This window comes from Furipterus horrens, unplaced genomic scaffold (assembly GCF_987537825.1).
Source record: "Furipterus horrens unplaced genomic scaffold, mFurHor1.1.pri manual_scaffold_1, whole genome shotgun sequence".
NCBI classification, from domain to species: domain Eukaryota; kingdom Metazoa; phylum Chordata; class Mammalia; order Chiroptera; family Furipteridae; genus Furipterus; species Furipterus horrens.
Window position 1 is genome coordinate 110,557,936 of NW_028327171.1, and position 63,182 is coordinate 110,621,117.

Consider the following 63,182-nt stretch of genomic DNA (forward strand, 5'->3'; position numbering starts at 1 on the left):
AGCCACGCTACCAGGCCCCTTTATTATCCTTTAATGTCTGTAGGATCTGTGGTGATAACCTTTTTCATACCTAATATTGGTGACTGTTTTGTCTTTTTTTTTCTTTCTATTTTTCATCCCAAAGAATCAGATGTCAGTTTTGTTAATTTTATTTGATGTCTGACTTCCATTTTATTGATTTTTGCTCTTTATTTCATTTCTATTTCATTTGGGCTTACTTTGCTTTTCTCTAACTTAAGGTGGAAACATAGGTCACTGATTTTAGATGTTTCTTCTTTTCTAATATAAATATTTAAAACTATAAGTCCCTCTAAGCTATGTCCAACAGAACTTTGCAGTGATGGAAATATTCTATTTTTTGCTGTCCAATACAGTAATTACTAACCACATGGCTACTAAGCACTTTGTGGCTTCTATGTCTAAGAAATTGAGCCTTTTATTTTAAATTTAGCCATGTGGCTAATGGCTACTGTGTTGAGCAGTGCATTAAAATACTTTCTAATTTACCTTATGATTTCATTTTTGACCCATAAATTATTTACAAACGTGTTTTAATTTGATATTCTGGGGTTGCCTGGATATCTTGTTAGTGACTTCTAATTTAATTCCACTGTGGTCAGAGAATACACTGTGTATAATCTCAATACTTTTAAACTTATTGAGACTTATTTCACAGCCCAACATATGGTCTGTCTTGATGAATACACATACCATGCCTACCTGAAAAAAGCTTATATTCAATACAAACTCTTCTGCATGTGAATATTTGTTAAAAGGCATTAACAACTAGCCAAAGCAGTCCATTTGGGATGGATTAAATATTAGACAATTAAAAGGATGTAGCAAACTGCAAGGTTTTAACTTAGTCACCTAAGAAGGCTAACCCATTGATAGCCACAGTAAGAAATAAATATTAGTATCTGATGTGTTAAATTCCAAGTGAAGGTGTATTTTGCAGATAACCAGACGTCCTCAAATATTTGTTTAGAGCTGTCTCCTGGCCCATTGCCTTTCACAGATATACTTCCTCTTGTACAAACAGCAGGTTTAATTATTGTCCTGTTTCTCCTCAATGGTGTGCATGTGGCTACTAATTCTGACACAGTAAAGCTTAGACATAGGTGAGGCAATTAAAAGGATTCCCAATACTAGTTGCTGCAACTCCTGCAATCATACTGAAGAATACTGGCTGGCACTTGTACTGATGAGATTAAATTGTGTAATGGCTTTTTGGCAGTTGAATAGTAGAAAGTCTGTAAAAGAACATCCATTATGCCTTTTGCTATTAGAGCGGCAGTGACCATTAACCATAAGTAGCTATTGAGTACGTGAAAAGTGGGTAGTCCAAATTGATGTGTGCTATAAGTGTGATAGATTTTGAAAACTTAGTATTAAAAAAGAAATATAAAACATCTCAGCAATAATCTGTAATGCATACATGTTGAAATGATAGGGTTTTTGATATACTGAATTATTATATTAAAATTTCACCTGTTTGTTTTTAGTGTCAGTGTGGCTACAAGAACATTTAAAATTACGTAGGTAGCTCATGTATTTTTGGTGGAACAGCCCTGCTGTGTTTTTTTTTTTTTTTTTTTTACATGCTTAAAAAAAATTATTTGTTTGTTTATTTTTAGAGAGGGGAAAGGAGAAAGAGAGGGAGAGAAACATCACTGTGTGGTTGCCTCTCACTTGTGCCCCCAACTGGGGACCTGACGTGCAACCTAGTCATGTGCCCTGACTGAGCCCTGCTGTTTTTAACACAAAAACTAATGACCAATTGGATACCCACATGCAAAAAAGAAACCTATACACAGACCATATACTATTCAAAAAAATTAACTCAAAATGGTTCATAGACCTATAACTGTAAAATGCATACCAATGAAACTCCTACAAGATAACTTAGGAGAAAAGCTAGGTCATGTTGAGTCTGGCAATGACTTTTTAAGATACAACACCAAAGGCACAATCCATGGAAGAAATAACCCACTTTAAAAGGGGGCAAAAGGAAACCCAAGATCATGGAGGAGGCAGAAGCCTATGACCTCATTACCTGAGTGATTGTACGTATAGGCCTCACTTAATCCTGTCTGCATCGCTGTCTCCTGAGACTCAACAGTTTGGCTGAACTAAGCAGTTGGATTGGTGAAGTATGGCGTGGTCTGTGGGCTTCTCTTTAAAACTGGTTTCTCTCTTCTATCCTAATGGCTTGGACAGAAAGGGCCCAGAGGACTGAGAGGGGGGGGAAACCTAAAATATTCCCCTCAGCCCAAACTAAGTATAGTGGGCAAAAGGGCTTTGGACAGGTGTGATGTGCCTTGCACACCTTCCTCCAAAGCCTTTTATTCCCTAATGTGGGACATTGAAAAATTAATCCCTCCCTTTTGTCATCTAGTGGTTATGGACTGAATGATGCCTTTTAACCCTGTTGCCAAATCTGTTGCCCCCAGAGTACAACAAGGAATCCAGCTTGTTAAACCAAGCATGCTGTTGCCCAGGGACAGCCAACTGACCTGGAGTCTGCAAGATCCTTCCCCGCGTGGGAAGACCACGCTCCCCTCCACACCCCCACTCTTATTAGGGATTTCTGGACCCAGGGGTAGGTAGGACAACAACCATGTCCAGCTTGAAGCAGCTAGAGGAGCATGAGACCCTCACCCATTGTCCTTTATAAGATTATAAAGGGTCTTAAGTCTGAGAGGGGAGAATTGTTACAGAGCGGGGGTCCCCCCCCCAAAATAAATAAATTTTAAAAAAGGGGGCAAGAGATCTGGACACCTCACCTAAGATATATGCATATACTTAGTAAACAAGGATATGAAATGATGCTCAACATTATATTAGGGAAATGTAAATTAAAACAAGATACTACTATGGCCAAAATCCCAAACACTGACACCACCAAGTGCTGGTGAGGACATGGGGCAAAAGGAACTTTCATTGCTGGTGGGAATGCAAAATGGCACAACCACATTGGAAGAGCTGGGCAGTTTCTTACAAAACTAAGCATACTGTTAAGCATATGAGAGAGAACCCAAAAGAAAAAACAATTTATTTATAAAAAATTGTGTAGTTATTCTACATGTTTAAACTTTAGTCACCTTCAAAGAACTCTCCATTTGATGCAATACACCTATCAAGAATTTTTTCCCACTGCTCAGAAGTTCTTCAACTTTTTGATTTTGATGCCTTTTAGTGCTTCTGCCATTTCTTGTTTCACCTCTTCCACATCAGCAAAACATTTCCCTTTGAGGGCATTTTTCATGGGGGAAACAAAAAAGTAGGTCACTTGGGGCAAGATTGGGTAAGTAGGGAGGGTGGGGCACAGGGATCATGCCATTTTGGGTCAAAAACTGCTGAACACTCAATGCCATTTTGGCAGGTGCACTCATAACTCACCCATCATGAAATGGGCAAAGGCGCCGTGGCTGGTGTGGCTCAGTGGGTTGAGTGCTGGCCTGCAAACAAAACGATCACCAGTTCGATTCCCAGTCAGGGCACATGCCTGGGTTGTGGGCCAGGTCCCAGTTGCGGTGTGTGAGAGGCAACCACAATGATGTTTTGCTCCCTTTCTCCCTCCCTTCCCCTCTCTCTAAAAATAAATTAAAAAATATTTATTTTAAAAAATGGGCAAAGGCTTTGAAAGAATCTTTAAAAAAATTTCACTGAAGCCAAATGCAGCTTCTCACAACAATGCCAGCGGATACAGATACAGATGGGTTCCTAGAACACTTACCTAGTGGGAGAAGCCTGTACTACTAGGGACCCACCCTCCAGAAGATAATTCTGGTTTTTTTTTTGGGTCCCCCCTTGTTACCCAGCCTTCCTTGGTATTTACTCCCATGAACTGAAAATTTATGCCTACATAGACACCTGTACGATATTTAAAAAATAAAAAAACCTGTACAGGTTTTTTTATATCATTTTATTCATAATTGCCAAAATTTGTAAGAAAATATGTCCTTCAATAGGTGGATGGATAAGTAAACTGTTACATCCAGACAATGGAGTATTATACAACACTGAAAAGATGAGCTAGCAAACCATAAAAAGACATGGAGGAACCTTGAATACTCATACGTATTACTCTGAAAAGCCTACATACTGTATAATTCCAACTACACGACATTCTGGAAAAAGTAAAAACTATGGAGACAGTGAAAAGATCAGTGTTGCCCTGGCTGGTGTGGCTCAGTAGATTGAGTGCCGACCTGTGAACTGAAAGGTCACCAGTTCAACTCCCAGTCAGGTGCAGGCCAGGTCCCCCGTTAGGGGCATGCAAGAGGCAAATGATGGATGTCTCTCTCCCTCCCTTCCCCTTTCTCTAAGAATAAATAAATAAAATCTTAAAAGAAGAAAAAAAAAAAAGTTCAGTGTCTAGTCAGGAGTTAAGAGGGAGGGAAGATGAAGAGGCAGAGCACAGAGGATTTTCAGGACAGTAAAACTATTCTGTAATGCACTATAATGGTGGATGCATGTCATTATACATTTGTCCAAACCCACTGAATGTACAATACCAAGAGTGAATTTAATGTAAACTATGTTTTTTGGGAGATAAGGATGTGTCATTGTAGGTTCACCGATTGTAACAAGTGTACTACTCTGGTGGGAGATGTTGAAATTGGGGGAAGCTGAGGGGAGGGATGCGCAGTCAGGGAGCATTTGGGAATTCTCTATACTTTTTGCTCCATTTTGCTATAAACCTAAAACTACTCTAAAAAATAAAATCTACTTTAAGAAATAATAGCTCAGTGTTCAAGCATTTTATTAAATCAGATAACAATCTCCACATTGTTGCATATACCAGCTTGTATACAATTATAAAGGCATATCATTTGTTCACAAAGATATAGCTGAGCAGTAGGTTGAGAAGTTTAATAAGCCATCTTTAGCTAAGTAAAATTTCAAGAACATTCAAAGAGGAAACACACTAACAGTCATGCAAGTTCTAGAATAGGGAATCATGACAGACCTCGCTCATTTTATTCTTTACCTTCAAAACGCACATGATATCTATAACCAGAAAAAAATATGAAAACCAACAAGATATACATAGTCAGAAATACATTTCATTCAAGAATATTAATCCTCTTACTACTTACTAGCTTGTTTGATTGGAAATAACTCAACCTTAACCACAGAAGAGAGTTTTCTGAAGAGATTTACTGCTGTAAAATGTATGCCCATTATTCATATAATGCCTTGAAGTCACTGAGCTTTTATTAAAGTATGATAAAGCATGATATTCAAACGAGGAATCCCAGCTGACCTTTTTATTTAGTTACACTAAATATCATTCAAGATAAAACACTGTGAAGACTAAATAGACTGAGTAGTGAAACAATTCAGTGAGGCTGTAATAATCTAGATCTATTTTAACTTAGGTAAAGTGACACTATAAAGAACCTTAAGAGACCCTATGGACTTTTTCTTAGGTGACAGTATTGAACTGCCCTATAACAAACAGCTGATTATCAGGTTGAGTAGAAAGCAAAGTCTTTTCTCATGTAGCCTCAAATTTATTTGTTCACATCGCCATTTAACTTATGGTCACCATAAGTAGGTAGGTAGGTAGACCTGATCAAGGATCCTTTCGCAAGCTTCAGCTCCCCACACTGCTCACTCTCCCTCCCCTCAAACCTCCTATACTAGTTTCCCCTGCTTTACGCTAAAAGGTCAGTTCTAGATTCAAACTTGTATGAACTAAGGCTATAAGAGATAACATGCATATAGGGAATAAAGTTAAATTCACTTGTCAATAGCAAACATTATAAATGTATGCTACTATCCCACTAAATAGAAGACCCAGAGAAACCACAAATATAACAAAACACATTAGGTTTAAAAACAACCTTTGAATCAATAAAAAGAATCTTGAAGGAAGTAATTTTACTTTACTGTGTTTGAATCTACCCATCAAATGTTTAATGACCACAAAATGTTTCTGCAACTAAAAAGATAAAGAGAATTATAGGGAGCTAGAAATATATGTTAGATACTAACGATCTTCAAGCTTTGAAGATGTCATTGCATGAAGAAAATTATGGGAAACACTGTTCCCGATAATTATGTACACCCTTAGTGTAACATGGAGATCACTGTCTCCGATATAAACACTGTGGTAGGCAAAAACTACCTTGTTCTTTATACATTATGGAAGACACTGCTCCCGATAATGTCAGTTAGGTTTGTGACAAAGGTACTGGAAATTTTGCAAAATTAAAGTTACACCTTGGATAAACTGAACTGTAAAATTTTGCATATGGGTACTACCACAGCCTTTGAGTGATATTAATTCATAACTTGGTCAGAATTCACTGCATTTAGGAAAACTGCCATTTTTATCCACTTGGCTAAATAGAAGTCTAACTTGATTAGCAATCCCTAATTAAATTTAATTTTCTAATAGTTAGCTTTAAAATTTTTTATTTGAGGCTGTTTTCTAAAACCCTCAAGTATTGACCATTATAAATGCAAAACTTCCAGTATCTGTTGGGTTTTATTAGCAGATGCTGCTTTTATTTAAAAAAAAAAAAGACGACAGTATAACTGTCATAATTATGGAAGGCACTGCTTCCGATAATTATCTTCTATAAAAAAAACACCATTTATAGTGAACTTTGTCACTGATAAATAAACAATAAATATCTCAGAGCCAAAATGATAGAAAGCTTTTCCAAAAGATTAACACTTTGACCAAAATTTGGCAGTGAGTTCTTTAAAGACTGACAAACTGAGTTTGATATTGAACACCGAAAACTGGTTCTCTTTCAAAATATCTTGGGAAAAAAAACCCAAAAAACTAAACAAAGGTTTATGGGTGAGGGGACAGGGGAAAAGAAAATACACTATGTCTTTGGCTCCTGGTCTCCTTTTTTCATAAATGATCTTGAGGTTACATGTTAAGGCATTATTTCTGCGATCAACAGCTGAACTTTCTTTTTTCTAGCTAAAGGACCTCTATTTCAGACTTTATTGGCAAGAAAACAAGTCCCATCTCTTCTGAAAGTTTAACTGTTTCATTCAGGGACATGGAAACCAGCTAAATCCTTAGAGAAGGCATTTATCTCATTTGGAGGATAAGGTCTTACAAACTGGTATCTCCTATCTAGCATCAAATGAAGATGGAGGATCACACACTCAGCTACCACTTTTAACCTTCAGCAAATATCACCTTCTTCCTCCCACACAAATGATACCAGTTCATGTCATTAGGATTTATAGCAATAGTTCATGTAACTGGATCTGACTTTATATATATATATAACTGTAACAGGAAAGAAGCAGTTGCCATTACAAAGCACTTAAAATTCTAGAGAAAATGTTCTATCATGAACATTTTTAAATGGTTACTCACTTTAACTTGAAGTGCAGGTACCTACCCTGTATTAAAAGTTGCTGCCTAAAGACATCTAGTAGTACCAAGATAATTGGGTAGAATTTTAACAATATTAAGTTTTGTAGCCCTACTGAAATTTAGCACAACCAGTACAAGTCACAAGTACCGTAAGTTCTGGGTATCACATTTAAAACTCATTGTCAATGTCCCAAATGTCACCAGAGAGGGCATTTGCAGCTCCCTGAATTGTCCAAGTTGCTAAAGCCAACTGGTTTCTCAACAGTGTTTCATTAAAAGCACTGTTATTTTTTCGACGCAGCTTTAAGTGCTCTAATAAAGCCGACAGAGTGTGAGAGCCAGAGCCCCAGAAGATGTGTCGGAAAGGAGAATCTCTTGGAGAGACATAGGGTGAGAGGAAGTGATATTCCACCTATAAAACAAAACATACAAGACAGCTTACAGTGTTATGACTTTTGTTGTAAGGAAAAGACCTGATATAGTAAAACCACTGTCATTCTCCCACTGAAATGTTACAATTTCCCTGAATTTAAGAATGTTGAGAACCAGGCTACTAATCTTCTAATGTTAAAACTGCAAAGCCAAATGTCAATTCCTTAGTAAAAGTGAATTTTTTTTTTGGTTAGAGAATATATATGAAAGATTTACAACTTTTTGTTATAATAGAATCTTCTTCCTCCAAGCAGACTAGACTAAAAGAGGTTAAGGGCTGGATTAGACCAACAGAAATAGAGAAAATAACAGCTAAAAATTATTAATGATCAGGTCTTTAAAATATTTTTAAAGCCTAAAAAATTAATACTAGGTCAAACACCTCTTGTATTTCCAATTTTGATGTTGGTTTTAGATCTCTTAAGAAGAGTTAAAATCTGTGAATTCTAAAGCAACAAAGGATTCTAGGCTCCTGGAGTTATTACTGTACTTCTCAGAAATTTAAGATTTACAAACTAAAAATGAACATATTTTAGTTCCTCCTTTTTTAAGAGTTTACTTACTTTCATGATACGGTCATTGATTTCCCTCATAACAAATCTGTTTGCTCTCTCTGCATTCTTATAATCTGTTGTTAGTCTAGAAGTAGCACGAAAAAAGTCTCCACGAGCAGAATACAGCCACTGTAGATTCAGACCCATCTCCTGAAGCAAAAAAGACATTCCATTCACTATTAGATGTTGTATCTAAGGATGTTATTTTATATACCTTTCTAATTTAGGTGTAGCAGCTGAGACTCTGATAAAAGGGGTAACTCCCAGACAAGTGCAAGATCCAGAGAAAGCGAGACTAACACACCTGTACTGGAGGTTCCAAGCTCTATAACTATTAGCAATACACTCATTTAAGCCCAGCATATAGTACGACAATCACTCTTACTCTCATGAGAAAACTATCCTCATCAAAAAATGTAACATAATCACCCTGGCTGGCGTGGCACAATGGATCGAGCACGGGACTGTGAATAGGAAGGTTGTTGGTTTGGTTCCTGGTTGGAGTACATGCCTGGGTTGCAGGCCAGGTCACTAGAGGCAACCGACTGATATTTCTCTCCTCCTCTTTCTTCCTCCCTTCCCCTCTCTCCCCAAAAATAAATAAATAAAATCTTTAAAAAATTAATTAAAATTAAACATAATCTACTAGCCAAAGTATGTAATCCTCTGTAGTATATCATTTCCAATTTAATGTCCTCATGGAGAACACTTGAAGCATTTTGGTTCAACAAACTTCAGATCTATTTGCTTCCATCTGGTTAAGTCCCATTTTCTGATCAGTAATAATTTGTTTCAAGAAAGCCATGATAATTAAGATTTGGTTATCAGTTGGAAACCACCTTTAATTTTATCAAACGTTTCAATACGTCATAGGATGAACAATAAATAAGATGGTAACTAACTACTGGCTATGTTCTCTCTCCATCCATTTTCATCTCCAAAAGGCACATAAGTCCAAACTCATCAGTTCAAAGAAATGGTTGAGATCTTTATAGTCTCTGGGTCCTAGCTCTTTATGGGTTGCTTGGAATAGATGAACAACAGAAAACTTAACATAGTTCTAGATTCTGAAATACTTGCTGTGGTCTATCCTAGATCTATAACCTATAGCCTCCAAACTTCCCTTTCAAATGGATTCTAAGCAAAATTATACCTCAATTCACTTTAAAATGTATTTTGGTTACCAATCATATCCCTCCCCAGGAACAGCTAAACATCATTTTTCAAACTGCTTAATATTGCAGCAATAAAAACCTGATTTTAATTAGTGCTCACCTTTATGTCTATTCTGAATTGATTCACATTCCTCACAAATGCAAGTATTTCCTCATTATACATGTCATAGTTCAAGTTCAATTCAGTATCATGAGTAAGTTTAATCATGAGCTGACCAGCCACTTCTGCTGCCGCACGTGCCATTTTGTTCAGCTCAGGGACTCTCTGATACAGCACCTCATAGGTATCCTGGGTAGTGCCTAAATAAGGATACTCTACGTCCTGGAAAACAAAATGAGGTTAATGCACCAGGTGGGTTAGAAGAGTAAGTGCCTCACATGCCAGTTACACCATCAAGATAACAACTGGAGTTCTTCCCTTGCTTCTAATATATTCCTAACTCCAATTTTATTCCTTATCTACTACTTTAAGAAGAACATACTTTTGCTACTTTCTTTGAATCTAACCTATTCCAAGAATGATACTTCTAGGTTCTATAGAATCCCTGTTCTACTACATGAGATACCCAGAACAGATTTCTAGCCCAATTCCTTCAAGTTATACCCTTGTTATTGTCTCTCTGGGAAGTCTGGCCCATTTTAATGAGGAAAGAGGAGAGTATGGATGAAGTGAATTTTCAGTATCAAGTGTTACTACTACTCTTAAACTAAAATTTGCCTTTTTCTTAATTATACAGTACTTGATCCATTCATACAATTTTACCTTTCTAACAAGAATGTTTGACACTCATAAGAACTTGCACCTTCATTAGACAACTTTAGTAACTATTTCTTCAGCTCCAGTCCCCACCACTGTCTATGGTGACAGTAAGTACTTTAGTCTGACCACAATTCTTTACTTTCAGACTATACGTTCCCATATTATCTCTACCTCCAAACCAACACTACTAGGTTTTGACATTTAAGAAGTCATTGAGAAATTTATTTTTTTAAAAATATGACTTCTAAAGGTCAACATGAATTATCCACAAATTTCCTCAACCATAGGTGATGACACATAGCTCTTCCTAATATACTAAACAGACATCATGACCAGCTGTTTCAATACCATTCATACTGCTGCTCTGGGGGGTCAGGGAAGTCTACCCATGTTAATCTCCAAATCCAGATCTTTCATAACTCCCTCACTTCAGACCTTTCCCTGGCAGGTCCCAGGCTAAAAAGTCCCAGGCTAAGAAGTCTAGGACCTTGCCTCTACTGGATCAACAATTTTGTAACAGTGATTGACACAAACATAATACACTAAACAGGTGGTAATCATAGAGTAGGCTGTACTGACAAACTCATAGAAGACTCATGTACTAAAAGTTTCCTTATAAGTATTTTATAGACATCAGTAGCTGCAGCTCCTGCTTAACCAAGAAAAGACCCTAACCACAAGAAACTGGGAAAGTGTCAGCGGTTCACGTCAGAACCAGCAGAAACGCTGCCTGCCAAGTCCTAGTCCCAGGTATCAGCAGTGAAACTGCGGATCAAGTGATGAAACTACACAATGACACTCACAGGATGTAACACTGTAACCACCCAAGAGCAGAGCTGAGAAATGCACATCGCCAGAAATTCCTTAGTTCCCCTCTGCCCACGGTTCCCCTATATAAACTAGCCAGGACGCCTGAGATGCTAAGATTGTATTGAAGGCATGAGCCTGCCATCTTCTCAGGTTTGTCAACTCCTGAATAAACCTCTTTGCTCTCCTTACAAGCACCTGTCTCACAAGTTTGCCTTTCATTATGGCAGGCAGCTGAACCTTGGCTTCGATTATAATTTGATGACAAAGTCAACAGCTTCCATCCTGAACCCCTCTACTACCTCAAGGATCTCTTCACCCTTGGAAGAACCTGCTACAAAGCTGGTCTTCATCATTCTGTTTATTCTGCCTGTCTTTCAGTACCTTCTAATTGGCTCTTGTACAAAGCCAATCTTGTATTCCTGCAACTATGTCAGTTCAGTTCTGTCTTATAACAATATTACATCTGGTAGGTTTTTATTCTTTTACCCATGATTCCTGCTTAAGAACAAATATTGAGGACCACATTTCAAGAGGCAGCAAGAACAAGATTGTCCAGTAGAACTTTGATGAAAATATTCTATATCTCCACCATCTAAAGGTAGCCTTATTATTTACTGATCTTACCTAATTGAAGTTTTAGCAAATAAAATCAAATGCTAATTAAGTTCATTGAGAAAACAATTCTATGTTAAGACCAATCATAAGGTAGCAGGCAACAATTACATGTGTATAAATTCTTTTTTTTTTTTTTCCTATGTGTATAAATTCTTAAAACATTTTAAGCAATCTAGGAAACTTAAGTCTCAAGATGGATGGAAGATTCAAGATAATGCTTTAGAATTCTTCAGACTTACCTCACAAAAACAGAAAGAAACTGCTGGGATTCCAGAATACGCAAGAAAGGGGAAAGCAGCATTATCAAAAGAAAGTTTTTCGCTGCAAAAAAACCAAAAACATGTTTAGAAAGTTTTATAAAGACCAGATGGTGCTACAAGCAAACTTATTCCTAGCCCCAAATATGGTCTTAAATGAATCTCCCTAGGTAAAGGTAATCTCACTCAAAAGTTATGCTTAGATCTCTACACTGTACATGCTACTGCATGATTCTGTTTTTCTATTAGCTGTTCATTCACTTTTCTCAACTTACACTTTTTTCATCCAGTTGCTATCCCGATAGAGAGAGAGACCATTAATTGGATGTTTCACCTGTAAAATAAGAAATTAATTTATTGGAAACTTCCAGCCAAGAGGGAAACATAGGTAGGCATGCTGCATCTCCCTCCACAACTAAGAAGAAATACAACTACCTCAAAACTGGAGACAACCAAAAGTTCCAGAAAATCGAGCTGCATGGAAGTCCAACAAACAAAGATGTAAAGTAAGAAATACTCATCCAGATAGGTAAGAGGGGTGGAGAGGATGTGGTATGGAGGTGACAGCAGCTATGGCTGGCAGGAAGAAAGTGCAGTCACACATTTAAAAATGTAGGGAGGGACTCCTGGGGAGCACTCCCAGCACCAGACCAGATCACGCAGCTCACGGTTTCAGCACCAGGGAAAATAAAGCCTCATTGCTTCTGACTGTGGAAACAAGTGGAGGTTGGGGTGGAGGAAGCAACTGCCAGTCTCCCAGCAGAGTCCCTTTGTTTAGAGGGACCCCGTGGTCCTAGAACATCCGCAGACCCACCTACTCTGGTAACAATGGCCAGGCAACACTAGAGAGGTGACAGTCTCATAGGGGAAGCAGAAGAAGTGCCTGAAAAAGGGGCGAGTACTGAGCAAGCAGCGTTGTTCCTTCTCAGACCCCTCCCCCACTTAGAGTGCTACAACTTGATGAAACAGGTCGCCCCATACTGATGAATACCTAAGGCTCCGCCCCTTACAACATAACAGTTGTGACAGCTCTACCTAAGACACAGAGGCAAACACAGGAGGTAGTCAAGGTGAGGTGACAGAGAAGTATGGCCCAAAAGGGGGAATGGATCAAGGTTCCAGTGGGAGAACTAAGTGACGAGGAGATAGCCAACCTAACAGACGTAGAGTTCAAAACACTGGTGATAAAGATGCTCATAGACTTGACAGATATGCTTGAATATGGCAAACATATAAGGGAAGAAGTGAAGGCTATGCTAAGTGAAACAAAGGAAAGTCCACACAAAACCAATGGTGAATGGAAGGCAACTGGGATTCAAATCAATGATTTTAAATATAAGGGAGAAATAAACAGTCAACCAGTATAGAATGAGGAAATAAGAATTGAAAAAAACGAGGAGAGGCTTAGTAACCTCTGGGACAACTTTAAACCTGCCAACATCTGAATTACAGGGGTGCCAGAAGGAGAAGAGAGAGAGCAAGAAATTGAAAACTTGTTTGAAAAAATAATGAAGGAAAACTTCCCAAATTTGACGAAGGAAATAGACATAGAAATCCAGGAAGCACAGGGAGTCCCACATAAGTTAGATCCAAAGAGGACCACACCAAGATACATCATAATTAAAATGCCAAAGACTAAAGATAAAGAGAGAATCTTAAAAGCAACAAGAGAAAGGCAGAGTGTTACCACAAAGGAGTTCCCAGAAGACTATCAGCTGAAACTTTGCAGGCAAGAAGGGACTGGCAATAAGTATTCAAAGTGATGAAAAGCAAGGACCTACAACCAAGATTACTCTATCCAGTAAAGCTATCATTTAGAATGGAAGGGCAGATAAAGTGCCACCCAGACAAGGCGTAAAGCTAAAGGAGTTCATTATCACCAAGCCCTTATTATATGAAAGGTTAAAGGAACACGTTTAAGAGAAAGAGGATCAAAATTATGAACACTAAAATGACAACAAACTCACAACTATCAACAACTGAATCTAAAAAATAAAAACAAAAACAAACTAAGCAAACAACCAGAAAAGGAACAAAATTATAGGTATGGGGATCATTTGGAAGGTTATCAGCTGGGAGGCTAAGGGGGAAATGGTGCAGGGACTAAGATGCATAATTGGTTGGTACAAAATAGACAGGGGAAGTTAAGAATAGTACCATATAGGAAAGGGAGAAGCCAAAGAATTGACATGCATGACCCATGGACATGAACTAAAGGGGTGGGACTGCTGGAGAGAAGTGGGGTACTGGTCAGAGGGGAGCAAAGGGAGCAGAAATTGGGACAACTGTAACAGCATAATCAATAAAATATGCTTAAAAAAAATGAAGATAGACAAAAAATATATTTTAAAAAGACACTAATTTATTATTAAAACAAACTTTCTAAAACATGATTCTTTATAAACATTTATAAAATATTAAAATTTTCTCCTTGAAAAAAATGTTTTAAGACAAAGTCTCAAATTTCTGAAGTTATTCCTACACCAGCTTGTGCCATTAGTTCCTTTAGTTAAAATCAGATAAAAATGTTTTCCTACATAATATTTAAAGGTGATTTAACCACAATTTTAAAAGCCCTCTCATAGCCTTCATGAGGTGCCTATCTCATTTCTGACTTCTTCCTTCTAGCACATTTTATATTACTGCAGCACATTTTATATTACTGTCAGCCCAACCTGCAAACACATTACTGCCTTATTGGAGACCCTATAGTAACCACTAGTTTCCCATGGAATCAAGGTCAAGTTCCCTGACCCTTATTTCCTCCCAACTTTAACCACAGTATATAGCCTCTAAATACTATTAGGCAAATCTGGTTCCTCTCTCTATCAAAACTATGGTCAATAACATGTCTGCCTTTATTCAAGAAATATTTCATCTGGCCTTATTTAAGTCTTAGGGATAATTTAGGCCTACTTAAAACCTGATTCTATTGACAATGCCCTGTGGGAACCTACAGTACAGCTTATGTCTCATGGAATTTTGCTACATATTCCTAAATAGACTACATATTGAGATCTGCCCTTCATGTATCACCTCCCTCACCTCACGTGGTTCAATAGGCTGGAGACAAATACACCAAAAGCATGACTGAAATAATGCTGCTATAAAATTCACTCTAAATTCAAGTTATACATTTCATAATTAGGTATACACTTACATTTTGCATCGTTTTCTCAATAAGTGAATATAACAATGGGCTGGCAGAAACCTTGAAGTTGCCGGTACCTGCAAAGAGATTGTTTTAACATCGCCCCTTCTCTAGTCAAGCAACTTTCACACTGTTGCTACAACTGAAAGTACTTGGCGAACAGGAAGACAAGAGGACAATAATCTAAATCAGAGGCATATACAACTATACCCTTAATGAGGTAGGTAAAAACGTGATTTAGGAGTCAATGTTCTTTAGTGCCTGATAACCTTAATCAGACTCAACTGAAGCTCTTACTTCTTGAGTTTGTATACTTTAATGTTAATGATTGTTTTTGTGTGTGCCCTTTGGTTCATCCACGTTACGGCAGTCATCTGCTAGTTATACTAAGCTTGCTATATTCAATACATTCTGCTGCATAGGTAAAATGGCAATAACAAATGTAGTAAGATTTCACGTAATTTTTCTTCCCAATGGAGACATTTCACTATACTCAGTTCATCCATTGGCTACATTTGCATTTTTTATAACATTCAAACTCTAGCCCTGACTAGTGTGGCTCAGTTGGTTGGGCATGTCCTACAAAGCAAAAGGTCGCCTGTTTGATTCCCAGTCAGGGCACATGCCTGGGTTGCAGGTTCAGTCCCCAGTCTGGGCACTATCGATGTTTCTCCCTCCCTTTCCTTCTCTCTAAAAATAAATCAGATCTTCAACTGGTATTTCTATCTATGATACCACAATCTTGCAATATGTGAACTAGTCTCTTGAAGTATCGTTTAGTTACTTCTGGTCTAAAATATACTCCAGACTAGTGGTTTTCAAACTTGAATGCATCAGAACCACCTGGCATACTTGTTAAACCAGTTTGCTGAACCTATGTTCCAGTTTCTGACTCAAAATGTCTGGGATAGGGCCTGAAATTTTTTCATTTCTAACAGTTCCCAGGTGATCCTGATGCTGCTAATCAGGGATCACAAGAACCACTGCTCTAGACAAGGCAATCTGAGCCCCTTTTATAACTTAATGGACCATTAAGGGAAAACTAAGTCTATCTTTTGATCTGGATACAGGCAATGTAAACTGTAAAAAGTAATGAGTACTACTTTAGAAAGAGTTTATCGAAGTTCATAAACAGTTAATGAAAAGAATACTTACTAAGAACAGCTTTATCCAGATTAATGTAAGTGAAAGCCTTTAAATGCAAGGAGGAAAGGTATCCCTAGAAAAGAAGGGAAAATACTAATGCACTAACATGCATTATCACACAAAGTTACTACTATTAGGGTTTTTTTTTCTAATTTGGATCCTATTGAGACTAACCATACAGAGGCAAAAATGATATATAATCAAATCTATAACAGCATGGTTTCTGGAGGACAAACTAAAGTAATACAAGTTTGGGTGTCATTCTGGGTATAGTTAATACCTCTAGCCATTCAGTGGCACCGACAGCTCCAAAGTCTCCAGCACTCCAGCTGGCAAAAACAATGCTTCTGCTGGGTTTAAACCCACCTAAAAGATAACAAAAAGTTAGTTTTATCTTGGAAAAAGTTATAGGCAGGCAACTGATTTCAGATGAAATCCAAAACTTCTAATTTAAGACAGCAGATTCAAAAACTTCTTTTCCTTTTGAGGCCCCAGGTGAAAAAAAAAAAATTCAAAAGTGACCTACATGATCACATAATAAGAAAAAAATGTTGAATCTCTAGGTGGCACAACTGAAACTAATAATATTGTATGTCAACTATAAGCAATAAAAATAAATTTTTGAAAATTAAAAAGGGCAGGCAATCATTTGCAAATAACATTTCAAGTACATAGCAGGGACCACCTTACTGAAAGGCACTTTTTTCAACTCTACTCTTTGGGTCCCTTAACTTCTGGACCACGAGATACTTGAAATCAGTATATCTTTTTGAGAACAATTTGCTTAAAAGTCACTTAAAACATTGTGTTACTTTAAAAACTGTTATGAAATAGAATAAACATTCACAGATTTAACTTATAACAAAATTTTTAGAGAAATTACATCAGTGACAGTTCCTTTGGAAGCTATATGTACCACTGCCCTACCTCCTTCCCCTTTCCCTGGGTATATATTTTCTGCATAAATGTACTTTTGTATAAACATTAAGCACGGCAACTTACCCTATGATCCAGATTCGAGAATGTGCTGAGGATTTGCATATGTGTGTGCAGGTGTAGAGGAGTGGCAAATACCATGGGAGAAAGGCTTATAAGTAAACCCTTATGTATTACGTTTATAATAAGTATATTCTATCTTATATTTATAAATATATCAAATTATACATTATAATTTTATAACATAACTACAGACCTTTAGTACAGAGATATGGCACTGCTTTCTTTCAAATAGATTCCTTAGGGGCCATGTTAGATTTGCCATATCATTCTGGGTATGTCAAACTAAAAATTAGGGCCAAATAAGCACTTTCCAGTGTCTCAAAAGAAATTGATAATTCCCAATATAATTAAGATACTGCATGGAAAGCTGTTTCAAAGTCAAAGGCAGGGATACAATGCACAGCGTAGAGAATATTGTCAGTAATATCACAATAACTTGTATGGTAACAAATGGTTACTAGACTTATCATGGTAATCAGTTCATAAGGCATATAAAATGTAAAATCACTATGTTGTACACCTGAAACTAATGTAATATTGTATGTCAAGTATGCTTTATTAAAAAAGTCAAAGGCACCTGTGTATCTGAAACATAAGATACTAATTTTTACAATAAATTTCTTTTTTTATGGCAAAAAGAACAAAAAAAGTCAAAGGCAAATATTACAAGACAATCTGCTTTGTACTTAAGAACTCAGTCTAGAAAGAGCGACAAAGGCAAAAGTGAGCAAAGCATATTATAATATTTAAAACTTTATGTAGCACAGTTCAGTTCTCAGCATTTGCAGTGTACCTTTTAAGACCATATCAGAGAATATCTGGGCAAGTTCCAACAAGAGAGCTGTTCCCACACTGGATTTGACAGCTCCAGGACCCCAGGCATCCCTCTGGGCCCCCACCACGACATACCGATCTTAAAAAAAAACAAAAACCACGAAAACACAATGAGCTCTTAAACTGTTTTCTAAGTTTAAAAAACACATCTGTAAAAGGGTAAAAATGGAGTATATGTATTAAGGATAAGAGAGCCTTAGAACTTTGAGGATTAAAAATTCATGTGACAATACTAATCTTTTTCCTTATTAGTACTGCTAACTTTTTCCACATTACCAATGAAGCTTACTCATGAAGTACGTATTTGTGCTCACTTACTGTTTAATGAGCAGCTGAAGTTCAAAGGCTTTCCATACTAAAAAAATATGACTATCGGTTGCATTTATACAGATAGATGACCTATTTGCGGTACCAGCAAACTAGAGCCCGCACACCCATTCATTATGTACTGTTTATGGCTGTCTTCATGTGACCATGCCCAAGTTAAATAGTTGCAACAGAGACTGTAATGCCCACGAAATGTTTACTATCTGCCCCCTAAAGTAGAAATATTTTACTGCTGCTGGTCTACTCAATAATTAAAAGCAATTTTCTAGTCGTAACGGTCAGTTTTTGACAAGTTACTTTCTTAAGGCCTTATGAGCTACCGATGATACTGACACCTGCACGATTCACTTTAGGACAGACAAGACTTAGCGTTTCACAAGCCACACCAGCATGCCTGCACTCCCTCCTCTGGCCACATACTTAAGAAGAGGGAGAAAAACAAATACATAAGTAGAACAACAGACAGATAGAGACAGAGATAGAGATAGCTAAAGTGAGAGAGAGAAATAAAAAATAAAAATAAACAAGGGTCTTTACCTGGTTCTTCGAAGCCTTTAATAACGCCGAAGACATTTAAAATTCTTATCTCTTTCAGTACATTGTTCACAGTGAGTTTCACATTCCTCTTCGGTGCGGTTACCAGCTTACATGAAGCATCTGTTTTCCATGCCAAAGGACAGTCTTCTTCCATATTTCTAAAAGTAAAAAACAGAAATCAGTGTTCTGAGTTATTGTTACTTTCCCTAGGGTTTACAATATCGGTCCTCCTTACTGTCCAGTAGAGCTCTAGGTTAAGAGGACATATAAGAGAACATACAAAACTTACTCCTAAGTGGCTATTTGTGTCTTCTGATCTGTAGGGTCATCTGAAAACCATGAGTTAGTTCCTTGTTTAACCAATGTTTTTAAAATGTGTCCTTACCTTTCTCTTCTGATGTGTACCTTTCTGACAGAGACATAGTTGTAGTTTACATTTAAAATAGATACCAAACTGCCCTGGCTGGTGTGGCTCAGTGGATTGAGCGACAGCCTCCAAACCAAATGGTCACCGGTTTGATTCCCAGTCAGGGCACATGCCTGGGCTGCAGGCCAGGCCCCCAGTTGGGGGCATGTGAGAGGCAGCCGGTCCATGTATCTATCTCTCATGAATGTTTCTCTCCCTCTCTTTCTCCCTCCCTTTCCATCTCTCTAAAAATAAATACATAAAACCTAAAAAAAACAAACAAACAAAAAAAAAACTCACTTTCAAAAAAAATTAGATACCAAGATGGACTCAGAATGAAATTCTTAATAAAAGTCTATTAACATATTCCCATGTTTACTAGCTCTCTCCACTAACAAGGGTGGTATGTATATAGGCTTACCTCAGTTATAAAAGAATATTGCTCACATTTCAAATATTTTCCCCTACTTAATTCCTCTAAAGGGCTTACCTACACAAATACAGTTGACCCTTGCACAACTCAGGTTTTAATTGCTTTCTTATGATTTTATTCTATTTATTTTAAAAACATTTCATTTATTTTTAGAGAGAAGGGACTAGAATGAGAAAGAGAGGGAGAGAAACATCAACAGGTTGCCTCTTGCACCTGGGGACTTGGCCCACAACCCGGGCACATGCCCTGACCGGCAATCAAACCAGCAACCTTTCAGTTCACAGGCCAATGTTCAATCTACTAAACCACACAAGCCAGGGCCCTTATGATTTTATTAACACTTTTTTCTAGCTTTATTGTAAGAATGTAGTATATTACACAATACATATACATATAACAAAATGTGTTAATCAGTTGTTCGTTATTGGTAAGGCTTCCAATCAACAGTAGGCCATTAGTAGTAAAGTTTTGGGGGAGTCAAAAGTAGTACACGGACTTCTGAACTGTGCAGGGGGAAGGCCTGCTCCCCAACCCCTGTATTATTCAAAGATCAACTGTATGTCAAACATTACTACCCTTCACTATGCAAGGATAAGATAGGGGGCTGGCTTCACAGTTAGGTGGTGAGAAATACCTGATTCTAAGTTTGGTATAGGTCGATAACAATCACCTATTACAAATGCCTCTTAGACTTAGACAGCATTATTAATAGTCACGTAGTATTTTACAAAGTCCTTACATACAGATGCTCTTCATTTGAGACTAACCACCCATTAGGTAGAATATACTTTGCTATCCAATTAAGTCAAAGAAATGTGATCAGTGGGGCTGGAGTAGCTTGCTCTATGTCACACAACAAATAAATCTTCCCATGACTGTCTGAAACTATTATCTACATTCTATGCCAATACCTGGAGGAGGTATGTCCAGATCAAGACAAAAATTAATGACATATACTCTAATTAGACTGGGTTCTGTTTTTAAAGAGGGGTAAAAATACACTAGATATATCTAGGACTAATCATGACTATAAAATAATCTGGAAACCATAGTGAGAATTGAGGATATTAAATCTATAGACAAGAAGACTTAAATTGTTCTATTGCTAAAAAGAAAATCCAGAACTAATGGGTGTCATAGGGAATAAAATTTCAGCTCAACATGAATTCTAACAAATGTTCTTCAATAACTAAATGGGTTGCCATAGGCAACAAAGTGCTCCACCACAGAAGTAATGAAGCAGAAATATTTCACAAGGGATTCACTGCATGAATTGAACAAGGATTCCTTGAGTTTATAAATCCAATGTCGATTATTAATACCACTTTATGGAGGAAAAATTTCATTTTTACCTACACCAAGTTCATAGCTATCCATCCCCCAAATGTTCCAAATGTGGAAAACGATAGCCAATTGTTCTAAGATTTTATCAAATCAACTTAGATTATTCTGCCCTAATCATAAAACCTCACCCTGCAAGACAGTTTTCAAATTAAGAACTTACTCAAACAGTTTCTCTGCACCGGCTCTGGAAATTGTTTGGACAGGTATGTTAGGCAATCCTGATGACTGAGATGGTGGGAACTGAGTGTGATTGAAAGAAGGGAATCCTGGTGTATAAGGGTCACCTGTTCCCAGATGAGCCTAGTAAAACAAAAGGGAAATCAGCTCTGTCAGGTACTTATTCAAAGTTTCCCTGTAAGTTCAGACTCAGTATAAGGCCATAACCCAAGCACAGTTTAGCACTTTTAAAGTCTGAAAGTCTGAGTGGCTTCATGATACGTGATTCTTGATTTTATATGACATATACCAAATTCTCAATTCAAGACACTATAGCAGTCTTCCCATATCCATGAAGAATATGCTCCAAGACACCCACTGCATGCCTGAAACTGCAGATAGTACTGAATCCCATATTTACTATGTTTTTTCCCATACATACACTTTATGGCTTCCTCTTCAGCATATCCGAACTGCCAGCATCACTACTCTTGCATTTTAAGTAAAATGAGGTTTTCTTGAACACAAGCACTGCAATACCATGACAGTCAATCTGGTAACTAAGACAGCTACTTAGTGACTAATGAGCGGGTAGTGTATACAATGCTGATACACTGGGCAAAGGGATGATCCAGTCTCAGGCTTCATGGAGTGCGATGACTTAAGATTTCACCATGCTACTCAAAAAAGTGTACATTTTAAAACATGAATTATTTCTAGAATTGTCCATTTAATATTTTCAGACTGGAATTGACAGTGAATAAGTGAAAGCAAAACCACATATATGGGGAGACTACTATACTGATAAGGTATTTTTATCAATAAGTAATAACTAGGTTTCAAAGTCATGTAATCCATCTTCTTGCTTACTGCTAAAATTCTCCCAGATAAAAAGGTAGTTAAGAAAGGCAGAGTTCTATCAATATTTCTACTAATGTAAGTAAGAACTAGCAATAATTTGGAGAACCCAAAAACTCGTTTACTCAAAAAGTAAGAACTCACATGTCCGAAGAGTGGAAGTTCTGCATCAACAATGGGAAATTTAGTATAATCCATGTAGATCAAAACACCAATTGCATTAAAACTTTCAGCATTCGCAACCTAAAGAAAAACACATAAAGCTCAGACTATGAAGATCTAATTATATAAAATTATAATATATGTGAGACTTTTCTAAAGAACAAAGGGTTACAGAGGATTATGCCTATACTCCCAAGTGTTTCAAATAGCTTATGTTTAAAAAACTATATGCTCTAAAACTCACTAAAAAGAGTTTAAGAGAAATAAAAACCCATCCAAAATAACTACTGTCTTTGATATGTTCCATTCTAGTCCTGTGTGTAGTGTGACTTTTTAAATTTTCATTTTTACAAAATTTACTTATAACTGAATTCCATATATACATAAAACTTGGTTACATAGACACAATTTAAACTGCTTTTACTTAAGCATTTTTGATGCATTCACTTTCACTGAAAGACAATTGCTACAAAATAATCCAAGTGGACATGTCATAGTTTTGAAGTATCCCATAACTTTAGATAATTGGGATTGTTAAGTACTTCAATAAATTAAATTATATTATCAAGTATGAGGGTTTAAAATTGTTGGTTTTCAAAATGTGATAAAATTAATAACATTTAAAGGAAGAGTGATATGACACCAATGTATTTAATAACTCATACTACTCATACTTACCTTTTCAGCAAAGGTGATCTTCCCTGCTCTAACAATCACTAAAGATCCATTCACAGGAGAGCTTAAACTCTCAAAGTCTTGTTTAGTGCCAAAATTAGCATGGACCAATTTACCCTAAAATAAAGACATTAGATATCATTAGCATTATGTTATTAGAATAGCCATAGAGTCTAAGACAAAATGGTTTTCAGATCAAGATTTCTGGCCTCCTATATTCATGTCCTTTATTATCCCATACTATCTTTGATCTGCATTGATATATTTACCTTAATTAATTTACATTTAATCTATTTTACATTGCTTCAGACATCTTGGGAGAAGAGAAAGGATAACAGAGACATATACCAATATAAATATTGTAGGCTAGCCATGGCAGCACCAATTACATAATGTACCGCACTTGAACCCCAGACAACTGAGAACATATATAGGAACAGGTCTTAACTGAAAGTTCTGACAATATATTTGTCCAAAAGTGGTCTATTAAATAAAGTGACTTGCATAGATCAACTTTTAGATGTTTATATAAGCTGTCATCAAAATGTTCCTAAACTCTTATTAGAGTTCAGATGTATAGCTTTAAACTGACATATAAACTGACATTAATTACTAAATATCTAAATCTAGAAAGCTTGCAGGGGAAATAAAACCCTCAATGTTTTTTAACAGAACAATCCAAGCACCTCCAAACCCCTAACTCATAGGTAGCCAAAGAAAGTGATACAGGTAAGCAGGAAGGCAGAGAATAGCCATAAAACTCACCTGGCTTGGAAGGCATCCATTAGATAGACCCCTGATATACATATATGTGATTTTTAACCTGAAAATCTAGATACAGCTATTCTATGTAGCTGTGGTTTTTTTTTAAATTTTTGTTGTAGTTTGGCCACACTTGTTTACAATTCTATAATATCAATCATTAAAGAATCAAGGTAAGACTAGACTGCAGTCAAGATGGTATTGATATTTGTCCCCATATTGGGGGGAATGTGATATATGCATTCACTCAGCAAATACTATCTTGTGTCACGTATTGTCCAAGGCTCTAGGACATAGCAGTAAATAAAACCAACCCCTAGCTCTCTTTCAAAAGATTTTATTTATTTATTTAGAGAAATGGGAAGGGAGGGAGAAAGAGAGACAGAAACATCAATCAGCTGTCTTTGTGCATCCCCTACTGGGGACCTGGCCTGCAACCCAGACATGTGCCCTGACCAGGAATCGAACCAGTGACCTTCTGCTTTGCGGGAGGATACCCAACCCATGAAGTCACAACAGTCAGGACCCCTAGCTCTTTATGTAGCTTACATTCTGGTGTGGAATCAAATGAATAAGGCATGTCAGGTGCCGTAAGTACTATGAAGAAAAATAAAGCAAGGTAAGGGGAAGTTATTAGAGAAAGGACATTTTAAATAAGATAATCAAGGAAGACTTCCCTAAGAAAGGTAATGTTAGAGAAGAGACTTGTACAAAGTGAGGAAAGAAGCCATGCAGATATTTACAGAAGACTGGCCTGGGCAAAGGGAAAGGCAAGTGTATAACAGCCTGGAGGTGCTTGAACTTGAGTGTCTGAGGAACAGCAGGGAGGTTAGAGTGGTCAGAACAGACTGAGAGAAGAGAGCAGCAGGATTACTTAGGGCCTTGCCAACCAAGATGGGGACTTGGGATTTTATTTTAACCATGGCACAGGAGGGTTAAGAATAAGAATATGTAATATCAGTTATGTTTTACAAGTAAATTTATACTATAACTCCTAAGAATGACAATGAGTTTTTGAGCTATTCAACAGAGAAAAAAAGTCATGCACTGTTTTGCCTTACTTACAGTGACTGTCACAGCCTTACTATAGGCCACATAACCCCTAGGATTCTCCACCAGGAATACTGAGCCACTTTTCACATCCAGTATGGTCACTGCATTTTGAGCACTGTTAAAAAGATTTAAGTTAAAATGAAGCTAATACTACCATTGGAAAAAATAATTAAATGGCTTTAATACAGTTATTCTGCTATTTTCATCACAACTAAAAGTAGCTACTTCAATTAAGATAAGTTTACCATCTTTCAACATACCTGCCTTTGACCTGAATCTTAACAAAATGTTCATCATGCCAGACTTTGCTGAGTTGAAATTTACGGAATTGACCTTCAAGGTAAAAAGCAAGGTTTTCATCATTTTCAGATCCAGCCTCACGAGGGACATAGGAATTTTCGTTTAGCCGCCTGGAGGAAAAAAATGTCACTGTTAAATGAACTAACGTTCAATTTAAAACAAACACTAAACTCAAATACCAAGCAAATTGTTTTCTTTTTTAATTGAGATAACACTGTTTAATAACATTACATAGGTTTCAGGTATACATCATTATAATTGATATCCATATGCACAACAGCACACTCATAACCAAAAGTCTAGTTTCCAACAAGTAAACTGTTTTAAAAGCATAACTCAATACTATCCATTAGAATTAAGATAAAGTAACAGTGACCCAAAACTTCTGGACTGACCAGATAAATATAGAAGAAAAAAAATTGTTCCCAATATCTGAAGAAATTTTATTGCTTCAAATGTGTTAAAACTATTTAATCAACTGGAAAGCACTCCTTCAAGAGCCCCATCCAATACAATATATCTGGTGAGGGTAGTTTTAGGGGAAATGAGCAGCTTCCAGAAGATCTTTTGTGAGAAAAATAAGACAGTATCACTCTTTGTGAACTCGAGATTACAGCTTCAATTTTCACCTACTTTGAAACACTGTGAATCCCCTAGAAACAAAACTGCTTATCCTGATCTCCCATGGCTACTTGAAAATATACACAGCAGATTAGTTATTTTATCTTTTTGGGGGGATGGGGTAGACTATACTCTCACTTCATCCATAATACCCGGTGTACAATATACGCAAAGTATTCATTTGATGGAATAAAAATGCCAATATTGCTAATTTAAGACTAAAAGAATTATTGTACCACAGAAACTATAGGAAGCTAGTAAAAGGTAGAAGCTGAATTTGTTCTTTACAGAGTTAGGTTATGTGTCTAAGGTAGATCTTAAAAATCTAAAGATAGAAATCTTAAGGATACTTCTTAGGGCATGGTTTAATGAGTGAGAACCAGAAGAAATCAAGGAACAATAGAGACATTAAGTCGGGCAGTCAAGTTAGTCTCGATCTAGAGGGTAAAGAAGGCTACTGATGCCCCCGTGGAGAGTAGCAGAGCTCAGCATGACTTAAAAAAGGTTAAGAATGAAAATCAGAGCAGAAGAAAGTCTGACAGCAAGCAACAAGCTACAAAGAACCAGATGACAGAAAGATTAAGGACCTGTGAATATTTTTTTTTTTTAAAAAGTCCTCACAAAAGCTCTAACTTTTCCCTATTGACATAGTTTGAATTCTTTACTGACTCCTTACCCTCCAACTAAACATGGTAAGTCTCCCCTACTCTGAAAAGCCTTTCCTCCAGTCTGTCACCTTTGTTTAGGTATTGAAGTTGAACTTATGAAGTAGCTCAAGCTTACTTGATTGTGTTGGCAAACTCTGCAGTATTCAGTTTCTCTGACAACATTTCTTTGAGGTCTGACCAAAATAAACGGGAAGGTGTTTCAGGGAGGTACTGTTCTGTTTCCTCTGTCTCTGGAGACTCGGTTCCTTCACATTCAGCTTTAGGTTCTACACGTTTACAATAGCCCAAGTAGCCAATCATAAATCCTAGGGATGAAAAGTTTCAGAACTGAATTCACAGAATTTTGTTTATAATCTATTCCCAAAAGAATTGTTAATATTTTCAGCTGAGTCTTGAAAATACTGGTTTTAAACAAATTTAAAGCAGTTTTAAAGTAAATAATGCATCTGTATATTTTAAACCATTTAGTCTAATAAAGTACATAATTATTTTAGTTTATTTTAATTTTTAGAGAGAGAGAAAAAGAGGGAGAGAAACATAGATGTGTGAAAGATACATCAACCAGCTGCCTCTCATACGTCCCCAAGTGGGGACCTGGCCTGCAACCCAGGCATGTGCCTTGACTGGGAACCAAAACAGAGATTCTTTGGTTCACACAGGCCAGCACTCAATCCACTGAGTCACACCAGCCAGGGCAGCAATAACTATTTTAAAGTTACATCTTCAAAGCCTATATACCTTTTCTTCCCAGAAGCCTTCCTTGACTCTAGGCCAAGCTTCTATGCTAAGAATATCCTATGCATATTTCTAGTATAACATTTGCAAATAACACTGAAATGATTCATGTATTTCTTTCTTTCACCAGGCTAAACTCAAAGACAAGTATAGAATTCTAATGATTGTATTCCTAGTACCTAACCCAATGGCACATAAAAAAGGTACAATATAAATATTTGCTGAACTGAATTAACAAACTTCCGAGAGATGGTGACAAAAAACATTTAAGTTTTGAATGGCCACTCTTACCAATGAAGAAAAAGATGATTACAGCAATAGTCCCATAGCAGATACTTCCATTAAACCTTTTTGATTTTGCGACATGATCACGATTACCCCTCATGTTATTGTCATCATTTTCTTCCTCGTCTGCAGCTAGTTTCATCTCCACACGACTGTTATCGCCATCTACCTGCCGTGCAAGACTAAACCGGGTATATGACAATGGTTCTCCACTAAACTGAGATTTTTAAAAAAGAGAGAGAGAAAGCATTATGAATAAGAAGAAAGGGAGTAGGAACATTTAACAGAAAGTTTGGTCAGGTACTGTACTTATTACTGGGCCATTTCTGTAACTTGTTATATATTCTCAAGGAAAAAGTTCTCCGCAAAACATTCTTCGGTGTGCCCAGTTCTGTCTATGGCAGGTGAGAGCTAGATCATACACTGGCCTTCATCTCATTCAGGATTTCTATTACGTAAGTCTTTTTACCGGTATACATTTTGATCTGTGCTTTCTTTAGTTAATCTGATCGACTTGGCAGTCCCCCTCCACCATGTGAATCTTCTGACAAGATTTTCCATAATTAATTCTACTCCAGACTAAATATACACATTCTTCTTTTGTGGAACGAGTTAAGCCTCAAGATCACAATTTCAAATGTAAATGAATACCTGATAATAGCTCTGGGTATTATTTCATGCTTACTTGGTGAAAGTCATTGTATACTTCATATTCTTACAACTGGTGACAAAGAAATATGAACTTAAAATATCTTACCAACTTGGAGAATGTTGATCTGGCTTGATCCATCATTCCGAGCTGCCACACAGAAGAGCCTAGTAATAATATAGAAAATTATGATAATGAGATAGATGCCATTGTATCAGATTAATGAAGGCTTTTCATTACCACAGTAGATTATTATGTGTCAAATTTACTTTTAAATATATTATTTATCACCTTTCTGTAAAGGGTCTTTAACCAAGATATTTAGTTTACGTGACAACTAAATTTAGTGTGAGGCGAACCTGATAACTACTACACCAGAGAAACTAGTGCAATCTTTGATTAGATCTCAAATTAAGGTGGTGTGGGTGTGGGGGCAGCTTCAAGGATATTGTTAGAAATAAGAAATTTGAATACAAATTATATCCTGGAAAACAGTATGGTATTAATGTTAGATTTGGGGAGTGTAATAATGGCATTGTGTTTTTGGAGAACACCTTGTTCTTAGGAGGGAGATTAATGATTAAAAAGTTAAGGACGAAGTATTGTAATGTCCGTAACTTATTTTCAAAAAGTTCAGTTTTTAAAAAGTATAAGAAATAAAGCATATGTGGCAAACTGTTAAAATTGATGACTCCAGATAAAGGGTAAATGGACATGCAAATTGCTATTCCAATTTTTCCTGTAGGCTTGAAATTTTCAAAATTAAAAGTGTGGGGAAAACTAGTTAGATTGTCATCCATGGTAAGTAGAGTTAAGTAACTGAATTTAGTTACAGGGACAAATACAAAAAAAAAACAGACTGGCACGTGGAAAAAAAAAGCCACTAGTAGGATTAAGTCAAGATTGCTCATGCTCTGAAGTGTCTCCAATAGAAAAAGACAGAAAACCTGATTCTTCTGATTAAATGAACAGTTCTTACAAATGGTTGGATAGATCTTTGAGGCAAAAAGAATATACAAAAGACAAAACAAAGAGTATGCTATTTTCTAGATGAAGGGTCCAATTAGCTGAGAGGTTAAGTGGCTTGTTCAAAGCTGAAAAATGGTAATCTAAAAATGAAATTCAATGTGTTACTGGGTTATAGAAATTGTGTTCTCATGTCCAGAAATATTAAGAAATTAATCTTAACCTTTTTCAATGCAAAGTATACCTCTGTAACCAACTTAGCCCTAAATTAAGTTAAAGCATAAGTACTAACTGAAATCTGGAATTTTAAATTAATTTGGTTTGAGTGCATCTAGATCCTTGAAAGTGATTATATTGAGATGCACAAAAATGAACATTTATGTCATGCTATATCTATTTTACAGCTTTTCAGATACAAGTATACTAACAGTACATTTTACACCCTCATGCCACATAGCAAGTTGTGAGATATATGCAGATTGTAAGACATTATATAAACTGAAATGAGAAAAGTCTCATATCAAAACCTATTAGCAAATTCTTTTAAATTCATTAGTTTCAAAGACCGGAACCAATAACCAATAAATACGTCATATTCTAAGAAGTACAATCTCTTGCCCCATCTGGTGCAAAACAGTTATCACTATCACTGCACCAGAACCTTACAAACCCAATCACTTGAGCCAGAACTAGAAGGCTCCACCCTGAACCAATTTTAATCACCCTTTTCTAGGAAAAAGCCACTTACAAGTTTAATTCTCATCCGAATCAGCCATTCCTTAAGGTTTCTAGTTTGACATTAACTTTAACACAAGAGTGACAACATATTTAAACAAATGATCTAAATAAAGGATTTAAATAAATGATAGAGAATGAGTGATTGCAAGTTTACAAAAACAGGTAGATATTAATAGAACATGTAATTATGATTTTATATAATTAAACTCTAAGTACATTTTTAGTGAGAAAACAGATGTTAGCTATTTATATTTCAATCCCCAACACAAAATTATAACTACAACATAAAAGAAATCAAGTCAGAGGAAAAAAACTGTGACCGAGGCAATTCTTAATTTAACCTCATCATTTAACCTCACATCTGTGAAGAATACAATAATTCTATGATATCCACAAAAGTTATTCCTAAAGTTTTATATACAGCAAATCTGAGTCATTCTTTCAAAATTACCTCACATATAGTAAAGCTTTCAATTTAAAATAACCCCTTAATGAATTTTTTTCCAACTGAAATCATTCTAATTTAAGTGCTCTGAAAGCATGGGAGAAAAACTATCCATACTAGTTGCAATAACACTATCCTGTCTATAAACAAGAAGTTCTGTTAAAAAGGCCACATCTAAAAGTCAAATAAGAATTATTTGGCTTATTTCACGATGTCACTTAACAATAACTAGAAAACCTATTCAATTTCTCACATTAATGATGAAAATTAAGGTAAGCAAAACAGAGTCCCATGTGCCTGGAACACGAAATAAAAGGAGGATCTGAAATGTCTTCCACTGAGTCATGGAATGGAAGACAGGAGGCAGGCAAAGTCTGAGCTAGACTACGGTCTCAAACTTCTTTAAAATTCAAATAACCTTATTTCTACTTTCTTTAAATGTGGCACTAACTTGTATTTAAGTTTTTCAAATGCAGTCATTATCTTGAGGTCTTAAGCTCCTTTGGGGTGTCTCAAAACCAGGGGTGGGGAATGCAAGAGATCAGGAACCAAAATATACTTTCACCTACTTATAACACACTCAAAGCTGCTACTCAATTTTACCTGAAATAAAAACCAGACACTTGTTTGTTATTACTGAAAAGCTCACTTCAGTTTAGAAAAGAGACCACAGTTTCAAGTCCCTGGAGCTCTTGCAAAGTGAAGTACCTCTGCTTGCTTGAGGCTCTGTTCTAGAGACATTCACTACCTAATCACCACCATCTAGCTCTCCAGAATGAGAGAGAATCCAGCCACTGCTTTTAACCACTAACATTCTTCCTCTGTTCCAGAAGTCCTACTCATTTTTTCCAGGCTCAGCTCAAAGGCCATCTCTGTGAAGCCTCCTCTGACTGCCTGTCTATCCTTATAGTACTAGACATGGAATTAGATGGTAATGAAGAGATTTTCTTTCTTAACAATACAGGGGCATGCTTAATGTAAGGAGGTTCTTTTTTCATATCATTTGGAAATGATAAGAAAATAATGAAAACCTTATACCGGGAATCTTTTCCTATCCCTGTCACTATTCTGATTTATCCTGAAATCACTGAGCAAAGCTTGGGTAGTAAGGAGATTTTTAAAAGCAGAAAAATATTAAAGTTTATGTGGTAGGGCTCCAAGACCTCAAGCAATTGGTTATAGATACTGATTTTGCAAACTATTTCCCTAGACAACAATGTATTTGCAAGTGATAATGAAAAGATTACACAAACTTCTGCAGGGCCCTCAGAACTCATAGTTGTATATACACAGAATGACTTGTAAAGAGAAGGTCAAGGTTTTTACTAGTTTTAAGACTCTAAACTGAAAAGGCAGTGGAGGGAATCAAAGAAAACAAGCAGCATCTTTATTCTCATTCAGCTTTCTTAAAAAAAGATTGCCCAGTGGATGGTCAGGACCACTTGAAGTCATTGCAGTTATCTGTGTAGTGCTCCCCAGGGAAAGCACACAGAAGGCACACACATGAAGAATTCCAAAAGGTCTCAGAGGATCATTTTTAACTCACTTTCACTGCCTGATTCAAACTTAGCTGTGAGCCTTGCTCCATTATAGATAAGTAAATTAACAGAGGCAAATAACTGCCTCGCCTTAGGGCAGAATTAGGCAAGGTGTTCTTCCTACCAAATAACCTTCAGCACAGGCCAGAGGCACACCATTACTTGACAAGAACATTACATTAAACACAAATTAAAGGGTGTCATGCTATAGATTTTTGGAAAATATTTTATACCAACGACAATTTTTTTTTTAATTTTAGATTTTCTTGTGGATCATATTGAGTTTATTATAATCCAAAACTGAGGGGGGCGGGGAGAGCAGGGCCAACGAGTACTTTAGAGTACCTAAATCTTCACAGTAAAAACTTCTGTAAATCACCTGAAATGTTTGTCAATAAAGTCAAACTCCCCAGCTCAGATAAAACTAAGTCAGCATCTAGTATTCTGAACGCTTACTTAAGCAGAAAATAAAGATATCGGTAACAGGACAATTATTTCCCACCTCAACCCTGTTAACAGAGCCCCCCCACCCCACCCCCCAAAAAGACAGGAAGAAGTAGCAATCAAGTTCTCTGATATACCCAAGGTCACTACAGGGTGCAGAGGTAAAATGTTAACTGAAGAGCCAAGTCAACAAAATACTACTTTTTTAGCCACTGTCCCCATTACCACCAGAAACAATGACAACGGGCCTCTAAGATGTGCATCAATACAGCACAGCCCTTTGACCATATCGCTAATTTCCTAAAGGAGCAAGACGATTCCACTCCAAAAAGCTTTTTACTAAGCCTCTAGACCACACAAAGCAGTTTTACTCCCATAGTTTCCCATCTCACAGTGAGGAGAGCCAAGCAATCCGAATATTCTCAACGCGTTCACTGAACCTGCGGTGTTCAGTCGGCTTCTGTCTTGGGAAAACTGAGAATCCCCACACAAGGCCAAGAGTCAGCGTGCAGCAAGGAAGATCAGATTATAGCAGAGTTCAAACGTACAGCTTACAGAAAACCCCATCTAAATGCCCAGGACGTACTCGTAACCAAATCCAGGGCAGCTCTGTCCCTTTCAGCAGTGAGACCAGGTCCCGGGGTGAGCGTCAAGGAAGCCAAGGGCTACGAGCTCAAGGTCACTCCGACAGCCATTCCCTCGGGACATTCCCTGGGGCAGCCACGTGCTCGCGGCAGAGCGAGCCAACCCTGCGGCAGCATGGCTTGCCGGGCGCAGGGCAGACACCTCGCTTCCGAGCCCACGGCGCAGGCTGTCCCACAGGAACCTGCATCTTTTAAGGGCCAGCTAAGTGAGGACAAGAGATCGGGTGGCCTGAAGAGCCGGAAGCAGAATGGCGGGGCGCAGAGTGACAGTTGGGAACCCCTCATCTCGCCCTCAGAACCCTAACAGGAAAACCACTTGCGGCTCGGCGACTGAGACAAGCAGGGAGCATAAAAGGGAAGGGACTGGCAGCCCCACTCTGCACCCTGGATCCACTCCGCTGCACCTGCAGCCCGCTCCTCGCGGCCCCTTCCTCATCTGCACGCGGGCGCCGCTTCATCCCTCCCGCCCGCTCCACCCGGGGGCGCAACAGCCTCCTCGCGTTCCCTGCGGCTCCCCGAGGATGCTGGACAGCACTGCGCGGGGCTACTGCGCGGAACGCCCGGACCAGCCTGCAGGACAGGCGAATCGGCGGAGTACTAGCAGCGGCGCGTCACTCACTCCAGGGTCCCCTCCGTCCACCGTTTGCCGAAGTTCTGCCAACAGAGTCTGACGCCCTCGGTTGGGAAAGCACCGCCAACCTGCAGTTTATAGTCCCGCCCGCCTTCACCCCGCCCACCCCCTCAGACTGTGCGTCACTTCCTGCCTCACGTACGCTTAAAGAGGAGCGTTGGTAATGGATCGCCCCGGGCGAAGGCTGCTCAAGCGTCAGGACGTGGGCCCGCCTCCGGAGAGAGGGGAGGGGCGGGGCCGGGCAGAGGGAGGGAAAAGACCCGGCTTCAGGTACCGGGACTTGGGGGAGCGCGTGATTGGCGCTCAGCTTTTGCTTCGCCTCTCTTTGCTAGTGTGCGGCTCTCAGCTTTGCAACCCCGAGACTTCCGTCTAACCTTGACGGATCACCAGGCCTTGCAGAACAAGGTCAAAGGTGTCAGCGTTTACTCCTGAAGACTGGTTTCTTACAATGCAATAATCCCTTTAAAGCGTTTATGTCCTTGATGTAATTATTGTGCACATATATTTTGCAGCCTTAGAAATACTTTAGGATAAGCAAAGAGGAAAAATAATTAAAAGCAAAATGCAAATTTGTACTTAGGATGTGGAGAAGCTGCACAAGAACCAAGACTGGCAGTGCTTCGCCTACGTTTAATGCGTGAGGGAATGGAAGGTAAAGTGTTATATTAGAATGATAGAAGTGTACGCGAACTTTTATGTTAATTTCTATTACTGTTATAGGATTGTGCAATGCATAAGAAATGAAACTGAATTCTTTTCACTTTTTAGACCCTTTCCAAACATTCACACCCTCTCCAGGCCTCTGATCTGTAAGGTATGGTCCTGTGAAGGAGATTAGATAAATTTGAGATTAGATAAATTTACAAATAGCTACAAAGCAGAATAAAAAAAAACGACTGGGGCTATAAAAGGGTTACAGGTAAAGCCTTTTCAAGATTACAGCCCTGAGGGGTGTAGAACAATCCTTTAAAATACAAATCAGTTTACACTCCCGCTCTTCCCTAAATGCCCCCTTTAAACAGGAAATACTTGGGGTCTACCCACTGCCTTTCCCTCTACCCTTGTTCCATAAAATCTCTTCCAGAGAACAGTTTCAAAAACTTATACGCAGGAGTATTTCTGCACCTTACTGGATCTACACAGAAAAAAGTTAAAGCAAGGAATAGGATGGATGTGGATTAGCCGTGGAGAGGTGGCCTTGAAATTAAGACAATAGGCCTGTTGAGCCACCTCTCTCTTTCCTAGACCTGATGGGTTCTTTAAAAACAAAAACAAAAATTGCTGGTATCCTGGTGAAAATCTTACAACCACGTGGAAAGAGGGGGACTAAGGAGATGGAGGTCAGGATGGAATCTATAAAACCCAAACTTTAAAAATTTACATTTACTAAAATGAAACAATAAATAGGAAGGACACCACCTTAAAGAGTGTCAATTATGTTTTTATTTTCATGCTTTTATAGTACTAATGAACACTAAGCAATTAAATTCCCTTTCTCCCTAGAAGCTTTGTATGATCTCTCTCCTCTGCAGTTTCAAGTAGATGAAAATAAATTTGTCTTGCTTTGTGTTGAATCTGTACATACTGAGAGGTAATTTTGCTTTGTTTGGCATTCCTTACAAATGTTTCATTAAAAAGAAAACCATAGGCCCGAAATCTCATCATTCGTGCTGAAAGCCCAAGATATCAAACCTAGATTTAATACCTGATCTCATTGCAGTTTCAGCCTCTCCCAGAAATGTAATCTTAATCAACGAGTCTGAAATTTTTCACCAGTAACATAATTCATCACATAATTCATTACCCCCCAAACCCCATAGAAAGAAGAGTCAATCTGCATGATAAAAACCCATCCCATTCTCTTCCGCCTAAAAAAAAGATGTCTCACCCCAAAATAATCTTTTTTTAAATTTTTAAATTTTAAAAAAATTTTATTTTAGAGAGAGGAAAAGGGGAAGGGAGAAAGACAGGGAGAGAAACATCGATTGGTTGCCTCCTGACTGGGGGCAAACTTGCAACCCAGGCGTGACCAGGAATCGCGCAACCTTTTGGATTGCAAGATGATGCTCAACTGAGCCACACCAGCCAGGGCAATCTTTTCTTTTAATAGCTCTCTTGCCCTTGCTTCTTCCTATAAAAACCTTCCAAACCTCAGAGCACCTTTCTAATTGCTAGATGGGATGCTGTTCAATTCATGAGTCACTTAAAAAGCCAATTAGTCCTGACTGGTGTGGCTCAGTGGATTGAGTGTTGGCCTCTGAACTGGAAGGTTGCAGGTTCCATTCACTGTAAGGGAACTTGCCCGGGTTGCAGGCCGGGTCTCCATTTGGGGGCACGCAAGGGGACATGTGAGGGCAACCAATCAATGTATCTCTCACACATCAATGTTTCTCTCCCTCTCCCTTCCTCTCTCTTTGAAAATAAATAAATAAAATCTTTAAAAAAAGAAAAAGCCAATTAGATCTTCAAATGTACTTGGTTGAATTTTTCTTTAAGAGTTCAAAGATTTTACTTTTTAAGTCTGATTTTCGTTGTCATTGTTGCATTATTACATAGCCCTAGCCAGTTTCTGGATGACTCTCAATACTGGAGTCATCATCATGCTTGCAAAGAAGTAAGTTTTTGATAACCTTTATTTAAGTTATAACTGATTTAATTTCCAACCCTCCACAGACTATTATGTAAGACTCCCCTTACACTGGAGCTAAAATTTCTAGTTCTTTCAAAAGGTACACAGAAATAAAAAATTTTCGTAAATTCATGCATACAAAAATTTTGCATAAAGGAAACTGAAAGTTGGAGAGGAATAAAAAATGCGAAGGAATAAAAAAAACCCACAACACTGAGGTCTAAAGAAAGAGCACAAAGCCTGGAGTCAAGGCAGTGGAGTTCTCAACTTTCTTGAGCCTGGTTTGTCATCAGCTGTAAAATGGGAATAAAAATACTTGCCTAAAATAATTTACGTTGACTTAAATAAGATAAGGCATGTGCAATCTCCTAAAAATACACAGTAAACCAGCACATAGTAGACTATGGGTGAGCATTGGTTGAGTCAGTCTGGGTGTGATGGTGCAGGGTCAGGCAGGAAAGTAACATTAGCTGCAAAATTCTCCCTTCCTCTGTTTTTTCTATACCTGGAGATGAAAGCAAGAGTCTTGCTATTTGGTGAGGGAGAAATAGCAGGAAAAAACAAACCAGAGAAGCCACTGATGTAGTGAAATCAACCTAGCAGTCAGCAACTGGCCCCAGTCCTGTCACCAACTGTGTGCAGAACCGTGAGCTTAATGGCTCTGTGCCTTGGTTCCCTCAGTGGCCACGTGGAGGTAACACCTTCTTATTTCTTTCACCAGTGAATTAAAAAGTAAGAAACCTCCTAAGAGCCTAAGCCAAGTGAGTAAATGCAGCTCTGAGAGGGAAAAGCCTAGAAACTGAAAAGTTCTAAGCAACTAGTGACAAGGTTATTATTGCTCAAGAGAAAGAAAGTTGTCTTCAGTGGCTTTTGAATGCCCTGATTCCAGAAAAAAATGACTCAGTGATTGATAATGACTGAGAAGAAAAAGAGAATTAATTGCCATTATTATTAACATTTAGTATTGAGTAGTATTGTGTAAGGCAAAGACATGCAGAAAGATAGAAAACAAATCTGTACCCCTGAAAAGGGAAACAAGGTTGCTGGGGAAACAGAATTTGTACCTAAAAGACAAATAACAGGGGTGCAAATGTAAAATACAAGCAAAAAATAAAAGCAAGTCAGGGTCTGTGACAGCCAAATGCCCAGATCTGAAAAGAGAGGTAAAGCTTTGGTATGTTCCCCAAGGCACACTTGGAGTTCTCTAAATCTTGTTCCAAATATATGCCCATTTAGATTCTAGCTAATCTTTCTTTTTAATAGTCTGCTTTTTAATGGCAAAGTACAATTGAGTATAAACACATTCTTCTCTCTTGTCCCCTAAGACCAGAGCCGAAACATATAACTCCTACCTTAGTTACAGACCAGGAACCTAGGAGGAAGAAAGGGGAATGGAGGCGGGGGAAGGCATTGTAAACCCAAACCTACAAGATGATGCAAGCTGGGGTTGGGACATTTTTAGTTTTTAGAGAAAGGCATTGAATTTAATATTTTGTCCCTTACATTTATAACATTAATCTGTTTGCTATTTGTATTTCATCACAATTAAAAAAAATACATTTATCTGTCAACTCAATAATAAAGGTTCCAAAACCATTTGCTCTTTCTGGGGTCCTATCTGTGGCCTAAATGTTAAATGGGGTTTCTCAGGTCTGCACTTTTCAAACATTTTTGACTTCATGCCATGGTAAAACATCCATTTTACTTCACAACTCAGTTTACATGTATATAAATATATGTATTCACATGAAACTGAAACAAAAGTTTTATGAAATAATGCCCTTGCTGTGTGCAAAGCAGTCTGGAATTCTCTGTTTAATTTTTGAAATGCTGATTTTAACCCATTAAATTTGATTTTTCAATGGGCTGTGACCTTCATTTGAAAACCACAGTCCCAGCTCATCTCCTTTCTCAGAATACAAGTCATTTTAGTGAATAGGACAAATGACTTGCTCAAAGTTAAATTTCAACTCCCAAGGTTTCTCTCTGTTACTTTATCCACTGTTTCAACTTTCTACCACCCTACATTTCAGCAAATATTGATTGAGGATTTATGAGTCAGGAGGCAGAGTTAGAAAACAGAGATAAATGCTTTCAAATGCTGGCATACACTGTGGTCAATCACAGCAGAACTCTGCCCATCATTTAGTAGGTCCTCGCAGCAACCACTACAGAAAACACTCCAACCTATATTCAGTTCTGATCACAGTTCCTATTGACATGCTATATTCCTTCACCTCGGTATCCTAAGCCTAGGGCAACCACTTTAGGACCAGAATTATAAAATAAAAATTGGAGCTCTGCCCATCGAAACACGATGCACTCCAGAGAACAGAGGCGGACTGCCAGCTCATATATTTGAGATTGGTATTGTTTTCTGTTTTATTTTGCATTTTTTAAAATATTTTATTTATTTATTTTTAGAGCAAGAGGGGAAGGGAAAGAGAAAGAGAGGGGGAGATAAACATCGATATATGAAAGAAATATCAATTGGCTGACCCTCACACACACCCAACTGGGAACCTGGCCCGCCACCCAGGCATGTACCCTGACTGGGAGTCCGGCTGGCAACCTTTAAGTTCTCAGGCCCGCACTCAACCCACTGAGTCACACCATCCAGGGGTCTTTTTTTTTTTTTTTCCTTGAAAATACTTGGAAATCTTCAGCTTCCTGTCCTAATATGATTGACTAAATTAAATTTTGCTTCCCTTGTAATAAAAGAAAGCTCACATGAAGAACATGGAACAGATGCAATATTCAGGTTAATATGGAGAAATTTATCCTTACTTTATCACAAGTGGCAAAAGTTACTTAAGGCAAGGAAAGGAGAATAATTAATTTTTACATTAATTATGATGATGTGTATGCCAACGAGTATAGTGGTCTAGTCGGAGCTTTGAGCAGGATATGAGATATATGAGATTCTATTTAGTCTCATGTGAGCAAGATAGAACTAGCTTCATAACAGAATTTCAAGTTTGGGAGGAACTTTAACTCATATGCCATATCTGGCTTATAATAAATTTACAATAAACATATGTTGAGTTTACCGAACAAAATCCTACTACTTCATCCCATCAAGTGATTATCCAGTGATTAATCTGAATTCTTTCTCCCTCTGCTTCCTATAAATTGGTATTGCTTGAAGACTGCTCTCATGTCCACAGCTATCTTATACTCTTCAGGCTAAATATCCTAATCCCTCCTAAGGGCCGTCATAGAGCATGATTCCATATATCCCCATTCACTGGTCACTTATGGAAACATAGTTTGACCAATCCAGATGGAGCAGGGCCACTACTGTGTTCTAAAGTCTACAGCCCTTACAAATCCTGTCAGTTTCTACCACATTCACTACCTTAACAGCCACCTCAGCAGCCACTGCACATTGCCAACCCACGCTGAGCTCTCAGCCGAGTTTAAAGTCCTTTTTTTTAGCCTTAAAGAAAAGTTGTCAACTTAGGCAGTTGAGGATAGGCCTTTGGAGCAGAGAGACCTGGGTTCAAAATCTAGTTTTTTCATGTACTAGCTAATTGTATGAGTATTCCACATTTCTTCCTTTTCCATGGGTAATGTGATATCCACATTGTTGTAGTCCGATACACAGTACAGTACATAGACTGTCCTTCCCAATTTATCACAGGCTAGTCAGCTAATAATGGAAAAGAGCCTGGTCTCTTTGGCTGGGAACATCCTTGCTACTAGAGCTGAATGACAACAGCTATGATTTATTGAGCATATACTGTGTACTGGGAACAATTCTAATTTTCTACAGTACTGTTTCATGTAATCCTCATAACAATCCTTATGATAAGAATTAACATTATCCCCATTTTCCAGGTGTGAAAACTGGCATTGTAAGAAGTTAAGGAAGTTGCCTCAGGTTGAGTGGCTAGTAAGTAGTGACAACCACAGTTCAAACCTAGGCAATCTAGCTTCTGAACCCAGCACTAAACAAGGCCACTATACTGCCTCTTTACAAATCTAACCATGACACAGACTGTCTGCATAGACAGCACTACAAACTTCTCAAGGCAGACATTTTATTAAAGAGGTTCAGGGACCATCCAAGTGGGATTTGAGAAGATGTAGTATTGGGGGGGGGAGGAGAATCCATTTATTTTTCATTTCAGATTTAATTTTATTTCAAAATTTGGATTTACAGTCATGTTAAGGGAGAAACCTCAGATAATTCTAAAAATAAGATTTGTTATATAACTGATCCTTTAGAAATCTAAGTATATGCTTGACAGACTTGCTGTGCATTTATATTGTCCCTACAAGATAGCTGATTTCGTTAAATTCTCAGAATGTATATACCTACCTTTGATAAGGAAAGTTATTGAATTAAAAGAATTATATTAACTTTGTTTCCAAAACATCAATGAGTCAGTTTGCTTTTTCTTATTTTCATCTTCCTCCTTTCAACATCTGTAGCTGGCACCTCTTTTGCTTATATCTGAGTTTCCCTTCCTCTATAGTGTAAATCTGACATCTTAGGCTTCCGATAAACTGTGTGCCAAACACGGCCTAAGTTGAGGATTTTTCTTTTTTTGAAGACCAAAAAGGAGGACTTGGAAGAACTTTGTGAAATGCTGGGTGGCTGCTGATGTAAATGGGGAAAATGAACAAATGTGTGAAGAAAAAAGCTTGCCAACAGATAATTAACCCTAAATCCCAAGTCGGCAGATCCACTAGTTGAGAAAAATATCATACTGTCAGAAATTTTTTTGTTTTTTTCAGCTTAATAGGCCCAAGACAAATTTTCTCTTGGTTTGGAAAATGATAACTGCCAAAAATTTTATTTCTCAAACATGGAAATGTGGTCAAGGAGGTAACTGGTGGTTACATCTGTGAGGGCTGGCTTGCCTCCTTCTGGTTCATCTCAGATAGTTCCTAAATGGCAAGGAAAGCCACACCCCAAAGCTAGGGTTCCCAGGTGTTGGTCTACTAACACTCACGGAGTCCATACCCTGCCTGGGTACTGGGTGCTTGTACTATGTCATCTTATTTCTTCCTCCCCACAATTCTGTGAAATAGGTACCATACCCGTTTTATAGATGAAGAAGAGGCAGTGCAAAGAATACAAACTAATTGGCTTCAAGTGGCATAGCTTTCTAAAGGCACAGCCTTTCACTGCATCTCAGGCATTGAAATATTGAAATATTGAAATACTCTATAGCAGGTGGATGGTCGGAGCTCTTTGCCCAAAGTAGAATGATTTCCTGCTCAGATGCATTCTGTCTGTTATAACCATAAACAACCATCTTAGGTAAGTTTGAGTCCACTTTGTAATAGAATCTGATGCCACAGTTACAAATATAAAAACAAAGTCACTAGGTGCAATGTGCCTGGAATAACCATCTTCCAGAAATGTTTCCTGGAAGTAACCTAGGCTAGAATGACATTGGAATTTGCTTAACTGATGAGATGAAGGCCCACAGCCCCTAACTGGGTAATTGGAAAGCAGCCAACCTAAATTAGAATCATGATAAACCATCTCCAAACATCATAAGACTACTGCTTCTGAGACTGGGTTTAAACAAGGAAACATTTAAAGAGACCCACTGGCTCCTGTAGTCAAGTCAAACCCAGAAGTTAGGGTAGGCAATGGCAACGAAGAGCTCCAAAGAGAAAGGGACTCCGGGGAACAGGAGGCAGTCATTCGGAGCCCAGTGTGTCCATACCTCCTACTCATTTCAGGCAGGAGATCCATGTCTGGTGTTGACTGTATTAAGGAACAGGCAGTGTTCCCTGCAGGCATTGAGATGAATCAGGTTGAAGTGGATACTGAGATCCACATGGAATCTAGACTCTAGCCCAGGGCTTCTTAAACTTTAATGTACAGCACTGAGACTCCTGGGGGTGTGTTTAAATTCAGATTCTGACTGAGAATGTCTATGACTCTGTATTTCTAAAAATACCGCTAGTGATGCCCAGGATGTTGGTCTTCAGAGCACATTTCGGGAAAGTTTAGAAGAGGAAGAGCTTTTCACAAGCTGTTTCCCCAGCACTCCCTATAGAGAGGGCACACTGGCATGAAAGTGGTTTCTGCTTGGCAGCAATTTTTATGCAGCTGTCATGGCCTATTATTCCACAAAGTTTTTCAGTGGACAAGGGCATTCCTGGGTCATCACAGCTTAAACGAAACAGCCTTTAAGACCATTCAACTTCTTTGCCAAACAGCTTACTCATCCTAACTCTTGAGAAGATTTTGCCTCCTAAGAAGACACTAGATTTGGCCTAGACAGCAGTTCTCTTGCTCCACTTAAACTAATACACAGGCCTTATGAATCAGTGTTTTGTGTCTTGGGTAGCAGATTATCAGATAGCCCTGGATGAACTGATCAAATAAAATTGGGTTTTTGAAACTGAAACAGAGGAATAACCAACCTAGATCTATTGTGAACTTCACCAAGTACCAGGGCAGACCAGTTGAACAACCAGTCCCTGCAGACTCTTCTCTGGAACCTCTCCTGCAGATGGGGCCAGGGCTGGAGCAAAGGTAAGATTTTCAAAAATAATCAGACACTAACACCAACCACCACAAACAAACACGATTTCTTACTGAGAAACTAAAAAGAAACAAACACTGAATTACTACTACCCCCTTCCCAACTCACACACTCACACGATATGAAATAAGGAGGTGACAGAGTGTGCATTTGGGAACTTCATTTTGGAGTCTAGTTAAAGGTTGGCTTGAGTAGGGCACCAGCCTTGACCTGCTCTCTCCTCTCTACCTCTGTGAGTTGGAAAAGAGGCAAGACACTCACACTTGGAACTGCACAGGGTCGGTGCTGGCGCAATGCAGATGGCATTGTTGGCCCTTGCCTGGGAATGAGCTCCCAAGATTATCTTTTCTGCCCATAATAGTCCTTATCTGATGTGTCCCTGGCCCGCTCTGGTCCTCCCAGAGAGACTGGGACTCTGGTGAGAATGGCACTGAGCTACATAGCCCCTGATTCCTCCCCTAAGGCTCTGTCCCTCTGTGCTGAGCCCACAGACACTGCTTCAGCCAGTCTGGATGTCTGTGTGGTTAGCTCCTGGAAAGCCCTTGTCCAGACCCTTTTCTCTCTGGCCACTTAGTGCAGTCACTGGACTGGGTCGTGAATGGCCTTAACCAGCATCTTGCCTGAGTAGCAGGGGCACCTGGCCAGTGCTTGTCTACATGGCATCAGCTCCCTCTGTCAGAGAGACTGTATTACCTTGTCCTGTTTCTAAGCCTGAGACTGCTTTGGGGCCATCTGTCAAGTCCCTCCTCCCTCTCTGAGGGCTTCCTCTGATTTTCCACATGTTCACAGAATAAGTGGACTGAGTCTGTGAATGATGAGCCTTTATGGGTTCATGGGCCCATTCTTCTCACCTTGTTTCTGGGGGTAATTGTCAAAAGTTTACAGGGAATCGACTGTGTCAGGTGCTGTGTTGAATGCTGGTGATAAAGAGCTACCTCAAAAGACTTCTCTTGGGTTATCTCTGATGACTCATCTGTCTTCCAGAAGCCTGCCATTCCACTTCTACAGCATCAAAAGCCTTTGAAACATTAAGATAAGCATCCTTATTTCATATTTAGAGATCACTTAAAACACAAATGGCCATCACAAAACTTCCATAAGAAGTGCTCCAAGAATTTCTGTAAAAACTGTTTGCAAGAATTTTACCTATTTACAAGAATTTTTATAAAAAACAAGCTAGGACAGTAGATGTGCAAATGCCATGAATTATCTGAGAGAAGGTACGTAATGAATTAAAGGTCAGGTATCCACATGATCCCATCTGGACCTCTACAATGGAATTCCTTCTGTTCACTGTACAAATACCAATGTTTCTCTCTCTCCCCCTCTCTCTCTGTCTCTCTCTGTCTGTCTCTCTCTCTGTCTCTCTCTCTCTCCCTCCCTCCCTCCCTCTTCCTCTCACCCTTCTCTGCCAGATCTTTATTCTCCAGTGCCTGCTGTACACCTCCACCTGGATGACCAATTCAAATTCAACATTGTCATCTCCAAAGCTGGTGCTCCTGCCTTCTTTCTTCCCAGCTCATGACACTACTTTACAGATTAAGAGGACAGTTCTGACAGCCCTGGGGACTCTCCCTATAGCCACCTAGTATGTGCCGAATAAATGTTTCTTGGATAGGCTTTGGCACCAGTTTGTTCTTGAGCTCAGATGAAACCCACTCATTTATTGGATAACTTCTCCTGCCCTGAGTTAGAGAGAATAACTAAACTGGGTGCTGCTGGTGACTAGTAGCTAATAGATTCCAGCATCTTTGTTTAAAAAAAAAAAATCAGAGCTCACTCTTGGGAGAGTTTCAAGTTTCCACAAAGAAGGAAGAGATATTGACATGTCCTGTCCTTATGGATGAAGAGTGAAGACTTCTTGGTTTGACTCCACATGACTTGGCCTGTGTTGAATGATGGTTTCTCTGCAGAGCACCAAGCTAAGCTCTGAGGAGGCTGAGCCATATCAAACAAAAATGTGTTTCCAGAATTATGTGATGTGTATATAAGTGCATCAAAAATGGTCAAGAGAAAGAAACATAACACTAATAGGTAATAAATAATCGAGGAAATTGAGTGTGAGGGATATACAGGAACTCTGTACTATCTTCAAAATGTTTCTAAAGACCTAATGTTATCCTAAAAAGTAAAGTCTATTTAAAAAGACTAAAGATTAGGGGAAAATAAAATAAAAAGTGAATTGTTAAAAGTTCAGAAGTTGCTCATAGACATGATCTTTCCTGGGTCGAGCACTCCTGTTCATACAGCATCAGGCTAGGGGAACGCATTAGGGGAATGCCCTCCCAACTCCTTGTGGCCCTACTCTGCCAAGCTCCTGACCTGTGGAGGAATCAGTTAGCTGTGACCATCTTGGGTCCGCAGAGCAGGTTTTCTTGGAAGGCTCTTGAGGAGGTCTGGGCAGACTCAGAGTGGAAGAGATGCACAGGGAGAGACCAAGTGTATAGCTTTGTGGCAAGGGCCATTTCTTCCTATATGCCACTGTTCCTGTCCATAACCCTTCCTTCACACAGCCAAATCTTAATCTGTTTTAGCCTGATGAACTCTACTGACCCTACCCTGACCATTCCCTGAGACCCTGCCCCACCACAAAGGTCCACAGGCCCCAAGCAGGTGCCTGCTGGCCTTGGTGTACATTGAGACTTTTGCTTAGTGGCCTCAGACACAGCACTGGTGCTGAGCTTGAATCTATACTACCCTGGTGAACATCACTTGCTCCTAATTGGTGACTCAGAACCTGCCTCAAGCTACTCGCTTATGGCCAGAGGCTTTTTCAGTGGCTGAGCCTAAGGGGCATGCAGCAGGTGGAGGAGGATTTTGGGGTGCCTTTGGGCCATTTTGCTGATCTTCCCCAGGTTGATTGATACTGGTGGAAACTCACTTCAGCTTGGCCCATTCCACATGGACCCCAGGCCAGCAAAAGAAGCCACTAACCATGGATGGCTTTGTAGCTTCTAACACTTAGCTGAGGGCTGGTCACAGAAAGCCTATGACATTGACCTGCACTGGAGTTCCTCCCAAGAGGCTCAGAACCAGGACACCCAGTGGTTGGCTTCAGTCACATCAGAGCACAACCGACTAACTCCACAAGCAGCACACTCAAAAGGAGATTTTGACAGGCATCAGACCTTGCTGGGGTGGATTCTGCTTTGTGAGGCCAGCCCCAGCACAGTAGCTTGTACACTGTGGTCAGGGTCAGTCCTCACATTCAGCCAGCCTAAGGGCAAATCCTAACTACAAATGAGCCAACAGCAATAAAGACTAAACTACAACAGGAAGGCTCACATGATCCACACAAGAATCATTCCTGGAGCACCTAGCTCAGGTGATAAGGGAGACTGTACCACCGAGCCCCACAGGACACATAGCACATAAGGCCACTCTACCAAGACTGAGTGACATAGCAGCTATACTTAATGCACAGAGATAAATACAGAGAGGCAACCAAAATGAGGAGACAAAGAAACATGCTCCAAATGAAAGAACAGAAGAAATCCCCAGAAATAAATAATAAAATAGAGGCAAGCAATCTACCAGAAGCAGAGTTCAAAACAGTGGTTATTAAGATACTCAAGGATTTAGAAAGAACTTCTACAAAGAGATAGCAAGCACAAAAAAACAAACAAACAGACACCATAAAAAAAAAAAATAAGTGAAGAATACAATATTTGCAATGGAAGATAAACTAGAAGCAATTAAGAGCAGACTAGATGAAGCAGAGGATTGATTCAGCAATTTGGAAGACAAGATAGCAGAAAACACCCAATCAGCACAGCAAAAAGAAAAAAAGAATACCAAAAAAAAAAAGAAGAAGAAGAAGATTGTTTAAGGAATCTCTGGGACAGCATGGAACATAGGAACATCACATCATAGAGGCACCAGAGGAGAAGAGAGAGCAAGAATTTGGCCACATGTTTGAAAAACATGATGGAAAACTCCCCTAACCTGATGAAGGAAAAAATACATAAGTCCAGGAAGCTCAGAGAGTTCCATTGTAGGGGCACCAAATATTCCCTGTAAAAAGTTTCAGAGGTCTGCTAAATATGTAAATATGTAGGGGCTTCATATGTTCTTTGTAAGAAGTAGCAAGGGCCTGCTAAAAAGCCTTAAAAAAATGTTACAACCACTCAGTGATTTACAAGTTAAAAGACCCCAGCTTAGCCCCTATCTCCTTCTATTTGCTTGTGACTTGTTTATAACTCTTGTAAAGTTATGTCTTACAAACTGTCTAGGTTTTTTGCAAAATTAATTGGTTTACAAAGAATTTGACCTAACTAAAAGGCTGCAGCTGCAAGCTAAAGAAAACCTTATAGCCTTGTGAATTTCTGTTCCTGTTACTGCCAGACATTCCTGCAGTCCTTCTCAGCCCCCTCTTCCTAAGGCTGTTTCCTGCCAAAGAAGAAACAAAGGGGACATCATCAGTATATAACCCAGTTTAGATCCCGTTGTAGGTTGGAGCTTGTTAGAGACGAGCTCAGAGTCTCTGCCCGACTGACTGCCAGCAATTATTAAAATCCTTTGCTTACTTTATACACTGCTTCAGAGTGTTCAATCTCACCTATGTAGCCATAACACCATAAAGATGAACCAAAAGAGGACCACACCAAGACATATCAATATTAAAATGGCAAATGTTAAAGACAAAGAGAGAATTTTTAAAGCAGCAAGAGAAAGACAGTTAGCTTCCTACAAGGAAACTCTCATAAGATTGTCTGCTAATTTCTCAACAAAACATTGCAGGCCAGAGAGAATTGGCATGATATATTCGAAGTGTTGAAAAGCAAGGACCTACAACCAGGAATACTCTACCCAACAAGGCTATCATTAAAATTGAAGGAGAGGACTTCTAGCCAAGATGGAGGTGTAGGTAAACATGCTTCACCTCCTTCTACAACCAAAAGAAGGAATTACAACTACCTCAAAACTAAAAAACAATCAGAACTACCAGAAAATCAAACTGCATAGAAGTCCAACAATAAAAGAAATAAAGAAGAAATACTCATCCAGACAGTGTCACAACGTCATAAAACAGGTTGCCCCATACTGATGAATACCTAAGGCTCCACCCCTTACCCCATATCTGAGACACAGAGGCAAACACAGAAGGCTGTCAAGTTGAGGAGGCAGAGAGGTGTGGCCCAAAAGAGGGAGCAAATCAAGGCTCCGGAGGGAGAACAAAGCAAGGAGGAGATAGCCAACCTAAAAGATGGAGAGTTCAAAACACTGAGAACAATGCTAACAGAAATGATTGAGTAGAGTAAACACATAAGGGAAGAAGTGAAGGCTATACTAAGTGAAATGAAGAAAAATTCACATGAAACCAATAGTGAAGGGAAGGAAGCTGAGGTTCAAGCCAACGATTTAGAACATAAGGGAAAAATAAAGTCGACCAGTACAGAATGAAGAAACAAGAAATAAAAAAGCAAAACAAAACAAGGAGATGTTTAAGGGCTTCTGGACAACTTCAAACATACTAGGATCCAAATCACAGGGGTGCTAGATGGAGAAGAGGAAAAACAAAAAATTGAAAACTAGTTAAAAAAATAATAAATGAAAACTGCCCTAATTTGGTGAAGGAAATAGACATACAAGTCCAGGAAGCACAGAAAGTCCCAAACAAGCTAGACCCAAAGAGGGCCACACCAAGACACATCATAATTAAAATGCCAAAGGTTAAAGATAAAGAGAGAATCTTAAAAGCAGCAAGTAAAAAGAAGAGAGTTACTTACAAAGGAGTTCCCATAAGACTATCTGCTGATTTCTCAAAAGAAACTTTATAGGCAAGAAGGGACTGGCAAGAAGTATTCCAAGTGATGAAAAGCAAGGGTCTATAAGACCAAGATTACTCTATCCAGCAAAGCTATCGTTTAGAATGGAAGGGCAAATGAAGTCCTTCCCAGACAAGGTAAAGCTAAAGGAGCTCATCATCACCAAGCCATTATTAAATGAAATGTTAAAGGGACTTATTTAAGAAGAAGAAGAAGATCAAAACAATGAACATTAAAATGACAACAAATTGACAACTATCAACAACAGAATCTAAAACATAAAAGCAAAAACAAACCAAGGAAACAACCAGAATAGGAACAGAATCTTAGGTGTGGGATCATTTGGAGGGTTATCAGCTGGGAATAGGAAGTGGGAAAAGTGGGGAAATGCTGCAGGGATTAAGAAGCATAATTGGTAGGTACAAAGCAGACTGGGGGATGTTAAGAATAGTACAGGAAAAGGTAAAGCCAAAGAACTTACATGCATGACCCGTGGACACGAATTAAGGTGTGTGGGGTTCCTGGAGTGAAGGGGGGTACTGGGCAGAAGGGAGCAAAGGGAACAGAATTTGGGACAACTGTAATAGCATAATCAATAAAATACACTTTAAAAAATCATATGGTATCAATAGATGCAGGAAAAGCTTTTGACAAAATCTAGCACCCATTTATAATAAAAACTCTTAGCAACCGGGAATAGAGATAACATATCTCAACATAATAAAGGTCACATATGACAAACCAACAGCTAATTTCATACTCAATGGGAAAAACTAAAAGTGGGCAAGGATGTCTATTTTCACCACTCTTATTCTACATAGCAAACAGAAAACAAGGAGAAATAAGAAGAATCAAATTTGAAAGGAAGAAGTAAAACTGTCATTATTTGCAGATGACATGATACTGTATATACAGAATCCTAAAGATTTCAGAAAAAAAAAAAACTAAAAACAAAAACAAACCACTGGAACTGAAGAATAAAGTCAGTAAAGTATCAGGATACAAAATAAATATCTAGAAATCAGTTGCATTTTTATACACCGATAATGAACTATAAGAAAGGGAAACTAAGAAAACAATCTCATTTATAATTGCATCCCCCAAAAGTAAATACTGAGGAATAAATTTAACCATAATTTTCCGAATTGTACTTGTCAAATTAGGGAACACTGAAGAAAGAAATTGAACAGGGGAGGGTGGTTAGGGGACTGGGTGATAAAGGCGAAGGGATTGAGAAGTACAGATTTTAGTTACAAAATACTCATGGGGATGTAAAGTACAGCATAGGGAATATAGTCAATAATACTGTGATAACCACGTATGGTGCAAGTTGGGTACTGGAAATATCAGGGGGATTACTTTATTAAGAATATGATTGTCTAACCAACATGCTATACACCTGAAACTACTACAAAATAATATTGAATGTAAACTGTAATTGAAAAAATAATTTAATTTAAAAAATTGAAGAAAATACAAAATATGGGAACATATACCATACTCACGACTAGGATGAATTAACATTGTTAGAATGTCCTTACTAGAGTTAATAGTGGTGGAAGAGGGTATAGGGGGATAAATGGTAATGGAAAAAGTACAATAACTAACTAACTAAATAAATAAATAAATTTAACTTAAAAATGTCCATACTACTCAAAGCAATCTATAGATTCAACACAATTTCTATCAAAATACCAATGGTGTTTTTCACAGAATTAGAACAAATAACCCAGAAATTTATATGGAACCACAAAAGATCCTGAATAGCCACAGCAATCTTGAGAGGAAAAAAACAAAAAAAAGTTGGAGAAATGACACTACCCGATATCAAACTATACTACAAGGCCATAGTAATCAAAATAGCATGGTACTGGCATAAAAATAAACATATAGATCAATGAAGCAGCATAGAGATCCCAGAAATAAACCCAAGTCTATATGGCCAATTAATATTTAACAAAGGAGACAAGAACATACAATGGGATCAAGACAGGCTATTCAATAAATACTACTGGGAAAACTGGGCAGATACATGCAAAAAGGAAAGAAAAGAAACTATCACTTTTTACCCCATATACAAGAATAAACTCAAAATGGATTAAATACTTAAATGTAAGGCTCTATACATAAAGATCCTAGAAGAAAACATAGTCAGTAAAATCTCTGACATTTCTCTTAGTAATCCTTTTTCTAATATATCTCCTCGGACAAGGGAAATTAAAATAAAACAAAGGACTACAGCAAACTAAAAAGTTTTTGCACATCAAAAGAAACCATCAACAAAATGAACAGACAACACATTGACTGGAAGAACATAGTCACCAATGATATGTCCAATAAGGGGTCAATATCCAGAGTTTATAAAGAACTTATACAACTCAACACCAAAAAACCCAAACAATCCATTTGAAAAATGGGCAGAGGAACTGAATAGACACTTCGCCAAAGAGGACATAGAGATGGCCAATAAACATATGAAAAGATGCTCAACTTACTAATCACCAGATAAATGCAAATTAAAACCAAGGTGAGATAATACCTCACACCTGTCCGAATGGCCATCATCAACAAATCAACAAACAACAAGTGCTGGTGAGGATGTGGAGAAAAGAGAACCCTAGTGCACTGTTGGTAGGAATGCAGACTGGTGCAGCCACTGTGGAAAACAGTGTGGAGGGTCTTCAAAAAATTAAAAATGGATCTGCCTTATAACCTAGCAATTCCACTTCTAGATATATATCCAAAAAAAAACCCTAAAACACTAATTCAAAAGAATATATTCACCCCTTCATTAATTGCAGCATTATTTAAAATAGTCAAGATTTGGAAGCAACCCAAGTGCCCATCAATAGACGAGTGGATAAAACAGCTGTGTGTGTGTGTGTGTGTGTGTGTGTGTGTGTGTGTGTATGATGGAATATAAACCGGCCATAAAAAAGAACGAAATCTTATCATTTGCAACAGCATGAATGGACCTAGAGCAGCGGTTCTCAACCTGTGGGTTGGGACCCCTTTGGGGGTCGAATGACCCTTTCATAGGGGTCACCTAAGACCATCGGAAAACACATATATAATTACATTTCATTTTTGTGATTAATCACTATGCTTTTATTGCATTCAATTTGTAACAATGAAAATACACTCTGCATATCATATATTTATATTACAATTCATAACAGTAGCAAAATTACAGTTATGAAGTAGCAACAAAAACAATTTTATGGTTGGGGGTTACCACAACATGAGGAACTGTATTAAAGGGTCACGGCATTAGAAAGGTTGAGAACCACTGACCTAGAGGGTATTATGCTAAGTGAAATAAGTCAGATAGAAGAAGTCAAATACCATATGCTTTCACTTATGTGTGAAATCTAAAGAGCAAAATAAACAAAGAAAATAAAAACATACTCATAGATACAGAGATGAGACTGAAAGTTGACATAGGGGAGGGATGTTGGGAGGCTGGGTGAAAAAGGTGAAGAGATTAAGAAGTGCAAGTTGGTAGTCACAAAATAGTCACAAGAATATAATGTACAGCATAAGGAATAAAGTCAACAGTATTGTAATAACTATGTATGATACCAGGTGGGTACTTGATATATTGGGGAGACCACTTTGAAAAGCATATGATTGTCTAACCACTAGGCTGTACACCTGAAACTAATACAAAATAATATTGAATGTAAATTGTAATTTTAAAAATTTATAATAAATACAAAAGCTGAAACTTAAGTCAAGAGGTGCTTGCAGGAAATTCATTAGACTAGGACTTCTGGGAGTCCAAAGGAGAGAAACCTGTAATCAGGGAGATCTAGAGGGACTCCTACAAGAAACAAGACCTTGGGGGTCCTGAAGGTACAATCTCGTCAGGCTGCAAGCACTTTGATATCCCATTACTGGAGCATAAGTATTGAAAAGAGCTCACAGACACCAAGAAGGCAACTTTGGAACCAAATGAGCCTAGGTTGGAATCTCAACTGAAACTCTCTAAGATTTTAGAGATGCTTATCTCCAAGTATCTTAAACTCCCTAAATCTCAATGATCTCTTATCAATAAAATGGAAATAATGATCTCGCTGTACAGTTTTAAATGAGATAGTGAATGTAAAGTGTTTAGCACAGTGTAGTCACCTAGAAGGACTCAAAACTTGTTAGCTGTTGCTGATGCTGCTGTCAAAACTTCAGGTCAGAATGACTCTTAAACTAACTGCAGCTCTGGTTTCTTCTCTCTTAAGTCTTTCACTCTCGGCTCCCATTCAGATCAGATGGCATTTGCCCCACCGTCCTGATTTTCTCACCTGATTTGTGGCACCCTTCTCCTTTTCCACAGCCTCCATTTAGGACTTTTTCCTCTTCCCAAGGTAAGTTCTTATTCTTTTTGTCTCTCCCCACCACTGATTGTGGCTTCCTAACCCCTTTTCCCGCACTGGTCCTAATACCTGTTAGTTCCTCTGGATCTCATTAAAACCAACACTCCTAATGCCATATTCATTTGCCCATATCACAGCTGTATATATATTTTTATCTTCACATTTTTTTCATTGCTTTTAGAGAGAGAGTGGGGGCAGAGAGAGAGAGACAGAGAGAGAGAGATGGAGAGAGAGAGAGAGAGATCTTTGTTAGAGAGAAACATTGACTGATTGCCTCTTGTGTATGCCCCAGCCAGAGACCAAACCCACAGCCTAGTTATGCACACTGACTGGAATCAACTGTAACCTTTCAGTTTACAGGATAATGTTTCAACCAATTGAGCTGCATGGACCAGGACTCACAGCTATATCTTAAAATTCATCTACAATTGGAATTCAAAATAATAATAAAGGGCCCTGGCTGGTGTGGCTCAGGGGATTGAGCACCATCCTGTGGACTGAAGTGTTTCTGGTTCAATTCCCAGTCAGGGAACATGCCTGGATTGTGGGCCTGGTCCCCAGTTGGGGGCATGAGAGAGGCAACCAATCACTGCTTCTCTCCCCCTCTTTCTCCCTCCTTTCCCCTCTCTCTAAAAATAAATAAATGAAATCTTTTTAAAAAATAGGGAGGGATATCTCAGGAGTGAGGGACCCCAGCCCAATACCAGACCCTTCAGCCAAGGGTTCCAGTGCCAGGAAGAGAAGTCACCCACCATAACTTCTAGCTGTAAAAACCAGTGGGGATTGATGCTGAAGAAGACAGAAATTTCTGGAGTCTCAGGCCGTTCCTCTTAAAGGGCCCATGTTCTGACTTATTTGAACTCACTCCCTCTGAGCTCTAGCATAGAGGCAGCAGCTTGAAACGCACCAGAGACATACAAGGAGAAACTGAATTCTCTCCCATAATGGCAAGAGCTGGGGAAGAGCTTTCTTCCAAACAGAAATGCTAGCAGAGGCCATTGTTCCTTTGATGAGCCCTTAACCCACCAAGCTGGCATGTAGGCACCATATATGAATCTCCATCAACATGGCTCACATGGTTTTCTCCATCCTGATGATTCTCTGAGACCCTACCCCATCTAACTTTCAGGTCCACTCAAGCTGTTTCCAGTGGTTTTCCCATATGAATGGCTTGTCTTGGCTCATGATTCATAATTTTTAAAATTCTCTCAAACAAGTAGCATCTGGCCTTAGCAAGCCCCATACCCCTTCCTAAGTGGCTCCAGGCCTGGCAATATCAGTATCTCGCCTAGGTTCACAGCTTGGCCTCGCCTGGGCACCTCCAAGCGCAGCACAAATAGCAGCCATCTGCACATGGCTTTGCAGTAGCAGCTCTACCTAATACATAGAAACAAACACAAGGAGGCTGCCAAAATGAGGAGACAAAGAAACATGGCCCAAATGAAAGTAGAGAAAAAAACTCCAGGAAAAACAAAACTAAACTAAACTAAACTAACCTAAATGGAGACAAGCCATCCACTAGATGTAGAGTTCAAAACACTGGTTATAAGAGTGCTCTATGAACTTAGTGAGAAACTCAACAGCATGAAACAGACCCAGTCAGAAATGAAGGATATACTAATTGAAATAAAGAATAACTTAGAGGGAATCAACAATAGAGTGGATGAAGCCGAGAATCAAATCAGCAATTTGGAATATAAGGAAGCAAAAAACACCCAATTAGAACAGCAGAAAGAGAAAGGAATTAAGAAAATGAGGCTAGTGTAAGGAGCCTCTGGGGAAACTTCAAGCATACCAACATTCACATTATGGGGGTGCTGGAAGGAGAAGAGAAGGAGCAAGAAATTGGAAATCTATTTGAAAAAATAAGGAAAGAAAACTTTTCTAACTTGGCAAAGGAAATAGACATACAAGTCCAGGAAGCAAAGAGAGTCTCAAACAAAATGAACCCAGAGAGGTCCACACCAAGACACATCATAATTAAAATGTCTAAAGTTAAAGACAAAGAGAGAATCCTAAAAGCAGCAGGAGAAAAGCAGTTAGTTACCTACAGGGAAGTCCCATAAGACTGTCAGCTGATTTCTCAAAAGAAACTTTGCAGGCCACAAGCAAGTGGCAAGAAATATTCAAAGTGATGGAAAACAAGGACCTACAACCAAGATTACTCTATCCAGCAAGCTCTGATTTAGGATCAAAGGGCAGATAAAGAGCTTCCCAGACAAGAAAAAGCTAAAGGAGTTCACCACCAAACCAGTATTTAAAAAAAATGTTAAAGGCTCTTCTTTAAGAGAAAGAAGAAGATAAAAAATATGAACAATACAATGGCAAAAAATACATATCTATCAAAAATTGAATTTAAAAAACAAAATAAACTAACAAGTATACCAGAAACACAATGATAGATACAGAGAATGTTTTGATGGTTGCCAGATGAAAGAGGGATTAGGACGATGAGCTAAAAAGTGAAGGGATTAAGAAACAAAATTGGTTGTTACAGAATTGTCATGGGGATGTAAAGTACAGCACAGGGAATATAGTCAATAATGGTCTAATATTGTAACTATGTATGGTGTCAGATTGTGCAAGATTTAGCGGGACAATTACTAGTTAAGTTATGTAATGTCTATTCACTGAGTGTACACCTGACACTAATATAATAATGTATGTCATTTGTAATTGAAAGTAAAAAATTATTTTTAAAATATAAAAAATAAATATATCACTGGTTGCCAAGGGTTTGGGAAGTGGGCAGGGTTGAATAGGTCAACAATCTTTTGGGGCAGTAAGACTATTCTATATAATACATGAAACTGTATTTGTTAAAACCCATAGAACTTTACGGCACAAAGAACCAACCATAACGTATTCAAATAAAAAGTTAATGAGTTGGGGAAATCTCAGAGTAGAATACAGACTGCAACTTTAAAAAAATCTAATATAACTGTTGCCTTAACTGGTGTGGTTCAGTGGGTTGGGTATTGTCCCGCAAAACAAAAGGTCACCAGTTCAATACCCAGTCAGGACACATGCCTGGGTTGCAGACTAGGTCCCCACCTGGGTGCATGCGAGAAGCAACAGATAGATGTTTCTCTTGCATATTGATGTTTCTCTCCCTATCTTTCTCCCTCCCTTCCCCTCTCTCTAAAAATAAATAAAATCTTAACAGATAAAATAAAATAATGTTATTAAAATATATGATATAACCTCACTGAAGGGAGTGAAGAGAGAGTGTTGACTTAAGTGACTTTGGAAATAAATGAAGAATATAAAACTTAAAAAAAGAAAAAAGGAACTGCACATAAGCACTGTATTCTAATTGGTAAAGTTGTTTCCCACTGGGGTACAATTTAACAATTCTGAAACTACTACATATGTACACTATGACTGAACAAGTAAGTAAATGGATGGCAGATAGTGGGTGCCAGACTTCTCACCTGGAGTGTGAAGTTACAGAAGAGCAAAAGAGAAAGTGAGAATAAATCATGTAATAATATTAGATTAGGGTTGGAGACATCAGTATGAACCTGTGTTTAGCTTAATATAGATACAGCTATCTGTGTATAGTAACAATTATAGATGTGTATATATACACAGATTAGTGCACACATATAAAAATAATAGAAAAAAAATCAACAAAACCAAAGTGGGTCCTTTGAAAAGATCAACAAAATTGACAAAACTTTAGCTAAACTGACAAAATTTTAAAAAGAATCTATTCACTCAAAATATGAAAATCAGGAATGAAAGAGAGAACACATCACTACCAATCTTACAGAAATAAGAAAGATTATAAAGTAACAGCATGAACAACTGTCTGCCAACAAATTTGATAACTTAGATGAAATGGACAATTTCCTAGGAAGACACAAACTACTGAAACTGACTCAAGAAGAAATAGAAAATCTGAATTGACCTATAACAAGTAATGAGATTGAATTAGTAATTGTTAAGTTTCCCACAAATAAAAGTCTGTACCCAGACAGCTTTATGGGTGAATTCTTTTTTTTTTTTAAGTTGTATTTTCTAGAACTTTTTTTAAAGTATATTTTATTGATTATGTTGTTACAGTAGTTCCATTTTTTTCCCCTTTTCTCACCTCTGCCCAGCACCCCCCTTCCCTCCAGGAATCCCACAACCCTTAGTTCATGTTCATGAGTCGTGCATATAAGATCTCTGGCTTCACTCTTTCCTCTATTATTCTTAACTTTCCCCTGTCTATTTTGTACCAACTGATTATGCTTCTTAATCCCTGCACCATATCCCCATTTATCCCCCTACCCCCTCCCAGCTGATAACCCTCCAAATGATCCCCATACCTATGATTCTGTTATTATTCTGGTTTGCTTAGTTGGATTTTTTTTTTATTTTTTAGATTCAGTTGTTGATGGTTGTGAGTTTGTTGTCATTTTAGTGTTTGTAGGTTTGATCTTCTTTTTCTTACATAAGTTCCTTTGACATTTCATATAATAATGCCTTGGTGACGATGAACTCCTTTAGCTTTACCTTATCTGGGAAGCACTTCATCTGCCCTTCCATTCCAAATGATAGCTTTGCTAGATAGAGTAATCCTAGTTGCAGGTTGCCTTTCATCAGATTGAATATTGCTTGCCAGTCCCTTTCTGCTTGCGAAGTGTTCTCTGAGAAATCATCTGATAGTCTTATAGGCACCCCGCTGTAGGCAACTCTCTGCCTTTCTCTTGCTGCCCCCAGGACTCTCTTTTTATCTTTCACCTTTGGCATCTCAATCATGATGCCTCCTGTTGTGGTCCCCTCTGGATCCAGCTCACCCAGGACCCTCCGTGTTTCCCAGACCTGTATGTCCATCTCCTTCACAAAATTTGGGAAGTTTTCCTCATTTTTTTCAATTCTTGCTTCCTCATTCTGCACTGGTTGACTGGTTTTTTCTTCCCTATGTTCCAAATCATTGATTTGAACCCCAGTTTCCTTCCCTTCACCATTGGTTTTGTGTGGATTTTCCTTCATTTTACTTAGCATAGCCTTCATTTCTTCTCTTATGCGCTTGCCATACTCAAGCATATCTGTCAAGCCTGTGAGCATGTTTATCACCAGTGTTTTGAATTCTACATCTGTTAGGTTGTCTATTTCCTCATCTCTTAGTTCTCCCACTGGAACCTTGATCCGTTCCCCCTTTTGGGCCATACTTCTCTGTCTCCTCATTTTGACAGGCTCCGGTGTTTGTTTGCCTCGTTGTCCCAGGTAGAGCTGTCACTCCTGTTACATTGTAAGGGGTGTAGCCTTAGGGATTCGTCAGTACAGGGCGACTTGTTTCACCACGTTGTGGCGCTGTATGTGGGGGAGGGGTCCGAGAGGGAAGAATGCTGTCTGCCCAGCACTCGCCCCTTTTCCAGGCACCCCTTCCACTCCCGCACAGACTGGTGCCCCTCTAGCTGCTGCCCTGGCCATTGTTCCCAAAGTGGGTGGGTCTGCAGATGTTCTAGGACTGTGGGAGCCCTTTAAACAAGCAGACTCTGCTGTGAGACCAGCAGTTTCTGCCTCCACTCCAACCCCCATTGGTCTTCACAGTCAGAAGCAATGAGGCTTGATTTTCCCCGGTGCTGGGACCATGAGCTGCGAGGTCCAGTGAGGAGCTGGGAACGCTCCCCAGGTATCCCTCCTGACTTTTTACAACATGTGACTGCGCTTTCTGCCTGCCTGCCACTGCCACCGTTGCTATCCTCTCCACCCCGGCTCTGCCCTTCTTACCTGTCTGGGTATTTCTTCTTTATGACTTTGTTTGCTGGACTTCCATGCAGTTTGATTTTCTGGAACTTCTGCTTGTTTCTAGTTTTGAGGTAGTTGTATTCCTTCTTAGTTGTGCAGGGAGATGCAGCGTGTCTTTCTACACCTCTATCTTGGCCGGAAGTCCATTTTTATTATGGGTGGGTTCTAACAAATATTTAAAGAAAAAACAATAATAATTCCTCACAAAGTTCTCCAAAAAATAAAAGTAGAGAAAACACTTTTCAACTCATTCTATGAAGTTATTATTATCCTGATACAAAAACCAAAGACTTCACAAAAGAAAAACAAAATAATATCTCTTATGAACACAGATGGAAACACTCTTGACAAGATACCAGCAGACTGAAATCTGCAACATATAAAAAGAATTACACATCATGACAAGTAAGATTTATCTCAGGAATGAGAGACCCTTACAGGTCTCATTGCCAAGTGCATCCTCGTCTTGGTACAGTGCCAGCATGCAATACCTCCCACTGGGATCCATATCCTATCCAAGAAGAAATGGAACTATTTGCGCCTGTGATCACCTGGCAGCACAAGCATAACAGTTGCTTTTGTTTAGTACCTTTACCATAAATTTAACCCATTCTACCCAAGCATTGGTATCTCCATATTTGGTCTCTATTTGTAGAGTCTGTTGGAGGTCCTTTACCTCTACTATCTCTACTCTCTTGGGGTCATTGTTTGGTGCACCAGGGCTCAGGTTAGCACTTGGTGATACAGTGGTAGTTGTTGTGTTAGGGGGAAGTCTAATCAGGTTAAGATGGAGCCTACCTTACCAGATCATGTCCTGATACACGGGTTCCTAGTCCATAAGATCAAGTTACTTCCAGGCTCTGATCTAGACTCACTGGATTATCTACGACTATGAGTATTGGGTTACATTCTAAATCCTTCAGTTAGGTGGGGGGGGGGTTCCTTTTTATAACTGTATCTTCTCTTTTAAAGCCTTCAAAGAATCACTACTTCCTGGAATGTAAGTCCGCCCCCGGAATTGGGTGGTCCACCAGACATTGCCCTAACCTGGGCAGGGATCTCCTGCCTTATTGTTAGACTCAGGGCCCAAATATTAGTCTTCAGTGGATAGTTGTCTCTGATTCCCTAGGACCTCACAAGACAAAATCTGACAAGCATCAAACTTTATTGACATGGGTGCCTCTGTCTTAGTTATACTGATTACTAGCCTTACTGAATACTGCTGTCTTTGTCCTACCATCCATTCTAACCAAATTATTCCCCATAGGAGTGTCCACCTCATAGTTGGTAGAGATAGTTACCCAGGCTAGGGATTTTCTAAGGGTTAATTTTAAGGGCTCTCCTGGTGAACTGTATAGCTCCCACTGACCCCCTTCAACCTTCCCCAAAGTCTCCTTTGGCAGCCTTTTGGCTCAAGTATAATGAGTCCGCCCCTTCTCTGCTGTCTGCACAGCTGTCTCAGTGGTCAGGAGCAAAAAAAAAAAGATTTATCTCAGGAATGCAAGGTAAGGACAAAACAAATAAAAAGTATCAGATTGGAAAGGAAGAAGTGAAACTACCTCTATTTGCAGATAATATAATTTTGTATATAGAAAATTTTACATATGCATATGTCCAAGCTCTGTTTACCTTGAGGTACTAGAAGCAACATCACGCATGTACAATGAACATATTCAGTGCCCAGATCTTTGTTTCTAATACCATTCTTCAGGAAAAAAGAAAGCAGACTTCTTGGAGAAATGGCTGGGGCAGGTGATATATGAGTCCAGAGCTTCTGCTAGTTCCAGAAAGTAAGGAAGTACTCAACAAACAAAATGACGGGATATGTCTATGGCACAGCACCAACTGAAGGAGCTCCCCAATGGCCAAAGCTAGAGCAATTTGAGCAACAAAGTAAATAGCATAATGCTGGATAATAATCAAAAGGATAAAATAAATATCCATTAGATCTTAATGAAATAAATAAATGATAGATCAAATAAATAATTGGGAAAGAATAGTCTGTACAAAAATTCCAAATAATATACAGGATGTAGATACTGTTTCATCAAGGAGATGGAGCATAACACCATACCACTAGAGTTATGGACTATACGTAGTGATTTCTTTCCAAATAGTACAGTATGAAAAGGGGAGAAAAAAATAAAACTTCACAAATAGTGCCTCAACTAGGTGATCAAAGTCAATATTACCAGTGATAAGTCATGTTGCTAGTACCCTTGATATAATGTGATGAAAGTGGCACTTTACTTCTTTGGTCCCTGACCCCCACCCTGAACCCACAACCCCAATCTATTTAATGAGGAAAGCATCAGATAAATCCCAGTTGAAGGATATTCCACAAAATACCTGCACAGTACTCCTCAAACTGTCCAGTTCACCACACACAAGAAAAATCTGAGAAACTTCCACATTCTAGAGGGCACGGTGTGGTAGTGGTGGCAGCGACGGAGGCAGTAGCAGTAGCAGCAAGGCAGTGGCTGTGACCAGCCAGTGGAAAGCACAGTCACACATTTAAAAGCTGGAAGGGACACCTGAGGAGTGATCCCATCCCCAGACCAGGCCATGCAGCTCACAGCTCCAGTGCTGAGGAAAATAAAACCTCATTGCTTCTGACTGTGAGAATCAGTGGGGTTTGGGGCAGAGGAAGAAACTGCCAGTCTCTCAGCAGAGTCCATTTGTTTAAAGGGGCCCCATGGTTCTAGAATACTGTAAACCCTACCATTCTGGGAACCACAACCAGAGCAACAGCTAGAGGTGCTCCAGTCCCATATGAGAAGCGGGAGAACTGTCTAAAAGAGACGAGTGCTGAATAAACAGCATTGTTCCCTCTCAGACCCCTCCCACACGTACAGCACCACAACATGATGAAATGGGTCGCCACACACTGATGAATACCTAAGGCCTCTCCCCTCACAATGTAACAGGAGCAACAGCTCTACCTAAGACACAGGCAAACACAGGAAGTGGTCAAGTTGAGGAGGCAGAGAAGTATGGCTCAAAAGAGGGAGCAGATTAAGGTTCCAGTGGGAGAACTAAGTTATAAGGAGATAATCAACCTCACATGAAGAATTCAAAACACTGGTGATGAAAATGCTCACAGACTTGACAGACATGCTTGAATACAGCAAATGCATAAGGGAAGAAGTGAAGGCTAAGTAAGTGAAATGAAGGAAAATCTACACAAAACCAACAGTGAAGGAAGGAAACCAGGGTTCAAATCAATCATTTGGAACACAAGGAAGAAATAAACAGACAACAAGTACAGAATGAAAAAACAAGAATTGAAAGAAATGAGGAGGGGCTCAGGAACCTCTGGGACAATTTTAAATGTGCCAACATCCAAATCATAAGGGTGCAGAAAGAAGAGGAAGAGCAAGAAATTGAAAATTTAGTTGGAAAAATAATGAAGGAAAACATCTCTAATTTGGCAAAAAAAATAGACGTTCAAGTCCAGGAAGCAAAGAGAGTCTCAAACAAGCTAGTCCCAAAAAGGACCACACCAAGACACATCATAATTAAAATGCCAAAGGTTAAAGATAAAGAGAGAATCTCAAAAGGAGCAAGAGCAAAGAAGGACATCCTGCAAGCAAGGGACCCTGAGTGAGCTCTCCACTGAGGCCTGCCACCTGCCAGTCATGGGTGAGCCAAGACTGGAACCTGGGACTCTGGATACCCACCCAGTTGACGCTTACAACAACCTCTGGAAATTGTGAAAGCAAAAGGTACCAGATGAAGAAGAAGATTGTATTCAGACTATCCAATATGGAGAATCTTCATTAGTGAGGAAGGGCTCAAGGAAAAAGAAGGGCTGAGGTTTAGAGAGACAGGTAAACAAGGGAGTCATCAGTGAGTCTTAGGGTAATAGGAAGAAATAGGTAAAAGGAAGGGAGAAGAGAGAGAAACATCAAAGTCCAAGAGAAACATCTACCTGTTGCTTCCCTCACGCCCCCAGTTGGGGACCTGGCCTGCAACCTAGGCATGTTCCCTGGCTGGGAACTGAAACAGTGACCCTTCAGTTCGCAGGCCGGAGCTCAATTCACATAAAGTGTGAACATGTCTTTAAATGTATATTTTACCACTCTGGGGGTGGGGGTAGGGGCATAGTCATAATAATGATTATTTAACTGGGCAAAATTTTCTCCAATATGCTATTGGGGGTGCAGAGCAGGTGCTACTAAGTAGAAGAGTAAGTAAGAGAAGCTCTCCTCTCCATGGAAATGGTTCACTCTCCTCTAGTTTCTATTGCCAGTTTTAGCTTTATCTAGTTTTAGAGAAACCTGGTGTTGGATCTATTGACCAAGTTCATTATGCTTACATATTGTCAGGTGAGAAATGTTCTGATTTCCAACTGACAGTCCGAGTGATGGATACTGAGTTTCACACATAAAACTACTGTAGCCGCCAAGATTATGTTGGCTTTATTTTTATATAACTTAACTTTATTATATGCTTCAACTCCCACCAGAATCATATATTTGTATATGATGTAGAATATGCTTACTACTTAAAATGGATATCATATTAGCCATTCCTCTGCACTATATATACTTTATTAAATATCAAAGTAGCTTTTCCTTTTTTAAGGATTAATTGGTCTGCAGTATCTTCACCTTAGTTCCCTTTTGTTGATTATTTTAAAAAGCATTTTTAGTTTTATGCCCATAATAACAGTTATTGCCCACCCA

The 63,182-nt window shown here is 38.7% G+C and overlaps 1 protein-coding gene across 1 annotated transcript; it reads right to left on the reverse strand.

Moving 5' to 3' along the window:
• Window positions 1-4,751: 4,751 nt before the first annotated feature.
• On the reverse strand, window positions 4,752-32,844 carry TFRC (transferrin receptor). The gene is made up of 19 exons (XM_090278117.1): window positions 32,782-32,844; window positions 28,173-28,231; window positions 27,422-27,632; window positions 26,511-26,700; window positions 25,067-25,216; window positions 24,819-24,921; window positions 22,995-23,108; window positions 22,299-22,397; window positions 21,301-21,440; window positions 18,958-19,115; window positions 18,053-18,172; window positions 16,541-16,626; window positions 16,270-16,333; window positions 15,124-15,191; window positions 12,239-12,297; window positions 11,946-12,027; window positions 9,622-9,843; window positions 8,356-8,496; window positions 4,752-7,772 (listed from the first exon to the last, which is right to left on the reverse strand). The coding sequence occupies exons 2-19, from the start codon at window positions 28,206-28,208 to the stop codon at window positions 7,530-7,532; spliced, it is 2,286 nt and encodes a 761-aa protein (XP_090134243.1). The 5' UTR covers window positions 28,209-28,231; window positions 32,782-32,844; the 3' UTR covers window positions 4,752-7,529.
• Between the last annotated feature and the right edge of the window lie 30,338 nt (window positions 32,845-63,182).

Bases quoted from the DNA above. Each gene is read 5' to 3' on its own strand.
- TFRC (XM_090278117.1), bottom strand. From the start codon at position 28,208: ATGATGGATCAAGCCAGATCAACATTCTCCAAGTTG. The intron at 27,633-28,172 runs GTAAGATATTTT...TAAAAATCTCAG, and splicing joins GATCAACATTCTCCAAGTTG to TTTAGTGGAGAACCATTGTC. The intron at 26,701-27,421 runs GTAAGAGTGGCC...TTTCATCCCTAG, and splicing joins AATCATCTTTTTCTTCATTG to GATTTATGATTGGCTACTTG.